This window comes from Capricornis sumatraensis, chromosome 20 (assembly GCF_032405125.1).
Source record: "Capricornis sumatraensis isolate serow.1 chromosome 20, serow.2, whole genome shotgun sequence".
NCBI classification, from domain to species: domain Eukaryota; kingdom Metazoa; phylum Chordata; class Mammalia; order Artiodactyla; family Bovidae; genus Capricornis; species Capricornis sumatraensis.
Genome location: NC_091088.1, coordinates 56,327,857 through 56,397,637, shown reverse-complemented (window position 1 = coordinate 56,397,637; position 69,781 = coordinate 56,327,857). Strand labels below are relative to the sequence as shown.

Here is a 69,781-nt window from a genome sequence, read left to right as displayed (position 1 = left end):
CAGCTTGCAGGATCTTAGTTCCCTGACCAAGGCTTGAACTTGGGTCCTATTCCTGGGCCCCAGCAGTGAAAGCACAGAGTCCTACCAACTGGGCCACCAGGGAATTCCCAGAAGTCAACATTCTGAATTTGGTTCCAGATTTCTGAATCTTAATATATTCTTTGGGTGAAACCATGCTCGTGCCTCGTCATATCCAACTCTTTGAGACCCATATGGACTGTAGCCCGCCAGGCTCCTCTGTCCATGGGGGTTCTCCAGGCAAGAATACTGCAGCGGGAAGCCACTCCCTTCTCCAGGGGATCTTCCCACCCAGGGATCGACCCTGAGGCTCGTGTGCTGCACTGCAGGCAGATTCTTTAGGGCTGAGCCATCTTTGGGTAAACTCGCAGACATATTCCCGTTTGAGAAAAAGCTATCTAGAAAGATAGGCATCAAAAAACTTTTTTTTCATGTAACTAGATGATCATGGTGATCATCTCTTTGAGTATCTGCATTTTCTACTTTTTTACAGCGAACATGCATCACATGAGTTGACATTTGCTTAGAACTGGAAAAGGTGGGGCTAACGAATCCTGCATTGGCGGGACTGTGGCGATGTTCTTGGGAAACACACAATGGGCGGTGTTTCTCTGAGCCCCTTCCCTCTGGCTGGCTTATGTCCCAGCATAAGTGCCCCCTGTGTCCAAGCCCAGCCACGCCCAGAGCCCCTCAGAACGTGAATGAATCTGAAATCTGCCAAGTGCAGAAATACTTGCTCCTGCGTTTGGTAGGACCAAGCCAAATTCCGTGCCCTGTCCCTGCTTCAGGAATCTGACTGAGGGCTCACAGGCGGCGGGGGGGACGGTTGGAGGGGAAGCCAAGGTCCAGAGGGAGGGAACAGATTTTCGAATCATCACACAGCTGTTTGTGACAGAGCTAGGACCCAAGCTGGCTCCTGGGTTGCACTATCCTGCCTCTGAGATGAGAAAAATCTGCAAAATTAAATGTGCATGCAGGCCAAGGACTAGTGCAAGGGCATGCAATTCTACAGAGCAGAAGAGCATGGTGGTCCAAAATCTGTGTGACCTTGCGCAAGCCACTTCACCTCTCTGAGCCTCAGTTTGAGAGGGAAAGGGAAAGTCGCTCAGTCATGTCCGACTCTTTGTGACCCCGTGGACTATACAGTCCATGGAATTCTCCAGGCCAGAATACTAGAGTGGATAGCCTTTCCCTTCTCCAGGGGATCTTCCCAACCCAGGGATCGATCCCAGGTCTCCCACATTACAGGCGGATTCTTTACCAGCTGGGCCACAAGCGAAGCCCAAGACTACTGGAATGGGTAGCCTATCCCTTCTCCAGTGGATCTTTCCAACCCAGGAATTGAACTGGGGTCTCCTGCACTGCAGGTGGATTCATTACCAACTGAGCTATCAGGGAAGCCTCAGTTTATTCAAACACAAAATAAGAATAATAATAACCCCTGCCTCACAGAGCCAGTGAGAGAAGTCAACAAGACCATGCTAATAATGAACTTAGGAGAGAGCTGACAGAGAAAGGGGCAAGTGAATGGTGGAAATGATATTACGATTATCACAGGTGATGTGTATGAGAAGAATGTGCAGGGTGAGGGCAGGAATGCAGTGGGAAGTGGGAAGGAGGAAGGTCTGTCCTGGTACTCTGACTTGGGGTGAACAAATGAAGTGAAGACACCTGGCTCAGTATGTTCCTCTGGCAACTTCCCTGGTGGTCCAGTGGCTAACACTCTGTGCTTCCACTGCAGGGGGCATGAGTTCGATCCCCTGTCAGGGCACTGAGATTCCCACATACCAACTGGCGTGGCCAAAAAAAGATATTCCTTTGTTCATTCTTTCATTCAGTAAACATTTCCTGAGGCCAGTTCTAGGTTAGACCCTGTGCCAAGCCTTGCAATCCGGATGTGAACAATGGAATTTCCCACCGAGATAGTGAAGAGGAATTGGGGGTGGCCCGGCTGCTCTCTCATCTGTGAGAGCTGCTTGCCTCAGAGGCCTCCAAACTGTCCCTTGAGGCTTTGGCTGAAAGGGGCTGAGCAGGAGTGTGAGGCCGGTGTGTACTTCAGGGATGTGTGTTCACACACAGAGGGATAGTAAGCTCTGTGCACATGGGCTGTGTCCATCTTTGTGTTTCACAGTCGCATGCACCAAGCCTGACACTCTGGGGACAAGCTGGGCTCGATTTTTTTTTCCTCTGTTTTTTTTTTTTAATGAAAAAAGAAATGTTCAAAGCGCCGAGCACAATGCCTAACACCTGGCAGGGTCCTCAATAAATAGTAGCTATTATTAGCATCATCATCACACACCAGATCACTCTTGATCCCCACAAAAACCTTATTTTGCCGACGAGGAAAGTTGAGATTTAAAAGGAGTGATGTGATTTGCCCACGGCCGCGGCTGGGAGTCAAAGCGGGGTGTGTGCGACCCCACAGTCTGGGGTCTGCCTTTTCCTGTGGCGTGGGGTGTGGGGGAAGGGAAACAGTAGCGGGGAAAGCAGAGGTGAGGATGGCGGGGCGGGGCGGGGCGGGGTGGCAAGGATGCACTGGCTAGGGTGAGGGGAGCACTGTCAGGAAGATGGAGTGGAGTGGATGGGCCCGGATGATGAGCCTGGAGTCCGGCTGCATCGATGCTCAGGCAGGAGGTGGCCTGGCTTGCCGACGCCCCTACACTGGTAGGTGTGCCCCCCTCTCCCCCAGAAAGTGAGATCACTCCACCCTTGCTCAGCACCTCCAACACCCAGCTCCACCATTATGCTGGGCAATAGGATGACAAGGGCCCAGCTCCTATTCACCTGACAAACATCCTCTGAGCACTCAGTGTGCTGAGCATCATTCCAGGCGGCGGGGTGGGTGGGGGGATACAGCCACGAACAAGACAAAGCCCTTGCCCTCACAGTGTTGACCTTTCAGTGGAGAAAGGGACACGATAGATGAGAATATATACTTCGGAGCTAAGAAAGACAATAAAGCAGGTGAAAGGGTGGGTTACAAGATGATGTCACTTTAGAATGTGAAGTCAGGAAAGACCAGTTGGGGAAGGTGGGTTTTGAGTAGTAGTAGCCTGAATAACCTGCCTCTTGAGAAACCTATATGCAGGTCAGGAAGCAACAGTTAGAACTGGACATGGAACAACAGACTGGTTTCAAATAGGAAAAGGAGTATGTCAAGGCTGTATACTGTCACCCTGCTTATTTAACGTATATGCAGAGTACATCATGAGAAACACTGGACTGGAAGAAACACAAGCTGGAATCAAGATTGCCGGCAGAAATATCAACAACCTCAAATATGCAGATGACACCACCCTTATGGAAGAAAGTGAAGAGGAACCAAACAGCCTCTTGATGAAAGTGAAAGTGGAGAGTGAAAAAGTTGGCTTAAAGCTCAACATTCCGAAAACGAAGATCATGGCATCCGGTCCCATCACTTCATGGGAAATAGATGCGGAAAGAGTGGAAACAGTGTCAGACTTCATTTTTGGGGGCTCCAAAATCACTGCAGATGGTGACTGGAGCCATGAAGTTAAAAGACGCTTACTCCTTGGAAGAAAAGTTATGACCAACCTAGAAAGCATATTGAAAAGCAGAGACATTACTTTGCCAACAAAGGTCCGTCTAATCAAGGCTATGGTTTTTCCAGTTGTCATGTATGGATGTGAGAGTTGGACTGTGACAAAAGCTGAGAGCTGAAGAATTGATGCTTTGAACTGTGGTGTTGGAGGAGACTCTTGAGAGTCCCTTGGACTGCAAGGAGATCCAACCAGTCCACTCTGAAGGAGATCAGCCCTGGGATTTCTTTGGAGGGAATGATGCTGAAGCTGAAACTCCAGTACTTTGGCCACCTCATGCGAAGAGTTGACTCATTGGAAGAGACTCTGATGCTGGGAGGGATTGGGGGCAGGAGGAGAAGGGGACGACAGAGGATGAGATGGCTGGATGGCATCACTGACTCGATGGACGTGAGTCTGTGTGAACTCTGGGAGTTGGTGATGGACAGGGAGGCCTGGCGTGCTGCGATTCATGGGGTTGCAAAGAGTTGGACACGACTGAGCGACTGAACTGAACTGACTGAGGCTGAATGAAGTGTTGGAGGCAAGAGCTTTCCTGGCAAAAGAAACAGCAGGTGCAAAGGCCCTGAGGTAGGAAAAAGGTCGATGTGTTTGAGGAAGGCCAGAGTGGCCTGAGCCTCTGGAGGCAGGAGGAAAGGAGTGGAAACTGAACAAGCAGGTGGGTTCCTGTTCCTGCAGGGCTTCCGGGCTAAAGAGGATGCTCTAAGTGTGATGGGGGAATGACAGGCTTTCCCTCACTGTGGGAGATTCTATGCAGTGGTCAAAACACTGTGTGACCCTCGGTAAGTCACTTGGCCTCTCTGAAAGTTGGTCTCACCTTCAAAACCCAAGCTCCATCATCACTTCCCTGCAAACCACATGTGACCCATTCATTCTCTAAGGACAAGCTCTAGATGCCCTCAGTGAACCCCTAGTCCCAGATAAGGCCTTCAAGGTAGGGTTGACCTCCCCTACCTGGGGACTCCTCTGGGTCATGGGAGCTGCTGCTGCTGCTGCTGCTAAGTCACTTCAGTTGTGTCCGACTCTGTGCGACCCCACAGACGGCAGCCTACCAGGCTCCTCCGTCCCTGGGATTCTCCAGGCAAGAACACTGGAGTGAGTGGGTCATGGCAGGGACTGGCTCATCCACGCCCCTTGGCACCCAGCTCAGGCCCAGCAATAGGAGGCCTAAGAAAACAGCAGAGTGTCAATGGTTACTAAGAGGAACTGCAATCCCTGACCTCTACCCCTCAGCACATCTCCCTATGGGAGCAAGTTGTAGCTTGTTCAACTCTTCCAGTGGGAGACAGAAGGGGCTGGAGCAAGGGAAGGCAGACGCGTCCTGGCCAGGCCTTGTCTGGGATTCCCAGCATGGACCAGCAGGGCAGGAGTTCACTCCCTCCAGGGCCTCCCCGTCCTCCTCCTGTCCCTCTTCCGCAGCAGACTCCGAGATCCCTGACTTAGCACCCAGCTCACATCCTGTCAAGTCCCTCCTCAAACCCCTTCTGTCTGTGCGGTGCGCCTGGAATAAATCCGAGCCTCCTAGCCCTTCCCAGTGGTGTCAAGCCTTGTTTCTCACCCCTACACACCCACAGGTCCAGTGATGCCCACACTTGCTCACACCTCCATGCCTGTGCACAGAGAATGCCTCTGTTTGTTTCTTTATTTTTACTTATTTTTTTGGCCGCACCACGCAGTACGTGGGATCTTAGTTCCCCAACCAGGGATCAAACCTGTACCCCCTGCAGTGGAAAGTGTTAGTCGCTCAGTAGTGTCTGACTCTTTGCAACCCCATGGACCGTAGCCCATGAGGCTCCTCAGTCCATGGAATTTTCCAGGCAAGAATACTGGAGCAGATAGCTGACCCCGACCCAGGGATTGAATCCGGGTCTTCTGCACTGCAGGCAGATTCTTTATCATCTGAGCCACCAGGGACGCAGTCTTAACCCCTGGGCCGCCACGGGGGGTCCCTTGGAAGTGCCATGCCTGAACAGCTCTCCGCCTCCCCTTTTCCTCCAGACCCTGCCCCCCATTCTCCATGTCACCACCTCAGTGAAGCCCCTGGACCCTCCCAGGCAACACGGCTCTGGTACCCGCTGCCCATCTCTGTCAGCCTGGACACCTGGACCCCAGCCAGGGAGACCCCATTTCCCACCACAGGAGTTTTCTAGAGGGTCACTAAGGCACAGAGGAGTGGGGTGGGGCCTCTGGGTCCTGCATGATCCATGCCCGTGCTGCCTCAGATAGTTTGGGGAGGGTTGTGAGCGCGCATTTAGAATTGATATGTTGTGTCTGATGCTCAGCTTAAATGTCACTTTGGCAGAGGTGGAAGAGCTGACCCACCAGTCTAAACCGGGTTCTCCCATGATCCCTTCCCCAGCCCTGTGTTGCTCTCCTTCCACGACGTTATCTCTGTTTATAAGTAACTGCACACGGAGGTCCAATCAGTGGTCCTCCTGGTGGCCCCAAGAGCTCTCCAAGAGCACAGCCCAGGTCTGTCTTATAAGTCAGTTTTCCAACTTCTAAGACAGACCTGGCTCACGTTGGGCCCAGTCCCCATGTGACAAACAAACTCATCCTGTGAACATTTTCAGACCTGAGCATCTACCTACGTCCATTTTGCTAGAACGGGACAAGTCTACAGGGGGGCTGTGTGTGTGCAGTAACTCAGGCCACGTCCCTTCTGGTCACTGCACGTGGCTTCCCCTGGGACGTCTGAATGTGGCCTGTGTGCTCCCTTGGGCGTGTGGCCTGGGGTGCGGCCATAGTTACTGTGTTTGTACCTTTGCTGCTGGAAAAAACTCTCCACAAGAGGAGCACCCTGGCGTTTCAGTATTTGTCTTGGTGTCTTGGTCCCCATGTGCCTGCGTGGCTGTCTGGACTATCACACCTGTGTGTGAGTGCATGCCCATCCTTGTTTCTGTACCTGGTATATCCATTTCAACGTGTCCAGAGACGTGGACAGAAATGTCTGCGTGAATCTGGAGGCATTAGGAGCTGTGCATTTCCTAAGAGAATCTCTGACCGAGGGTATCCGTACCGGCGTCTTGGGACCCACAGGTGCATGAGTCTTATCGTGGACTTGAGAATCTGTGTGTGTGTCTAGTTTAGAACCACTCCATGTGTCTTCAAGTAGATGTGTTTCAAAATCTCAGTCTCCAACTATACTCTGTACCTTTGAGTGTGTGTGTGTGTGTGTGTGTGAGTGTGAGGACTGACACGGACACGTGCACACCTGTGCATCTCCCTTCCCCCGGCTGCGGCTGCCTTCCTGGCCTGGACGAGGACCTATTCTCTTCTCTGCCTTGTCTCTCACACCCACCCGCGCTCGTATGTGCCGTGTGGGGAGGGAGGGGGCCGGGGTGTCCGCGAGCTCCTGTGTCACAGGGTTAATTTCTCTGCAGCCAGGCAGGCTGGGCCCTGAGGGGAGTGGTGGGGGCGGGGCTGGTCCCCACAGCCCCTCTGATAAATATGTATTTGGGGCTGCTGTGCTCAAAGGTCATGGTGGGGAGGAGGAGGGGTGGTCTGCACCGTGCGCGGAGCCGCTGGGTCCCAGCCAGGCCCCGGCGGGGTCGTGTGACCCGCTCCGGAGGGATGAGACACAGATTCAGGGGGCTGTCCCCCTCGTCCAGCCTGGCCCACCCCACCCACAGCCATGTGCAGAGGGACCTGCTGTCGTGGACGCACAGATATTAGGACTCTGGAGCAGGCAGGCACACAAGCCCACACCCGCTGACGCCCAGACAGGCTCTGACGAACGCACAAAGACGGCCTTACGGGCCACTGGATGCTGGACAGCCGGAGTCCAGGGACACCCCTTCTCCCTCACCCCAACCTTCACACAACACCAAAAAAAAACCCACAAAACACAAGCACACAAGAGTGCGTGGCATCTCACAAAAAGAAACGTTCTTACACACTCCATACACATATGCACATGTGAGCACAAAGGTACACGGGGCACAATAAGAAGGGCCCCATCCACTTTGTGGGTGGCCATGTTTATATATACACACACACGCCAGTACACACACCAAGATGCACACGAGAGGCCCCAGGACACAAAGTTCTATGAAGGCAGGTGCACACTGAAGTATACACACACACACATGCACACGCGCACATTCACACATACAAAGACCCCAAGACATGCACACCAGGCAGGATGCTGGCCAAACCGGGCTGGGAAATGCACCCTGCCACAATCCAGCCAGCTCCAGCCCTCTCCCCACTGAGGCGAGAAGGACCAACCCCCCCCAGTCTCTGGTCCCTGGCCCCCCAGCCAGCCCCAGCCAGATGCGCCACCATTTGTCCAGCCCTGAGTCACATCAATTGTCGAGCCTCCCTCCTCGCTGACCAGCCCTCTCGGCCATCAGCGGCCTCGGCCATTACTCGGCTCCCGCCTCTGGCCTGTGTTTGTCGAGTCTCCTTACCTGGAAGAATCGTCCAGACCCACGGAGCCCTTTCAGGGTCTGCCTGGCCCTTTCCCCAAGGGATTCTGAGGCCCCCTGTCGTGTGCCCCCAGCCTAGGCCTCGGGGTGACCCCCTCCCCTCGGCACAACGCTCAGGCGGTCATTCTTCAATGACCGCTGGCCACAGTGGTTCTGGTGGGTCTCAAGCCTGTGTGTTTGAGCATGTGTGTGTGTGAGTCCGCTCGGAGGCATGTGTGTATGGCTGGTGGGGTGGCTACAGCTGTGCTTTAAGTCAAAAGGACTGTATGTGCATGAGAGTGTGTGTGTGTGTGCACGCGCCCGCGTGTGAATAAGGGGTTAGAGTGTCAGCAGCTGTGCTTAAAGTCAAGGAGTATCTGAGTGTGATAGTGCCTGTGGGGAATTAGGATGTTGGGACGTGCTCCACATGTGTGTGTGTGCATGTACGCATGTGTGTGTGCTTGAAGGCAGGGGGCATGAGGTGTACAGGTCTGGTCTTGGGGCGGGGGGCTGTGAGGGGCTGTTTCTGTCTCGGCCATGGGGGTCGGCGCGGTACAGGCATCTGCCTTTCAGGCGGTTGTGAGCAAGTGGAGTGTGTCTCTCCCAGACTCCATTGCCTGTGTTTGTGAAAGTGACAGATGCTGCCGCCCTGGCCTCACTGCGGCGGATTAAGTCTGTGAATGCCACATGAGTCCGCACCCCAGTGGGGGAGGGTCCCCAGCCTGCGCTGACACTCACGTTTGCGGGCCACGGCCCTCCACAGTATAGGGTCCTGGGGATGAGGACTAAAGCACCACATTCCAGCTTCTTTGAAGGAGAGTGTATCCGAACAGACGCCAGGGTGAAGGGCTCTGTGTGTGTGCACGCGCACACAAGGGCACTCACACTCACACACTATTCCATGTTGTCCAAGGCACACTGTCGCGAGATGCACATGGGTGTGCCAGACCACAGCTCCCCAGGGCCGCAGAGAGACCAAGTCCAAACTTCTCAGAACCTCCACGGACAGGCCCAGGGCAGCAAGTGCATCTCTGCTCTGAGGGCCGTGCCCCCAGCCTAGGCCGCTTCTTCCCCACTTCCCTCGCCCATCTTCCCGCCCTCCCACCCTGCCCCCTTCCTCAGTGCCTGAGGACCCTCCAAGACCCACTTCCTGTTTAAACCCGCACCTCCCTCCTCCAGATTCCCCAGGACCCAGAAGCTCCCTTTGTGCCCCCGGCACCCCGGTTTCACTTCAGAGCCCGTGACAGTCGTTTTCAGGTAAGGAGTGGCCACGCTACCAGCGCCTGACTTCCTCAGGACACTAACTGTGCTTCACTTGGGGGGTGGCACGCCACTCAGTAAATGCCTACTGAATTCAGGGACCTGGGACGTGGGGCCACCACCTCCAGCCTCCAGAGCTGGGGAAACTGCCTGTCCCAAAGAGCTACAGAAGGTGGGGCTGTGCTGAGTGAGGGAATGGGGTCCTGCCTCAAAAGCCCACCTCCGGCTTGCCGGTGGGCTGTGCAGCACAGGGCTCACCAGCAGAGGTTACGGAGGGGATGGAAGCTCATCAGTAATCCTGCCTTTGAAGAGGCCCAGCGCCAAACTGTCAGCCACAGAGTGGGCTCTCGACCTCTCTCATTTGCTGGCTCTCTCTTCAGGACACAATGCGAAGCCCAGGTCCTCCAAGCCTGTGCTGAGCCCTATAAGGCATCCATCCACCTGACAGGCCCTGGGAGATGGGCCTGTGGACAGACATCTCAGGGGGCAGGGAGGAAGGGGGGAAGGGGCTAAGCCAGAGAAAACAAATGGCGCTGGGACAGCTATGGGGAGAGGGACAGACAAACCTCTAGAGACAGGCCAGGCTCGGTACCAGGAGCCCAAAGACCTCAGTCCTAGCACTGCTTGGTTACTCACAGGCTTAGAGAGCTGTATGGACCTCAAACCCTCATCTGTGAAAGGGGCACCATCAGGGCTGCCCTAAGAGCTAGGCGGATGGAAGGGGAGTCATCACTGCCGATATTATTTTTATTATAATTAGATCAGGAGGTGCTGGGCTCATGGGAATAACAATGAGTGCTATATATTTAGAAGAACAGACCAGTCTGAGGAGACCCCCACACCTACTCTCTCCTCCCAACAATTCTCCACACCCAGGATTCTCAACCATTTCGATCCTGAAAAAAATACTGGAAATTAACCAGAACATGCTAGATGGGGAAACTGCTTCCCGATCTGCATAGAAGTCCAAGTAGCCTCTGCCATGCCCATCTGCCTCCCCCACTCGGGGCCCCTGGTGTGGCTGTCTCATTGGTGGGGGAAGGGCCTCTGGCTTGTGGCCCCTGCATGCAAGGAGCAAGAGTGTGTGAACCAGAATGCAGGTGTCCTGGGGTGACCACTGATGGATCCGCTGGAAAAAAATCTGGCTGGCATGCTGTTAAGGGTGTACAAGCTAACCTCCATCACACACTCAGCATGAGTGTGGGCGCACGCGCACACACACACATTCACACACACACACTGTGGCTTCGTTCTTTTCATATCATGATCCCTGAAGCAGACACCCTCCATTTTCCCTGCAAAGACTGACAGAAGTAAGGGCGACTAAGACCCCCAAGGATGGCACTGAACCAGCCAGAGGGTGGGCCAGCAGTCTACAGGACTGGGGATCTGGCCCTTCCCGATGGACATGGGTGGGCCTCTGTCCACCATCACCCAGGACTCAGGAAGTAGACTCGGAATCACATTACCAGCAACTGGAGACGCTGCCCCCGGCCTTGATCCGCTTCCCTCCTGGCCAGCCTGCCACCCCCTGACACGGGACGACGCTTTGTTACCACGGAGGAGCCAGGGAAGGTTTCTGTGGGCTGGCAGACTTCAGGGAGGGGGGAATCTTTTCTTGTTTTGTTTTCTTGAACCCAGCTTCAAGGCTGCTGTGCAAGCATGCTGCTAAGCTCACCCCTACGCCCGCAACCTCTGCGCACATTTCTCATCACTGCACCGACTTGGCTTCACAAACCCAGCCTCCCTCCGACCCAAGCCACAGAGACCCAGAGACACCTAAGGAGAATAACCACAACAGTAATAACAGTTCTTTCTGCGTCGACATGATACTTTCACATATGTGACTTTATTTCACGTGTATTCTCGGGGCACACACCACAGTCAGACTTAGTACCTGCATGCAGAGTCTCTATGCCAACCACGCTGCCCGTCCAGATGGATGCACCCATTGCCGATGCTGGACTTGGCACACAGACCTGCACACGCACCGACGGCCGCCTCGCACAGAGCCAGAGAGTGCCTCCCGAGTACACACGCAGCCAGGGCTCCATGAACATCGAGACAAGGGAAGGACCTCACAGGATAAATACTCGCGCCGACTCCTTCCTACACACGCCTCATCCACAATGGGAAGCCCCCATATCCGGCCCCCCGCTGGACACACATGTCACGATTCTACCCCTTTGGTTCCTCACTCTGCCAAGGCTCCCAAGCCCTACACACAGTCAGTCTGTCCAGCATGCCTCTTGCAATGCACGCAGGCCATGTACACACGCACACAGCCGCCATGGTCTGACTGTACACACCAGCCCCCCACCACCCACTGACGCCATGCTCTCCCTTCCTGCCCTGAGGGAGGGGGCAAATTCGCCTGGCAGAATGGTAAGAGACTAAAACCTACTGAGTTAAGCATCTCATTGGGTTTTTTTTGAAATCCAAGACCTACTCCCCAACTCCACAGGCCCCAGGATGGAGGGAGAAAGCGGGGAGTGGTTGGCAGGCCAGAGGCTTTCTCTTCAGATCTTTTACCTGGGGTGCAAGAGCTCTGAGGACCCTCTCAGATGGACCCCCGCCCCAACTGCCTCCCCTTTCCACTTCCCACTAGCGATTCGTGTCATTCTCTCCTTCGTCCACACCCTTCTCTCTCAGTGGGGCTGAGTCCAGAGCCCTGAGCCCTCGCTTACAGTCCTCCCCTCCCCCTCCTATGGCCCCAGTGGGCACCCACTGGGACTTCTCCAGGAGGGAAAACAGGAGGGTGGCCCTATAGCCCCCCTCCCCAGGGCAGACCCAGGCCCCCAGCGGGGAAAAAGGAGGGCAGGAACAAACAGGGATGTGGAATAGGGGTTAGGCTCTGCAGGGAACTTGGGAGAGTCCTGTCTCTGCACAGAGACCCTCTCCCTGGCCTGCTGTTCAGGGCAAATGATACAAAAGTGAAGAATAAATGAAACTGAGGGAGGGGGCAGAAGGGACAGGGCAACAGGGGAAATGAGTGGCAGGGAGGGGGAATGAGAGGAAAGGAGAAAGGGGGAAATGGAAAAGACAGAAAAAGAAAGGGAGGGGTGGAGAAAAGGAAGACGGAAAAAAAAAGAAAGAAAGAAAACCTGAGGGGGTGGGGGGTAGTTTTTATGGAGAGAAGGAAGAGACAGAGAAACTGGAAAACAGGAGAAAGAGAAACGAGCTGAGGAGATGGAGAGAAAGAAGCCCGAGGAAGGACACAAGAGGAAGAAAAGAGCAGGGAGCAGAGGAGCAAGAGGAGACAGCCAGGGGGTTCCCCAAGTTACAGACTTTGCCCAGAGAGCTGAGGGGCGCACCTGGCTCCCCGGCATCGCTCCCGGGCCCTGGAGCTCCGCCGCTCACCTCTCAGAATCCCATCCCAGCTGCTCCCCGTCTCGCTCCCACCCTTGCAGCAATCCGAGGCACCCCGTTTCTTTCTCTTGCCCTCATTCCCACCCCCAGCCCTTCCTGCTTCCCCGTGCCCTCTTACCTCGCCCCCCCCAAGCGCCCTGCTTGCTTCCGAGCTTCCGACAGCATCACCAACCGACATCCTCACCACCATCACACTACAGCGGCCCCCACACCCCTAGCAAAGGGAAAAAAAACAACAGGCGGCACCGCCACCAGCCATGACCCCCTCTCGCTTCATTTTCTCCACAGTCGCCCCTTCCCCAGATGCAGGGTCCAAAATGCGGATCCCGCCCAGCCCGGGGAGCCTCTCCAAAGCGCCGAAGCCTGCGGGCGCCCATGCCGCCTTGTCTCCTCTCTGCGCTCTCTCCTTTTTGTATATGACGGCCCCAGCCGCGGTGTGTCTTATTTTTGTCTTTTTATTGGTGTTATTTTTTCTCCCCTTTTGCTTTAGTTTTTGGCCTGGGGGCGGCAGCGGTGAAAGCGCCCACCGCCTGGTCCCCTCCACCGGCTCCGGGCAGGTCGCTCTTTCTCTAGTCTGCGCTCCTCTGCCTCCCTCCTTTCTCTTCTCTGTCTCCGCTCGGCTCCTCCGTCCTTTCAGCTCCGTCCTCAGCCGACTGCTCTCTCCTCTCTCTACCGCCGCCTCTTCCATGCTTTTCCTTTCCCCTTCCTTCTTGCCCCTTCTCCCCTTTTTTCTCTCCCTCTTCACCTCCTGTTCGTCCCCATTTCTTCCCATCCCTCCCCACCCCCCCCACCACGCACATCTCTCCTTTGGTTCCCTCGCTGCCACAGACAGTAAGCCGACCCCCACCACACACACACATCTCGCCCCCAAATAATAAAGATACCCAGCCAGGGGGCAAAGCCCCGACGCCGGGCGCCGGGAGGGAGGCGAGAGGGCCGGGGCCGCAGCGGCGGCGGGCAGCCGGAGCGCGGTGCGGAGCGAGCGGCGCCCGCCCGGCTCCCGCCCGGAGAGCTCTCTGCAATAGGCCGAGCCGGCTGCATTAAGCTTCTTGCAATCAATAAAGCGCGGGTCAGATTATGCAAAGCGCAGATATTAATATGCAAAGTTTTAAAGATTTTTAAATGGAAGGGCGAGCGTGGCGCGGGCGGGCAGGCAGGGGCTGCGAGGGGAGAGGGAGGAAGGGAGGGCGGGCGGGCGGCGCGCAGGCGAGCTGGGGAGAGGAGGAGGCTGCCCGCCGCCCGCCCGCCCGGCTGCGCCGCGCCGCCTTGCCTTACCGCTGCTCCCATCGGTAGGCGCCGCTGTCTTCGCCATGCGCGTCAGCTGCACGGCTCCGAGGGGATGGCCGAGGAGGAGCCGCCGCCGCCAACGCTACCCCCGCTCCCGCTCCCGCTCCCGCGCCCGCTCGCTGCCTGCTGCTGGCGCTGCTCTGGCCGCTGCTCCTCGCCTGAGCTGCCGGCGCGAGCCCAGGCGCGCGCCATCCCCGGCTCCCACCTTGTCCCCATGGCAACCCCGGGCCCAAGGATGCTCAGAGAGAGAGCGCGAGCGAGAGAGCGAGGGGGGAGAGAGGGAGAGGGAGAGGGCGGGGAGCGCAGGGAACACGGAGGCAGGGAGAGGCCCGAGACTCAGAGACACAGAGACACACAGAGACAGAGACACGCAGAGACAGGCTGAAACAGAGATGCAGTAACAGAGAGAGGAGGGTAGGGTGGAGAGTCGAGGGGGACACAGAGACAAGAAGCCCACAGAGACCTATAGAGACACACAGAGATACACAGAGACACAGAGAAAGAGACAGAGGGGAAATGGGGGGGCAGGGAAGGAGAGGTGGATGCAAGAGCAGGAAGACACCCTGAGGCTCAGAGATTCACAGAGACACCCTGAGACACAGAGACAACCAGAGACCGAGAAAGGGGGGGGAAGGGAGAGGGAATAAGGCAGGGAGCACAGAGGACTCAAGCAGGGAAAGACTCATAGAGACAAAGAGATGCCCAGAGACAGTCATAGAGTCAGAGAGACGCAGAGACACACAGAAACATATACACAGAGACAGAGACGGGTGGGAAGCAGAGCGGGACGCAAAGGCAGGGAGAGGCCCTAAGAGCCAGAGCCTCAGAGAGATACCAGAGACACAGAACGAAGGAAGGAAAGGGACAGGATGGAAGTACAGGGGATATGGAGGCAGGGAGAGACGAACAGAGGCAGAGAGGTGCCAGAGACACAGAGGAGCACGGAGACACAGGCATGGGGGGGTGTGGAGAGAGGAGTGGGGAGAGCAGATGGGAACAGGAGAGCAGAGAGGCACTAAGGACAGAGACACTCAGAGACAAAGAGATAAGGAGAAGAGATCCAGGCAGAGACAAAGCGCGGCGAAGAGCCAGAAAAACAGCCACAAAGAAGCAGACAGACAGACAGCAGTTATGAACAGTCATACAGAGACAGAGACACAGATAAGAGAGACACCCAAGAATCAGAGAGAGAAGAGAGAGCCACACTCAGAGAAAGAGGAGGGGCAAGACAGAGCTGGAGAGATGCAGAGATAGGAAGACACACAGAGAGAGACAGGCGTGGAGAGATGGACCCAGAGATAAGAGAGACATCCAGAGTCAGAGATATGAAGAAAGAGCCAGAGAGAGGCAATACCAGAAAGACACTGGCAGAGACGGAAAGACACAGAGACGGGGACAGAGACAGAGAGAGGCAACACCAGAAAGACGCCGGCAGAGATGGAAAGACACAGAGACGGGTCAGAGACAGAGAGGCAATACCAGAAAGACGCCAGCAGAGACGGAAAGACACAGAGACGGGTCAGAGACAGAGAAAGGCAGGCAGAGAGACGGGGCAGGGGATTCGTGAGGTGCAGGCAGAAACACAGGTAAACAGAAACGAGGATTCTAAGAGGGGGCCTAAGAGACAGAAAGACAGAAACGTGCAAAAGGAGACACAGGGATCGAGATAGAAAGAGGAGCAAGGAGGAACACAGGCAGTCAGAGACGGAGAGCAAAGACAGATCGAGAGTCAGAGTGGTGATGCAGAGAAGCCAGAAGTGCAGGCAGAGACACACAGAGACTGCAAGAGATGGGAAAGGAGACATCTAAAGAGACAGAGAGAGATGGTGGGTGGGAGCAGACAGATACTGGAACAAGCTCCCTGGTGGACAGAGACACCAAGAGATCAATGGAGAGTCCGAAATAGAGAATGGGAACTGGAAAAGGTGGGGAGTGGGGACAAAGAGACAGAACCGAGAGAAAGTGGGAAGATGCAGGCTGGTGTGAGAACAGAGGCCAGGAGTGTGACAAGAGGGTCTAGGGGAGCAGCAAGGGGAGAGAGCGGGTGGGGGGAGAGCTGCAGGGAGGGGAGGGGAGCAAGGAGGGCAGGGCCTGGTCACGGAACACCTCCGCTGTGCGGGACACAGTAACGCTGGGGAGGTTGAGGAGGAGGGCACCCTGGGCCCTGCGCCGGCCTGCGCACGGTCTGAGGAGGACGCGCGTCTGCCGGCCCCGGCCGGTGGGGGCGCTGCGGCGCAGAGAAGAGGACGGGGCTGCGAGTGGCACCCAGGCCGCGAGGCGTTTCGGGGAGGAGGGCGCGGGCGCGCGCCGCGCGGTCTGGGCTCAGCTGCCGCCCGACGCTTTGTTACCCGTCCGGCTGCCCCGCGCAGACCGAATGGGCACTCAGGACCCTCGCGTCGGGTGCGTGAGAGAAACATGAGACTCACCAACTGCCCACGTGCACCAAGAGGGCTCTCGGGACCTACACTGCAAGTGCGTAACAGAAATAAATACAGGAAACACCTACCCCGCGGGCGTACAAAGTAAGTACACGGGACTGCGCAGCGCGCTTAACAGACACGGAACTACCTATTGCCCCCCAACCCCCTGCCACGTGTGCAGCCGTCTCCTGGGACCCACCCTGTGTATACAACACAAATAAATGCAAGAAATGCAAGTAGGCACAGGGACTCTCGAAGCCAAGAGACTTAATACCCACTACACAGCACATGCCCCCAGGCCCCACACTACCTGCTCAGGACACAAAAACAGAAACTCCGGGCCGCACCTGCACACAGACTAGGCACAGAAGACCTACAAGGCATGAGCATCAAGGACGAGGAACCACCTACCAAGCAGCTGGTTAGAGCCCACACAGCGTATGCACAGCACAGACGAGCGCAGGAGTGCCGGATGGCCCCGGCCGGTAAAGCAGGTGCAGGACTCAGTGGGCTCCCTGGTGCGAACATGGCAGACGCCCACAAGCAGGGCTTGGAGAGCCGCAGCATAAGTATATCGCAAGGTCCTATGAGAAACCCCCACTCTATTTGCACACCAAGGTACATGGGTCCCACTGGTAAGAAGGAAACACCCAAAAAGGGTGCGTGTAATGGCTACATGGGCTTCCCAGGTGGCTCAGTGTTAAAGAATCCACCTGCCGATCAATGCAGGAGATGCCGGTTCCATCCCTGGGTTGGGAAGATCCCCTGGAGGAGGAAACGGCAACCTTCTCCAGTATTCTTCCCTGGGAAATCCCATGGACAGAGGAGGAACCTGGAGGGCTACAGTCCATGGGGTTGCAAAAGAGTCAGACACAACTGAGCAACTCAACAACAACAACAGTGACAACACAGGAACTACCCACCCTGGAAGGCGCAAGAAGGAACACAGACTCCGCAATGAACATACCCAACTGACCCAGGTGTGTGCACAACAGACAGAGTGTGACTGCTAGAAGGGAGGTTACGGGCCAGGGCTGGGGCCAAGGACGAGGATGGGCTGTGCTCTGCCTTGCCCCAGATTCCTAAAAGGATGCACATGGTGGGGGCTCATCCCTCCCACGAATGACCAAGTCTGCAATAATTATGTGTGTGATGGATATGGACATCCTTGGTGGCTCAGACGGTCAAGAATCTGCCTGCAGTGTGGGAGATCTGGGTTCTATCCCTGGGTTGAGAAGATCCCCTGGACAAGCGACTGATGAATATACACTAAAGACACAAGGACCAGTGTTAAGGATCCAAAAACATTGATTTGTTACGTGGGAGACCCTTTCAGATGCTCACTGGACAGGGTGCTGAATGGTGAGTTGAGTCATAACCCCTAATTATCCAGAATATCCACCCTAAGCAGAAGCTGCCATGCCTCAGCCAGGAGGAGAGCCTTGAGTGCAGGTGGTCCTAAATGATCTCGAGGACTCCACCCGTCCTGAGTCATAACCCTGGGTGGGTTGAGGCAGCCACGAGGCACACACAAAGATGTGTGCAGGACATGGCACATGACGCTGGGAAAATGTGTGTGCATGCTCGCTCTGCTTTGAAAGAGCCCCACTTCCAGAAGTTCCGGATTCCCCTGAGGAGCTTGTGCATGTGGGTCTGAGTGAGGGCCGTGTCTGGGCACAGGTGTGCATGCACGTGGCCCCTCCTGTGTGAGTCAGCTTGGATGCTTAGTTCTCACCCCTCCTTGGCCTGCTCATTCATATTACAAAAACACGTGTGAAAATAACAGTCCCTGGTGTATACTAAATGCACCACGTTGTAAGCTGTTGGTACTTGTCATGGTGTCTGCATATCTGAATGCACCTCTGGACAGAGGCACATGCTCACTAATGCAACATGTCTATTCACGCATATGCGGCCACCTGTGTGTGTGTGCACGTGTGTGCGTATCTTTGTGTCTGGGTCACAAGTCTTGGATCTCCCTTATACCCCTGAAGATAAAGGGGTAAGATATGGAAAATGGGAGCACAGGGGAAGGGAAGAAAGCTGGGAGAAGGAGGAGGGAAGTGGTACAAGAAGAAACAGTGGGGGGCTTCCCTAGTGGTCTAGTGGTTAGGACTCAACACTTCCACTGCAGGGGCATGGGTTCAATTCCTGGTTGGGGAACTAAGATCCCCTATGGTGCACAACATAGCCAAAAATAAAAGGGAGGGAAAAGAGAAGTGGAAGTGGAATGGGACCTAGGGAAGGAAGGAAGGAGGCCCTGAGGACAGAAGGAGACGGGAGACAGTGGACGAGGAAGGGGGAACACAAGGACAGCAGGTAATGATGGATGAGGACGGAGGAGAGGCCAGAGGAGAAAGGAGGTGAGTGGGACGAACGGGAGACCAGAGAAAAGTGAGCAGGCTGAGGGCATCAAGAAGAGGGACACAGACTGGGGAGAGAAGAAAGGAAATGGGAGGTGGAGGGAAGGAGGAGAGGGAAGGAAACCAGAGAGAGGTTTTTCTGGCCTGTACAAAATTTAGAGATTCCCCCAAGGTCTTCCCATGGGAAGATGTCTGAGTGGGGCACAAAGGGGATGGCAGGAAGCAGAAGACAGTGTGGAGGCAGCTGTAGCCCGCAGGTCCCGGAGATGATGGGAGGAGGGGCTGGCGGACTCAAGGAGCCCCAGGCTCAGTGATACAGAGGCATCCAAACCAGCAGGCAGGTATGAGGAACCAGGAACCAGGGGGAAGAAGCTTAGAAAGGGGCAAGGAGAGAGAGCCCACTGGCTTGAAATGGCCAAGGCAAGTGGAGGGGCAGCTGGAGGGCAGCGTGAAGGCACAGACATGGCGCTCGTAGAGACCTGGGTCTGGGGCAGAAACAGACAATAAAATACGTGGCTACTGAGACACACAGTAGCACAGATGAACCCGAAAAGCACCGTGAACAAGGCTTGTGACAGGAAGACTACGGGCGGTAGGGTTCCAGTTACACGAAATTCTAGACAGAGCGAAACTAGTGACAGGAAAGCAGCTCCGTGGTGGAAAGGGGCTTGGACTGGGAGGAGAGACTGCCGCAAAAGGACAGGAGGGAACTCTGGGGGTCCTGAGAAGGTTTGGCATCCTGACTGTGGTGGTAGTTGCATGGCTCTGCCCTCTGTGTGAAGACCCAGCACACTGTAAACTTAAAACTGGCAAATGTTATTGTCATCCACCCCCATATTCTTGGGGCTTCCCTGGTGGCTCAGATGGTAAAGAATCTGCCTGACATGCAGGAGGCCAGGGTTTGATCCCTGGGTAGGGAAGATTCCCTGGAAAAGGGAATCGCAGCCACTCCAGTATTCTTGCCTGGAGAATTCCATGGGTAGAGGAACCTGATAGGCTCTAGTCCAGTCGATGGGGCTGCAAAGAGTTGGACACAACTGAGCGACTAATACTTTATTGTATTTATACTGCAATAAGGCTTCCCAGGCAGTCCAGTGGTTAAAATTCTGTGCTTCCATTGCAGGGGACATGGGTTCAACCCCCGGTCAGAGAAGTTCCACGTGCCATGCAGTGTGGCCAAAAAAAAAACTGTACTGCAATAAAGCTGACCAAAAATACATAAATAAACAAAAACTTATGCACCAGAATATTAAGGCTGAAGATAGTGAAGACTGTGCTCTGGAGGAACCAAGAAGTCGAAGAAGGGGCGGTGAAGGGGGGCTTCCAGGAAGAGGTGACGCCTGAGATAAGACCTTAAGGATGGGGATGGGGATAAGACATTTCCATGGAAGCAGGACTTTCACATGAAAGCAGGTGAGAACTGAGAAAAGTTCAGTGTGTCTCAAACACAGAATGCAAAGTAGGACTATCAAGTAATGAGGGTAGAGAAAATCAGAGTCCAAAATGCAAATCCCGTGACCCCTGGTGTGCCAGGTTGAATGAACCCCTCTTGCACCCCCCAGAGACCCACTACATGCAAGACAGAACTGGGAATTAGTAATCTGCCCGCGGCCACCTCACAAAAAAACGGTTCCTTCCCCTGCCCTTCTGGAACTTCTTCCCTGCTCCCTGCATGTGGGAACATCCTTCCCCACCAGGTAACAGCCCTCGCAGTGGGCCTGCAACACTCCCCGCCGGCTGTGCCCACAGCTCACATCTCTGCAAGCTTGCAGGTCCCAGTGGATCCCTCTGACCTGGATTCTGTGTGGCCACTGCCCCCTGGTGGCTAGAGTCATATTTACTGAGGATGAAGGGACAGTGCCCAGGCCAGGCCCTAGTCTGCCACTCCAGAGCCCAGGCAGGCCAGGCCAAGCCCGTCAGTGTCCCCCCTCACAAATGGCCTCCTCCTTGCTAAATCCAACAGGCGCTTTTCAATCCTAGGGGACTTTCCTTCTCTGCAGCACACAACTATCTTTTAAAAATCCTTCTCTTCACATCTAGGGTAAAGCATCTGCCTGCAATGCAGGAGACCCGGGTTCGATCCCTGGGTGGGAAAGATCCCCTGGAGAAGGAAATGGCAACCCACTCCAGTATTCTTGCCTGGAAAATCCCATGGACAGAGAAGCCTGGTGGGCTACAGTCCATGGGGCCACAAAGAGTCGGACACGACTGAGCGACTTCACTTCACTTCACTTCACTTCACATCTAAGAAAGTTTACTCCTTTGGTTTTCCTGCTGTCTGGGCTCTTCTCCCAGAAACTGTCTTCTCTCTGCTGGTAACCCCAAATTTGTCCCCAGCTTGTTGCTCTCTCTTAAGCTTCAGACCAGATATCCAGCCACCTCCTGGGGGTCCCAAAGGCACCTCAAAATCAACAAGTCCAAGCTGAAATGCCTCTTCCCCATCATGCCCCCCCACACACATGCGTGCACACACACACCTGGATTCCCTCTCCCCGTATTAGCACCTCCATTTGATCTGGCAACCAACAAGAAAAATGTCTCCCAAGCCTGACAGCCTCTTCCTCATGCTCACATCCAAATAGGGCTCAAAATCCAATTCGGTTCATTTACCTCCTTAATATTAAGATAAACTGAGGGGGCAGGGGAGGGATAGACTGGGAGTTTGGGACTGACATGTACACACTGCTACATTTAAAACAGATACCCGACAGGGTATCTGTACAGCACAGGGAACACGGCTCCATATTCTCCAATAACCTAAATGGGGAAAGAATTTGAAAATTTGAATATGTATAGCTGAATCACTTCCCTGTATACCTGAAACTAACACAACATTGTTAATCAACTAGACTCCAATATAAAATAAATAAATACAATGTAAAAACCAACTGAAAAAAAAAACTTTTAAGAAAAGATGGGTGTTGAGAGAGGCTCAAGAGGGAGGGGACATACGTATACTTATGGCTGATTTACCTTGTTGTACAGAAGAAACCGACACAACATTGTAAAGCAATTATTCTCCAATTAAAAATAAATTTAAAAAGAAAAAGAAAGATGAACCATACGAAAATTACCTATCATCCATCAGCTTTTCCTTACAAATGAGCAGTTTCATAGACGTCAACCTGCTGTTTCTCAAGTCCATCTCCTCTGCTCCCCCTGCCCCTCCCGTCCTGCTTCAGGCCTCCACACCTCCTGCCCAGGCCGGTGCACCGCTTCCTAACTGGTCTCCCAGTGTCCAGTCTGACCCCTGGGGTGATCCTTCTACAACATGACTCTGATGAGACCACTTCCTGAGTCAGACTCTTCCAGGGGTCCCTGTTGCAAACAGAACAAAAGCCAGACCCCCTTAGCCAGCTTTCCACGACCTTTGCAATATCTGGCTCCGGTCCCCTCCAGTTCCTACCACATATGCTATCAACCACACCAGACCACCACCACTTCCTTGAATCTGCCTCCTCTTACCTCTTGGCCTTGGTACATGCAGTTCCCTATAATTAGAATACCCTTCCCAGAAACTCCCTGGTAGTCCAGTAGTTAAGAATCTGCCTTGCAGTGCAAGGGACATGGGTTCGATCCCCAGTGGAACTAAGTTCCCACATGCTTCGGAGCAACTAAGCCCAAGCGCCGCAAGTACTGAGCCCATGCACCACAACTACTGAGCCTGCGCTCTAGAGCCTGTGCTCCTCAAGAAAAGCCCCTGCAGTGAGAAGCCCAAGCACCACAACTAGAGAGCAGCAGAGAGCAGCCCCCGCTCACCGCAACCAGAGAAAAACTGTAGGCAGCAATGAAGACCCAGCATGGCCGAAAACAACTAATTAGTGAACTAATTTTAAAAAAATCTGTTAAAAATGACCTGGTGCAGTCAAATAAATAAATATTTTTTTTAAAAAAAGGATGTCCTTCCCACTCTTCTCCCCACTGGCTAACCTATTAGACCTGAAGAGCCAGCTCCCATATCCGATGCTACAGTACATTTCCAGTTCATACACGCTTCCATTCAATACACAGAGGGACCTATATGTGTGACTTCCGTGAAAGCTGCTAGGGATGCAAAGCGGGAGAGAATATAATTCCTGCCCTCAAGAACTCAAATTCTTAGGAATTCCCTGGTGGTCCAGTGGCTAAGACTCTGTGTTCCCAAAGCAGGGGACCCAGGTTTGATCCCTGGTCAGGGAACCAGATCCCATGGAATGCAAGTAAGAGTTCACACATTGCAACTAAGACCCAGCTCAGACAAATAAAGAAAACAAATATATATACTTAAAGAGCTCAAATTCTCTTCAGTTTTCAAGGGGAACTCGTTCTCCTGAATTGGAGGTGGCATGAAACTGAGAGAGCCAGTATGAACAACAACAACAAAAAGACGCATGAAGCAGAGGAGGCTGTGTGCAGGCAGTCAGGGCTATCACTAAAGCACAAGCTGTGAAGGAAAGATGCTTTTGGAAGGGCTGGAGGGGGCCCGGGCATTAAGCATCTTTTGATCTCAGAGGCCATGGAGTTTGTTTCAAGGGCAGCTTTGCGTTTTTGAGAGGGGGCAAGCTTAAGGAGGAAGAAGCCTGAAAAATCAGGAAGTTGTTGCAATAGCCCAGGCCAGAGGTGCTAAAAGCTGGTATTACGACAATGGTACCAAGGACACAGAAGAGGGCATGGGCTGGAAAAACCCCGAGGTGAACCAAATCAGCCAGGCTTCATGTTTGATATGAGGGCAAGGGGGAGATGGTGTCAGGGCCTCACTCTTCAGCTGGATGCCTGAGTGTGTGGAGGTCCCATTTGCTGACTGGGGAGAAAATGAAAGGTGGCACAGAACTTATCCAATGAGGTTCTTTATGGAACTTCTTATGTCCGAGGTGCTCATGGGATATGAGTCTGCGTTGGCTTTGCAGCCAACATCAAGATATATTTATGTGCAGTATCACAGAGACAGGTCGGCACTGAAGATTTGGGCATCGGCAGCAGACAGGTGATAGCTGAACTCACGAGGATGGATGATGCCTCTCAGGAAGAACATGTAGACTGAGAGCTATGGACCAAGGAAGGAGCCCAGGGGACGAGCCATATTTCAAAGGTGGGCAGAGTAAGAGGAACCCCTACCTGGACTAGAAAAGCTGTCGGGAAGGAAGGAGAATCACTACATCATGGAAGCTACAGTGAAAAGTGAAAGTTGTGTCCGTCTCTTTGTATCCCCACCCCTGGACTGTAGCCTGCCTGACTTCTCTGTGGATGGAATTCTCTAGGCAAGAATACTGAGTGGGTAGCCATTGCATTCTCCAGAGATCTTCCCGACCCAGGGATCGAACCTGCATCTCCTGCATTACAGGTGGATTCTCTACCACCTGAGGCACCAGGGAAACTACGGTAGGCAGCCCCTAAGAGGCCCCCAGTGACCCCCATCTGGTGTTTGTGCAATTCTGTGATCCCTTCCCTGTGAGTGTGAGCTGGACCTGACAACTCCCTTCTTTTCATTTAATATTTATTTTCATTTGTCTGCTTGGCTGTTCTGGGTCTTAGTTGTGGCACGCAGGATCTTCGATCTTTGTTGCGGCATGCAGGATCTTTAGCTGCAGCACATGAGCTCTTACTTGTGTTATGTGGGACCTAGTTCCCTGACCAGGAATTAGACCTGGACCCCTTGCATTTGGAGTGCAGAGTCTTAACCACTGGACCACCAGGGAAGCCCCGTGATTCACTTCTAATAAATAGAATATGGCAGAAGTGATGGGGTGTCACTTCCAAGATTAGGCTATTAAAAAAGATCACACTGGGAATTCCTTGGTGAGGAACTTCCTGTTCTCACTGCTGACGGCCCGGGGTTCAATCCCTGGTTGGGGAACTAAAAGCCTGCAAGCCAAAAAAAAAAAGAGGACCACAGCTTCCTTGTGGGCTTCCTAGGTGGAGCTAATGATAAAGAACCCACCTGCCAATGCAGAAGACAAAAGAAATGCAGGTTTGATCTCTGGGTCAGGAAGATCCCCTGGAGAAGAGCATGGCAACCCACTTCAGTACTCTTGCCTGGAGAATCCCGCAGACAGAAGAGCCTGGCAAGCTACAGTCCAAGGGGTTGCAAAGAGTCGGACATGACTGAAGCAACTTAGCATGCACAGCTTCCTGGCATGTGTGCATGTCTTTATTTTTCCCCTTCTCTCCTAGGTCACGCTATCCATCCACATTCACACAACCCAAGCCTTCAGAAGAGACGACAACCCCTCAGCTAGGTTGTTCATGGATTTCTGACCTGCTCAAACTATGAGATGATAAATGTTAGGGTTCTTTTGGAGGGTGGGGCTGTGCTGGGCCTTCCCTGCAGTGCCCTGGGGCTTCTCCAGTTGTGGTGCACAGGCTCATCTTGTTACAGAGCACCGGCTCTAGAGCATGTGAGCTCAGTAGCTACCACTTAACATGTGGATCCCCAACCAGGGATCAAACCCACATCCCCTGCATTGAAGGCAGATTCTTAACCACTGGACCACCAGGGAAGTCCTCAAATGTTTGTTATTTTGAGAAGCTAAGTTTCGGGTTGATTTCTTATGCTGAAGCCAAGGGAGGAAAATTTTTCAAAAGAGAAGCATTGGTCAATGGAATTAAAAACTGCAGATAAAAACTGAAAAATGTCCTTGGGTTTGGCAAGAGGTCATTAACACGCTTGGTGCAAATGGTTTCCGTGAGTGGAGACTCAAATGGGAGGTGAAAGCTGGGGCTGGCAAGCAGTGGACATCCGTCAGTTCTGCCCGCCCAGCGTCCATTTCCCCATCGGCTACAACAGCTCCCTGATTTTTCTCTGAGCAACCACCCATGGCCTACGGGATAGGATTTCATGAGGCTGTGTCCGTCAGGGTGCCCAGCCCTCCACAGGCCAAAGAGAGGGCCACATGACTCAAACTGTACCAATCAGAAGCTCTCCCCGGAATTTGAATTGTGAGCTGACGTGACAGGATGCCTGAAGCTGGCTGGAGCTGAATCATACAGCCATTCTTTCCTGCTTTCTTGATTCCTGCCCCTGCCCTGGCTCCAGTCTTTTCCAAAGCCTGTTTTCTCCATCTTTCCTCCACTGTGTGTGTCACCTTCATTTCCTTCTAATAAATTCCTTGTTTGCTTAAATTAGCAAGTCAGTCTCTATTGTTTGTAGTCAAAGAACCCTAACTCACATTTGTTCTTTTAAGAAATTTAGCGGGGGACTTCCCTGGTGGACCAGTGGTTAAGGTGCCCATTGCAGGGGGCCCAGGTTCAATCCCTGGTCAGGGAACTAGATCCCACCTGCCGCAACTAAGAGTTCACATGCTGAAACTAAAATTCCCTCATACTGCAACTAAGACATGGTGCAGCCAAATAAATATTTTTAAAAAGAAGAAGAATTTTGGGTGGGATGAAGAGAAACACAAAGGACAGGCACTAGAGGGAGCACAAAGTAAAGGGAGGGAAAGGTTTTTAGTTCTTTTTTTTTTATGGTAAAAATTTGCACATATTTATAGCTAAGAAGGAGGAGAGGGAAGGAAGGACTGTTGGAAGCTGAGAAGGGAAGAACGATGGAGTGATATTCTGGGAGTCATGATGACAGGTGATGCATGGGTGGAGAGGCTGCGCTTCCACAGAGCATGGAGCAGTGAAGTAAATCTGGGTGTGAATTCCTGTAGGTGTATATAGGAAGCTGAAGGCAATGCACGACTGATCGGCCTTACTTTTCTGTGTTGAGACTGAAAGGGGAGCGCTGGGGGATGCTCATGGGAGAGTGGTGACTGAGAGAGAGGGCTGACCAAGAAGTCGGAGTGGCACCTGTTTGTATCATTTGTTTTTTTTTTTTTTTTTGGCTGCACAGAGTCTTTGTTGCTGCACCCGGGCTTTCTCTAGTTATGGAGAGTGGGCGCTACTCTCTAGTTGCGGTGCATGGGCTCCAGAGCGCAGGCTCAGTGGTTGTGGCACACGGGCTTACTGTTGCACAGCATGTGGAATCTTCTCAGACAAGGGACTGAACCTGTGTTCCCTGCATCAGAAGGCAGGTTCTTAACCACTGGACTTGCCACCATTCTCCTCTGAGCCAATCTTGAAGCAAGGGTAGGGGTGTGCTGATAGATGAGGCAGAGGCTAGGGTGCACGGGAATCAAGAGCGTGCTGGCCATTTCCCCTTTGCCCCTCCAGGCCCACCTCCACCCTTCTCAGCCCATATGGACAGCATTATCCAGGCTCCCTCGCCCCCTGACTTCTGAGTCCTTCAGGGACAGCACCAGCAGGACATTAGAGAGTGGGGCGGGGTAGAGAAGCTTTGTTCTGGATATTTCATCTCCTGCTCCCAGCTCTGGATCAGTGCCATACCCTCTATACTGCTCAGGTATGCTCCACGGTCTCACCATGCTCCAGTAACACCCTTTCCTTCCCTCAGCCCTGCAGACCACAGAAGGGCCCCAACATCCTACTGCCTTCACCTCCCTTGCTGGTTCTCTCAACCTGACCCACACTCTCTGCAAAAGTCCCTTCGTTAAATTATCTTCAAAATCCCAGCTGTAGGAGCCCTCTGTTTCCCGCTAGGACCCTGGCAGCTATGAGAGCTAGCCAGAGAGATCAGATGGTCCAATGTAAGGTCCTGGCTGAGCACAGAAGGGAGAGGAGCCAGGAGGTATCTGGCCAACTGGCAGGAAACAGAGGGATCAAGGCAGTGGAGCTCTCTCTCTGAGTTAGTGCTACAGGTGTGATGGCAGTGGAGGCCTGCCAGACCTGGAAGGCAGGTGCTGGGATCAGAGCCCAGAGTACTGGATTTTGAACATGGAAGACAGAACAGGGTTGTGGTTAAGACTCAGGGATTTTTAATTTGGGACCCAGAGAGTTCTGTGTTACTAATACAATCTTGGCTCAGCCCTTTACTAAATGTGTCACCCAGGGAAGTGACTTCACCTTTCTAAGTGTGTATCCTCATCTTTAAAATACCAACACTACAGGTTTTTGTGAGGAGTAAACATGTAAACCATTTGGCACAGGGCCTGGCATGTGGTATAAGTGCATGGTAAACGCTCACTATGTGCCCTGCACTTCCGGGTAATGACTAAGGGCAAGGTGTGGTCATGGGCATGGCTGCCATGGGAAGGTCACTGAGGATGAGGTAGGAGAGACCAAGAGACCAGATAATTAGAAGGATGGGTCATCACACAGAGGTTAAGGATCCCAGCAGAACGGCAGGAGCTGGGGTGGAAAGGAGGTCTGTGATGATGTGCTAGAGTCTTGAGGAAGGAGAAGGAATGAAGGAGTCCACAGATGCCAATGAGGAAGTGGAACAGAGGGTGGAAGAACCCGAGGACATAAGGCTCAAGGAAGCCTGGGTTCTGTGAAGTCAGATTAGAGTTGGCGTCTGCCTCATCTGAGTTCCCATGGCCCCTTGAATGTCCCTTTCAGATGCCCTCAGGACTTCCCTGGTGGCCCAGTGGTTAAGAATTCCTTTTGCAATGCAGGGGACATGGGCTCGATCCCTGGTCAGGGAACTAAGACCCCACATGTCATGAGGCAACTAAGCCTGCACAATGCAACTACTGAGTCCCTGTGCTCCATAACCCGGGCTTGGAGACCATGGACGTCTGCCCCCCACAATCACAGTCCCCTCCACGAAAGATCCTGCATGACCCAACTAAGACTTGATGCAGCCAAATAAATAAATAAATATTTTAAAATCATTAAAAAGAAAAGGAAATGCCCCACAAATGTCACATCCCCCACAAAGCCAGAGCATGTCAAGAAAGGGACAGGATCTGACCCGTCCTGTAGTAGCTACAACAGAAGTTGTTGTTCATTTGCTCAGCCATGTCCAACTCTGCGACCCCACGAACAGCAGCATGCTAGGCTTTCCTGTTCTTCACTATCTCCCAGAGCTTGCTCACATTCATGCATACCCTCTGCCACCTCCTTCTCCTTTTGCCTTCAATCTTTCCTAGTATCAAGGTCTTTTACAGTGAATCGGCTCTTCATATAAGGTAGCGAAAGTATTGGTGCTCCAGCTTCAACGTTCAGTCCTTCCAATGAATATTCATGGTTGATTTCCTTTAGGATTGACTAGTTTGATCTCCTTGTAGTCCAAGGAACTATCAAGAGTCTTCTCCAACACCACAGTTCGAAAGCACTGATTCTTCTGCACTCAGCCTCTTTATGATCCAACTCTCACAGCCATACATGACTACTGGAAAAACCATAGTTTTGAATATATGCACCTTTGTCGGCAAAGTGATTTTTAATATGCTGTCTAGGTTTGTCATAGCTTTCCTTCCAAGGGTAAGCATCTTTTAATTTCATGGCTGCAGTCACCATCCACAGTGATTTTGGAGCCCAAGAAAATAAAATCTGTCCGTCTCCACTTTTCCCCTTTCTATTTGCCATGAAGTTATGGGACTCGATGCCATGATCTTAGTTTTTTGAAGGCTTTGTTTTAAGCCAGTTTTTTCACTGTCCTCTTTCACCTTCATCAAGAGACTCTTAGTTCTTCTTCACTTTCTGCCATTAGAGTCATATCATCTGCATATCTGAGGTTGTTGATATTTCTCCTGGCAGTCTTGATTCCAGCTTGTGATTCATCTAGCCTGGCATTTCACATGATGTACTCTGCATAGAAGTTAAATAAGCAGGGTAATGATATACAGCCTTGTCTAACTCCTTTCCCAGTTTTGAACCAGTTTTTCCATGTAAGGTTCTAACCGTTGCTTCTTGACCTGCATACAAGTTTCCCAAGAGACAGGTAATGTGGTTTGGTATTCCCATCTCTTAAAGAATTTTTCAGAGTTTGTTATGATCCACACAAAGGCTTTAGCAGAGTCAATGAAGATAGATGTTTTTCTAGAATTCCCTTGCTTTCTCTTTGATCCAACGAATGCTGACAATTTGATATCTGTTTCCTCTGCCTTTTCTAAACCCAGCTCATACATCTGGAAGTTCTCAGTTCACGCACAGCTGAAGCCTAGCTTGAAGGATTTTGAGCATAACCTTACTAGCACGTGAAATGAGCACAATTGTACGGCAGTTTGAACATTCTTTGGCATTGCCCTACAACAGAAGTACAAGTTGGTAAATGACTGTTGAATGACTTGGGGGATAAGGGAAGGAAAAAAGTCATGGGTGACATTTAATAAAGGGACAGAGCCACGATAGTAACACAGGACTCTCTGGATCCCAAATTAAAAGCCCCTGGTTTTACAGAAACAGACTCAAAGACATATGGGGAGGACTGGGAGTTTGAGATTAGCAGACAAAAACTATTATGTATAGAATAGATAAGCAACAAGGTCCTACTGTATAGCACAGGGAACTCTATTCAATATCCTATGTTACACTATAATGGAAAAGAATATAAAAAAAGAATGTATATGTATGTATAACTGAATCATTTGCTATACAGCAGAAATTAACACAAACTGTAAATCAACTACACTTCAATTAAAAATAATTCAAAAATCCCTGGTTTGAACCACAGTATTATCTTCCATGTTCAAAATCCAGTACCCTGGGCTCTGATTCCAGCACCTGCCTTCCAGGTCTGGCAGGCCTCTGCTGTCATCACACCTGTAGCATCAATTCATAGAGAAAGCTCCACTCCCTTGATCCCTCTGTTTTCTGCCAGCTGGCCAGACCCCTTCCTGGTTCCTCTCTCTGACCAGCCCAGCCAGAGCCTCATACTGAACCATCTTATTTATCTTTGATTTTGTTCCATTTATCTCTCTGCATACTTTTTTGCTTTTAATAACTTAATGCTTAAAAAAAAAGCAACCTCTTACTCAATTTAAGTAAATGACTACTGAGACCTTCATACACGCTCTTCCACCTGTCTATAATAGCCCGTTCTATGCACCCAAATATCTACTACTCCTCATTCAAGAATAAGCAGAAATTAGTTATCAGGGAGGAGAAAGATAACCACAATGATAGACTGCCACATGTCTATCAGATTAGCAAAATTAAAAGTGTCTAATAGGTGGGAGGGAGGTTCAAGAGCGAAGGGACATATGTGTATCTATGACTGATTCATGCTGATAGACTGTATATACAATACAATGCTGCTGCTGCAGCAGCTAAGTCACTTCAGTTGTGTTCAACTCTGTGCGACCCCATAGATGGCAGCCCACCAGGCTCCTCCGTCTCTGGGATTCTCCAGGCAAGAACACTGGAGTGGGTTGCCATTTCCTTCTCCAATGCATGAAAGTGAAAAGTGAAAGTGAAGTCACTCAGTCGTGTCCGACTCTTCTCGACCCCATGGACTGTAGCCTACCAGGTTCCCCCATCCATAGGATTTTCCAGACAAGAGTACTGGAGTGGGGTGCCATTTCCTTCTCCAGATACAATATTGTAAAGTAATTATTCTCCAATTAATAAATTAAAAATTTTTGTAAGTATCTGATAGTACCAGGTATTGGCAAGGATGTGAAGCAAAGAGAATTCTAACTGTGCTGGTGGGATAGTAAATTGCTATAAACACATTAGACAGAAGTTTTTTTAGTGTAGCAGGCCGAAAAACATCCCTCAAGGGAATTCCCTTGTGGTTCAGTGGTTAGGAATCTGCCCTTTTTTTTTGGCTCTGCTTGGTCTTCGTTGCTGTGCATGGGCTTTCTCTAGCTGCAGCGAGTGGGGGCTACTCTCTAGTTTCGGTGTGGTGGCTTCTCTTGTTGTGGAGCATGGGCTCTAGGCTTCCAGGCTTCAGCAGTCGCAGTTCTTGGGCAAAGAGTGTGGTATAAGCAGTTATGGCACGCAGGCTTAGTTGCCCTGAGACATGTAGAATTTTCCCAGACCAAAGATTGAACCCATGTTCCCTGTGTTGGCAGGTGGGTTCTTAACCACTGGGCCACCAGGCAAGTCCCAAGAGTCTGCCCTTTCACTGCAGGGGAAACAGGTTCGAACCCTGGTCAAGGAACTAAGATCCTGCATGTCTCTCAGCAGGGCCACAAAATAAAAATAAATTTAAAAAAGAAAAAAAATGTCCATGGCTTAATCTCTGGAGTCTGTGAATGTTACTTCATGTGGCGAAAAGGACTTCGTTGATGTGTTACAGATTTTGAGATAAGACTATTCTGGTATTCTGGATTATTCTCATGAGCCCTAAATGCAATCACGTGTATCCTTATAAAAGAGAGGCAAAGGGAGATTTAACACTGACAGAACAGGAGGCAGTGTAACTACAGAGGCAGAAATTGCAATAACGCAGCCACAAACCAAGGGATGCTGGAAACCACCAGAAGCTGGAGGAAGCATGGAACAAATTCTCACCTAGAGACTCCAGAGGGAATATGGACCTGCCAACTCCTTGACTGTTAGACCTCTTGCCTCCGAAACTGTGAGAAAACACAGTTATGTTGAGTTAGTCCACTAGGCTTGTGATAATTTGTTACAGCAGTCATAAGAAACTAATTAGGCAGTGTCAACCAAAACCCTTGTCCATACTCAGGAATTCTCCAATTCTTCTAAGTATATCCCAACAGAAATGTAAGCATTTGTTCAACCCCCCCCCCAAAAAAAAGTGTAGATGTTCACAGCAGCATTATTTATTACAGCTCCAAACTGCTAAAAACCCAATGTTCATCCACAGTACAATGCATGAACTACCTGTGGGATAATCATCCAGTGAATACTACTGCAGCTATTTAGTTGCTAAGTTGCGTCCAACTCTTTTTGACCCCATGGACTATAGCCCGCCAGGCTCCTCTGTCCACAGGATTTCCCAGTCAAGAATACTGGAGTGGGTTGCCATGCCCCTCCAGGGGATCTTTCTGACCCAGGAATCAAACCCTCATCTCCTGAATTGGTAGGCAGATTCTTTAACACTGAGCCACCTGGGAAGCTCACAATGAATACTACACAGCAATAAAGATGGGTCAACTACAAATAAACAAAACATGGAAGAATCTCACAAACACAACATTGAACAAAAGAAACCAAAGGCAACAGGACACATATTGTTCAATTCTATTTATATCAAGTTAAAAAAGAGAAAATTAACTATTTCATCAAGTGACACAAAGCTAAAAACTTAAAGAAAAGCAGGGAATTATTACTGTAAGAGCCAGGATAGTATTCCTAGCTAGGGAAACAGGAGGGATGTGATCAGGAGGGAGCACCCAACAGAAAGGGGGTGGGGACTACTGGGGTGCTAATGGATGTCTTCTCATGGGGCAGGTGTTTTACAACAGCTTATTAACTGTACATTTATGTTTTATGCACTTTTCTGAATGTTATATTTCACAGTTAAAAAGTATCTTGGTGCTGGTGGCAGTAATTTTAAAAAAATATTTATTTGACTGCACTTGATTTTAGTTGTAGCATGTGATCTTTAGGTTGTGGTATGTGGGATCTAGTTCCCTATCGAGGGATGGAATTTGGGCCCCCTGCATTGGGAACCTGAAATCTTAACTACTGGACCACTAGGGAAGTCCTGGTAACTTTTAATCAAATGAACAGGGAGCTTCCTAATCCATGAAGCCTTCCTGGGGGTCATCTGAGTCATTGGCCACTCTGGGCTGTGACCCACGGTGTCCTGTCTGGCTCCCCACCAGAAGAGGAGCGGTCCAGAGCCAGCACCCTGAAGCTACAGTCCTCTCAGGGTCCCCAGCAGGGGTCAGCCAGCCCCAGGGCCGGGCCCCCTTAGGCCTCGGGGAACATGTGAGGCCCAGCTCCAGGCACACCAAGCCTGACTCCCTAACCACCTCACACCGCCGGGGTAACCGTCGGGGGCCCTTGGGTGTCGGCCGGCACTGTGGTAGCTGACTGCTGACAGAAACAGGGCGGAGCTGACTGCATAACCACTTACCTTTGACTCTGTCTCGTCACATCCCATTCAGGAACGTTCCCTAAGGCCTCCTCGAGGAATGCGCTTTGCCTGAAATGGCCCTTCTCTGTCAGTCTATTGAACTCCTACTCGTCCTTCAAGAGCCAGGTCCCGGTTCATCTCCTCTGTGAAATCATGGCCCGCCTTCCTCTGAGCTCCCACAGGCCCCTATTTCCCTTGGCTGCAGCTCGTCTACGTCCCGCTCCAAAGAATCCTAGAGTTCCGAAGCTCTCTGAACTCCCCGGGTTGTTCTCAGAACCTAAGTATGGCCCACTTCTCAGCCTCAGGACTCTGGGAAACACTAGACGCGGGTTCCAGCAAGCCCAGGCCAGCGCTCGGGGACGTTCTGGAAGTGCGAGACACTGCCTCAAGGTTCCCGCCACCATGGACTCCCGCCACCATGTACTCCCAGCACGCACTGCGCTTGCGCAGGCTCCAGAGGCCTCAGGCTCGCGTGGCCTCGAGGTCAGGATCACTTACTTCCGGCGTGCACGTGCCACAAAATACGCCCTTCCCGCCCAACGCCCCCCCTGAAAAAAGTGGAGCAGGCGGGACCTAAATAATGGGGCGGGGCCTGTAGCGATGGCCTAAGGAATAAGGTGGGGCTGAGCGTTAACTAGGAACTGAAGTGGGAGTAGGCGTGGAGGTTGGGGCAGGGCCAGGGCCTGAATCTTGTCCAGTAAAGGGGCGGGGCCCCCAATTCCTAAATTGAGGGTGGGAGGGGAGACTCCTCGGGGCCTGAGGGAGAGGTGAAATGCAGGGGAGGCAAGAACAGGGGCTCCAAATCTTGAAAGGTCGTGAAAACAAAGCCTATTCCCACCCCAGCCAAGAGCCCTCTAGCTGAGGGTAGGAGAAAGCTCAGGCAAACCCCAACTTGCCTTCCCAACCTGCCTGCAACAGCGAGGAGAGCTGTTTTCTATCTCAGTACTTCTCTACTCCTCAGGCAAGTCACTTTCACTCTCTGAACCCATTTCCTGTCACAAATGGTAAAATCCCTACTTTACACAGAGTGGCAAAGTATTAAATAGATCTTATTTAGGTGCCCAGAGAAGATAAATGGAGACAGTCTGGGATGGACCAGGTCTTGACTCCTGGGCAGGATTCAGCTCCTGGACTTGCCACTGTATCCCTGCCTATCAACACAGGTCAGGGGTCCAGGACAGGTTCCCAGGTGCAGGTTTTCATTTCAGTTCAGTCTCTTCAGTCGTGTCCAACTCTTTCCTACCCATGGACTGCAGCATGCCAGGCTTCCCTGTCCTTCACCAACTCCCAGAGCTTGCTCAAACTCATGTCCATCCAGTTGGTGATGCTGTCCAACCACCTCATCCTCTGCCATCCCCTTCTCCTCCTGCCTTCAACCTTTCCCAGCATCAGGGTCTTTTCTAATGAGTCAGTTCTTCGCATCAGGTGGCCAAAGTATTGGAGCTTCAGTTTCAGCATCAGTCCTTCCAATGAATATTCAGGACTGATTTCCTTTAGGATTTGATCTCCCTGCAGTACAAGGGACTCTCAGGTATGCGTAGCGCATCCTTTCCCCCCAGGAAAAGCCAGCAGTTGGGAACCCCTGCCCACCCCATCCCCAGCCCTGGGCCCCTTCTCCCCTACGAAGGAAAACCCTGGATATTGTGTAAGAAACTTGAGTTCCTACAGTCTTAAACAAGGGGTGGGTAAAGAGTAAGAAGCTACAACCTCAGCTGTAGCCATAGGATACCAGGAAGAAATACTTGCCCTCAGGAGGAGGAACAGAGATCCAGGTTTTAAGATAACTGCCTAGAAGGTGTGAGGAGTGGAGAGCCACTTGGAGATGCTTTCTAGGCAGAGAGCACCGGCTGCTGAGCCCTTTGGTTTCCAAACCCTTGGAACTCTGTTGGCCTTGGGAGATAAGAAGCTGGCCCTCCTGAGGGTTAAAAATGCCAGCACTCCCCAGAACATACCAGAGCAAAGCATGTGTAAGCCTGAGAGAGCCTTTGTGATTCCAAGGCAGTATCTCCTCCTTCGATAGATGAGGAAACTGAACCCAAGAGGAGGGCAAGCCTGGGGCAGCAGCCAGCACATGATGGTCCAGCATCCTGCCCACCCTCCAGCACGACACCAGGCCAGGAACTCTGGGACTGATGCCGGCCCTGGTTCTCACCAGCTCCTTCCTCCAGCCCATGAAGAAAGAGTACAGCCCTGCTGCCCACCTTGTGCCCCATCCAGGGCAGTTTTATTGGTGCCATTGGTACAAGGCCTTGGCCAATAGCCCCAAGCCTTTGCCTCCCCCTTTTCTGAGAAGGAAGCTGGATCCTTGGCCTGGCCTCCTAGGAAACAACACATTTGGTCTGATGTGGCTGCAACACACACGTGACACCCTGGGCACAGATCTGTGTGCAAGTCTGTGTCCAGCTTCAAGGAGCAGGAGAGAGTGGAGGCCAGGTTCGTGGGTGGAGCCCCAGCTGGCTGTAGAGATGTGTGGGCAAGGTGAGCAGGCCCCTGGTGCACCCCAGCTCCAGTGCCCACTGGTGTGGCTGAAGCTCAGGGCTGAGGGACCGTATAATCAGAGATCCTGAGAGAGAAGCCTGAAGGCCAAAGAAGTAAGTGGAGCAGGCCAGGGCAGGCACCCAGGGGTGGTTTCAGAGAAGGTAATGTGAGTGCACACACACAGCCCAGGGGTGGGAGACAATGTGCAAGGGGCCTTTGGTGAGAGGGGCTATGCCTCCCTTCCTTTCAGATCTGCATGCCTGAGCCCCTGGCCTGCTGAAGCTGAAGGAACACACCTAAGGGTAGGGTAGAGGGTGGGGGGAGACCAGGAAGGAAACTCAGCTGGAAGTGGTTTAGGCCTCAGAGCCCACATCCTGTGGGAGGGTCTAGCGAGGGGCCTGGTGTCTGTCAGAGTCCACGGCGCTGCTGGAGTGACAGTCCTCTAGGGGCAGAGATGGTCGACATCCTCCCAGGGAGAAGGTAGCCCAGAGGCGAGGAGGTGGGGTCAGTCCTGCCGCATTCAGGATCAGGAGGCCTCGGGCGAGCGCTGTCCCCCCTCCTCCTCCATCAGCAGCAGGCGGCGCCGGCCAGCTTCGTAGTCGGCCTCGTCCACGCTGACCAGCAGGCGGACGGCCTCCCGGCCCACCGCCTCGCGTAGCGCCTCAGTCAGGAACACGCCCCGCAGGGCCTGAAGCAGGGCACCACTCAGGTAGTCGCCCCAGAAGGCGTCCAGGTAGGAGAGCTCGGAGAACTTGATGTCGCACACCACGGAGCCCAGGTCCCGGGAGCGCAGCACCGCGGTGGCCTGCCCAAACACGTCCAACTGCCGAGCCAGCGCCTGGGGCCGCCGCGAGGCCACGCCCTGCTCCAAGGCTGGCCCGTGCTCACAGTACTCTGCTCGCACCCTGAGCCGGATGTCTGCGGAGAACGAGGGACTGGTCAGGGAGGGGCCGCCACCCGCCCTCCCCTCCCCAACGCGCCTCAGCGTGAGTTGCACAGCCCCGGCCCTACATCCTTCCTCCTCCTGGTAACCACACCCAAGTGTGGGTGACACCCTCGCTCGCTTGGGCTTGCTCTTGCGGTCTGACCTGCTCCCTCCTGACCTGCTGGCCCTGTGCTTCCCCGCACGTGCCCCACTCCAGCCTCGCCACCTCCGTGCTCCTCCCCCCAACACCCGGCAGGTTCTGCCTGGCTCTGGCCCTCCCGTCTTCCAGCTAGGGATGGTCTCTCCCCACTGTCCGTTCTCTCCTCAGTGTCTGCAGGACTTATTCTCTCATCTCCTTCAGGTTCAAGTGCCGCCTTCCCAATGATCCTATTCCGACCATCCAACCTACCACCGCCCCCGGGCCTCTGCACTTCCCAGACCCCATTCCATTTCTGCTCCATTTCCTCCCACGGCACTTAGCATCTTCTAATCCACCCCGAGCTTTCATTCACTGTCAAGCTAATCACCTATCTGCCCCCACTGTGAGCTCCCTGAAGGGATTTTTGTTTCTTGTTCACTTGTATAGGTAGCCTCGTGGCACATGGTAGGTACTCAATACACATTTGTGAAAGAACCAACGCATGAGTAAATGGATTGGCTTTTAAGTAACCAGCCGTCCCCCTCTTCTGCCCCCAAACAGTGAGATTCATGTGGGGCCAACCATATCCTCAGCCCCCCACCCACCAAGGCAGGCACCAGGCCCAGGAGACTCAAGGCCAAATTGGGCTGGCTCTACAGAAGCAGGCGCTCTCGTTCCACAAAGGCTGCCCAGAAGGTGGGCTCTGAGCCCAGGCCTGCTGGGGGCCATTCTGCCAGGGGCGGGGAGAAGGAAACCTATACAAGGCCAGGGACAGACAGGAAAAGACTCCTGAGTTCATCATGTGTACATGGAGCACCTGGATTTTCAGCTCTGATCAATTTCCTTTCTGCTTAAGCCAGTCTGAGGTGTGTCTGTCACTTATAACCCTGCCCACATCCACCCAAATGACGTGGCAGCTCTGGGCAGGGGGTGGGACGTGGGACTTCCAAGGCCATCCCTGTAAATGTGACCTCAGGCATATCCCTTCCCCTCAGTTCAGTGGAATCACTGAACTCCCACCTGTGAATCTGACTGCTGACTACTGATACCCACTCACAACACAGGCTGCCCTGAGGATCAAGTGTAAGCTGGAAATGACAAGCAGCAGAGTCATATGAACTCATTTAATCCTCAAACGACCCTGTGAGGCAGGCCCTAGTATCCCCCCAATTTACAGATAAGGAAATGAAGGCAGATGAAGAAAAGGGGACAACAGAGGATGAGAAGGTTGGATGCCATCACTTACTTCATGGACATGAGTTTGAGCAAACTGCAGGAAATGGTGAAGAACAGGGAAGCCTGGCCTGCTGCAGTTCATGGGGTCGCAAAGAGTCAGACATGACTTAGCGACTGAACAACAAATGAAAGCACAGAGAAGTGACCTGCCCAAGGTCCCACGGACAGGGGATGGTAGCGTGACAGTGCGAGGATCAGAGGGCAGTGACCCTCCCATGCCCCAGACAGCAGCTTCAGGTCAGTGGAGCTGATCCCACCCCAAGACCCTTCAGGCACTAGCTATGTGACCTGAAACAAGTCACCACCTCTCTTGAGCCCAGGGTCTTGCCTAACCCAGGGGACAGTCCCTCCTGGAGAGGGTTATTCAGATGACCGTCCGCCAGCGGGTGCTACAGAAGGGCAGGCACCAGCAGCTCGGATGCAGGGGCACGTTCACCATTTTTGACTGACGAGGCCGATGAAGCTCTGGGAGGGGAGTGTCAGGTCCCTGACTCCTTTCACCTTTCAGAGACTGTGTCAGCCGCAGAGCAGAAAGCAGCAGGCAGGTCCCCGCTTCCCCAGGCAACTTCTCAGCACCACCCACTTCCTCCTCCCACCCCAAACCCCAAACACTTCCTCTTTCTGCCTCAAGGGGAAGCTGACCCTCTCTGCTCAAGGCCTAGGAAAACCTGCTCAGCCTCGACCCCCAGGACTTCCCACGACACGCAGGCCTGGCTCCCTCCATCCTAGGATCAGACAAGACCTCTGGGCCCACATCCTTGACACCTCTGAGTGTCTGACCAGGCCCTCAACAGGCATGAGCTGGGAAGCAGGGGACCGGGGGGGAGCAGCACCTGTCCAAGGCCACACGGGGGTGCTCAGCAGCAGAGGCACAGAGCCAGGTGGTGGAGAATGACAGACCTTGAGGCGAGTCCCGGCTCTGCCACTCTCTAGCTGTGGGGCCTTGGGCATGTGACCTCACCTCTCTGAGCCTCAGTTTCCCCATCTGAAAAACATAAACAAACAAGAGGTCCCTGCTGCACGACAGGGTCATGAGGATCAAATTAGGCAACGCATGAAGCATTCGACCCAGAGCCTAGGCACAGAAGGCACCCCAAAAACAGGAACTGTGATTTCGACACTCCCCTCTTCCCCCATGGCCCCTGCCTAGGCCCTGCGCCCGCTCACCTGGGCCCGAGCCAGTGTCCTTCCTCGTCTCCTCCTGCAATCCCAGCTCCATCCTCCATACGCTGCCCTCCAGTCACAAGGGCAGTGCTCCCAGCATAAGCCTTACTCACAGAATGAGCTGGCCATCTCTACTGCCCAGAATGCCCATCACCCACCAAGGCCTGGCTCACTTGCAGCCTGGGGCCTGCAGCCGCCCCCTAGCTGGCATCTCCCCTAATCACAGCCGGCTACTAGACCTGTGGGAGAGCCTGTCTATTCACACAGAGCCCACCGGGCACGGTCAGCGTGGAAGGAGGACTGGACCGGGGGGACCCGCACATCTCTTTCATTCTTCTGTTTGACAGGTATTTACTAAATGCCAGGAGCGCTGGGGAGACACAAGTGGGACTGGAAGACCTGTGAGCCGCAACCAAGGAGCACTCTGTGCGGGTCACACCCTGTGTGCTCTCCTGTGGTCAGTCATGTCTGACTCTTCACGACCCCATGGACTGTAGCCCGCCAGCCTCCTCAGTCCATGAAATTTTCCAGACAAGAATACTGCAGCAGATTGCCATTTCTACTCCAAGGGATCTTCCCAACCCAGGGACTGAACCCGCATCTCTTGCATCTCCTGCACTGCCTGGTAGATTCTTTACCACTGCGCCACCTGGGAAGGCCACAGCACACACGTGACACTCAGTACTTACTGCACCAAATACTCCTTTACACCTGGTGACTCTTTTGATGATGTCTGCAACCTTATGAGGCTGTGCTGCTGTCCCCTTTTTGTAGATGAGGAAACTAAGGCAGAGAGTCACCTGCCCTGGGCCACACAGGCAGGAAATGGCAGAGCTGGAATTCCAACCTAGATGCTTGCCTCTAGAGCCCAAGCTCTCAACTATCCCTAAACTGTGTGCTGCCTCTCACACAACCATACACAGAAATCTATAATTAAAAGACATTCCAAGGGTCAGGAGAGAAAATTATAGAGTGTGAGTTGTAATTTAGATCAAAATGATCAGAGACAACCTCTCCAGGAAATGATATTGGAAGTGCAACGTGAAGGAGGACAAGGAGGTCGAGGCAAGCAAGCAGTGAAAAGAGAACAGCGGCTTTCCCACAAGAGAGATCAGTGTTTGTGAAAGCCCAGAGGCAGAGCATGAACTTGGGGCATCCACAGGCTGGGGGGCAGCATGAGCGGATCACACTGGAAAAGGGTACAAGGGGACACCAGGAGCGCCCGGGCTGATTGCACCCTGGCAGGCCGGGGAGGCGGGAAGTCTGGGGTCTTCCAAGCTGACCGCACGTCTCTGCACCTCAGTGGCCTCCTCCATAAAACCACCTCACCCCAGCACCTGTTCTCATGGGGCCACTGTGAGGATGACAAGGCGGATGCAGGTAAAGGGCAGACTGAGGTCAGTGCCTGGCAGGTAATGAGTCCCCTGCAAGCAGCAGGAAGTGGCCTCAGGACAGCAAGCAGCAAGGGGGTCAGGAACAGAGCCAGGGAGCACTGGGGGAAGGCCAGAGGTAGCTGAATACTTTCCTCGGGCCAGGAACACCGAGCTTTTGCCTGCAGTCCCTCTCCACAGGTAGGAAATGCTGCCTGCCGCCAGGGTGGAGGGCAGGGCCAGGTTTTCTTGGAGAGGAGAGCTGCTTCTGCCTCCTGCACTCAAGTGGGCACCAGCACCCCCTTGGCTTCCCTACCCCACACTTCATCAGTCTCTCTTTGGGGGCAAAATGGGCCCCAGAGGGGAATGGGAGGGGCTTTCCAGTGGGGAATCAGGGAAGGTTCGAGGGACACAGGCCACAGGAGAGCAGGTAAGCCACCATGCATGCCGGACCATGTGTTGCATATGGCTGGAGGCCAGGGACGACTCTCACTCATGTCTCCCCTCCGGGAGTTAGTAATAGGAAAGTCTGGGGACCAACAGGATGGGTACCCAGCAGAGAGCAGCCGCCAGCCAGCGCTAAGGGACAGACTCTGCCCTCAATGCCAGCACCTCCTCTGGACAACAGCCCGGCCTGCCTCGGCTCCAGGTTCTTCCCCAAGGCACAGGCAGAAGTCCTTCAACTTTCCTGAACTAATGGACAGGGAGGGACAGCGGGGACACACGGCCACCGAGGCAGTAACAACCTCCGCCTGCTTCCGGAAAGAAGAGCACACCAGCACTTAGGAAGTGAGCTTGGGAAAAAAAGAGACTTCCTTGGCGGTCCAGTGGTTAGGACTCCATGCATTCCCTGCTGAGGGCGGGGGGTTTGATCCCTGGTCAGGTAACTAAGATCCTGCAAGCCGCACAGCACAGCCAAAATTTTTTTTAAAAAAACATCAAACCCAAATCTGATCAGGCCTTTCCAGACCCAACTATCAATTTTTAGGAAAAACAGACAACAGAGGAACATAGTCAGTCAATCCTATCGCAGAATGTAATTGGCAAAATCTTGTCTCTGGGAAACACAACCACACAACTACCTTCAACAAATACAATGCAAGGCGGGTGGGGGAGAAACAAGATGGGGCTGGGGGCGGGGGCGCAGGGAGGGTGAATCCGATAGATTAGGAGAGACTCAAGAGCACCAATATTTAGAATAATTAGACATTTAGGCACCGAGAAGACATTTGAAAGTAAGAAGTTACTGGGTTTTTCTTTGTGAGTTTTTTTTTGGCGAGGGGAAGGCAGGGGGCAGATGCTGAGCTGCGCAGGTTGCAGGATCTTAGTTTCCTGATCAGGGATTGAACCTGGGCCACTGCAGCGAAAGCGCCAAGTCTGAGTCCTAACCACTGCACCACCAGGGAACTCAATTCTTATCTTCTCGAGATACACAGTGAAAAATCTACCCATGAAACAACAGGACACCTGGAACTGACTTCACAACAACGTGGCTAATGAAACCATGGCCCGACAGTGGCAGAGGTTGGGTGCTGGGGGGCCGAGGGTGGAGGTTCTTAATGCAAGTCTGTCTGCTTCTGTTTCTTATCCAGAAACAGATAGGGGGAGGAGCAAACAGATTGGGGGCGGGGGGAAACGGAAGCAAAGCTCAGCCTGTCATTCAAGCCCTCCAACGCAAAGGCCTGGCCTGAGGCTCAAGGGCTCTGCAGGACAGGCCCCTGGCCTTCTGACCGCCCCCGCACACCCCTTGCTCCAGGCTCGCCAGCTTCCGCTCCACCACTGAGATGTCCCCGCTCGGGTCTCCGCTCCTGCTATCCCCTCAGCCTGAAACACCCTTCCTCAGCCATCCACACCCGCCTGCCTCTCTCCCTGTCTTCTGAGAGGCATTCCCAGACCACTCTACCCTGAAAATCCATCTAGAACTGCATTTCCCATCATTCTATATGCCCTGTCCCTGCTGGTTTCTCTCCGCAGCTGACATCGTCAGTCTCTCTCCTCCTTCTCTTAGCTTTTTCCTCCCACCAGAATACAAGCCATGTGAGGGCAGGGCCTCCTGTCTATGGGATGTGAGCACACAGTCAGCGCTCTATAAACGCGTGTGACAACCAAATGAACAAACCCGGGCTTTCGCCCAGCCTGCCTGCTCCATACCTCGGGGGCCGTCTTGAGGACTCAAGGTCCAGGAGCAGCACACTCAGCACAGCACAGTGGACGAGGGATGAGGAAACTCAGAGGTCCCGTGACTGAGTCCAGGATCCCCCAGGGCCCATTCCTCACACTCTGGGGCCCTCAGGAGTTCATTTTGGTTCAATCCCTCAACGGAGCGCAGTTGACTGGGGGGGTCCAACCCCACGGGTGGCACAGGTGAGGACGGGGCCCCTTCCTCAGGTCTGGAGGGGCCTCCTTCCAACCCTGAGACTAAGCCATCTCCATTTTCAGGGGAGAAAACCCGGGCCCTACAGGGGAGAGCCTCACGCCGGCCCCACCCTGCCTGGTGAGTCAGCAGTCAGACCTGCTCACTCATCTCCCACATCAGGAGCCGGTCACACCCAGGTTAACCACCACCCCACCCTCAGTCAAGACGCTGAAGCCTCCACCAGCAGGACCCCTCCCTGGCCTCAGATTGGCGTGCTCCAGGGAGGCAGAGGCTCTCGGGCCCCCCAGCCAGGGGGTGGCCCTAATTACCACTTGACTAGGGAAGAGTCACAACCAAGCAGCCACCCCCTCACGTGGGGGCCGTCTGGGGTCACGGCTGGTTCTGCTGGTCTGCTCCTCCTGACGGCACCCAGGACAGGTATCTGCAGCCTTGGCCATGGGGTGGCTTTGGTGCCCCAGGGCCTGGGGGGCCAAAATGGGCACCGGGAGGAGGCAGAGTATGCGCTCCCGAGGGGTGGAGGCTCTGCAGGTGAGGAGGAAGGCCCCCCGCCCCCACCGGAGGCTGAGGTCTCCTGGGGAATGCAGAGCTGCCGCCACTCCCCCTCAATCTTCCCGCCTGTGATCCCACCCCAACCCAGTCCAGCCTGAGCCTCTCACTAGCTGATACCCTCTGTGACTGAGCCTTGTCCCACTCAGAGGAAGGGATACCAGAGCAGCGTATGGGAGTGTGAGAGAGTGAGTCCTCTCCTCGCGACTAGTGAGAACTTCTCACAGGAAGGTCTTCATGAGTCTGCACAGCAGAGTCCCCTACCCCACCCAACCCAACAAGTCTGCAGGTCCAGTCAGCCCTATGGTTTATTTCCGTAGGTTCACCTCCTTCTCACCTCTCCAACGCCACTCCCCTGGGCCAGACCTCAGCCCAATCCATGTTAGTCTTGAAGCCCCTCCACTCAGGTCCCTGCTTCCACTTTGTTGCCTCTATTTCCCATGCACCTGAGAAAGCATGGGCTACCTGTGCAGCACTGTTCTAAACACTGCAAATTCTAATTCATTTACTGACTGATTTTCTAGATGGAACCAGAGTTCACCTCACTGCCATGCTAAAAGAAAAAATCCCTTGGAAAGACTTGACCTCTAGTAAAAAATCTAACTCCCATCTGCCCTGAGGCCTGCCAGGCCCAACCTCTCAGGCTCTGCCTGGCTCTTCCAATAAAAAATGAAAATGAAGGTAAGGGATTATCAGGAAAGGCCTCCTGGAAAAGGCTGCACACAACATAATCTTTGGACTATGGGTGGGAGGTAGACCACCAAGATGGCTACAGAAAGGGCAGGAATTCTGCTGTGCTGAACAGGTGCCCAAGCCGCTGCCTGCCCCCTGGGTGTCAGACAGGGGGCTGCTTCACCCGCCTCCAGTTCTACGCTGTACATGTGCTCCCTGAGGCACACACAGACACCTACCACAGGTCACTTTGCCCTCTGAGGTGGGCCGGGCTGGCTCCTGCTGCTGCTGGGGGGTGGTGGTACCCGCCCTCCGCCGCCGTCTGGCACCACCACTGGGACGGCCCCGACTCCGCCGCTGCCGCTTAGTTGGGGGAGAACCTGAGGAGAGAAAGATGAGGTAGGCTAAGGACCAGATGACAGATGGAACACCAAGATGGGAGCCCAAGGAAGCACTCAAGTCTGGACTCTGGCCTGGGAGACCCTAGGTGAGCCCCTCTGCTTCCTGGGCCAGAAGACAGAGAGTACGGACAAGTGAGCATCAGGTAGGACAGGTGAGCACACGCCACCTGGCAGTTCCGCCCTCAGATGTGACCCTAGAGAAACCCTGACTACTCACACCAGCAAACAGGCAGGACAACAGTTATGGGAGCCTGGAGCTTTGTTTATGGTTTCTAACCATGTAAACCTGAAAACAAGGTAAATGTCTGACAAAAAGTGCACACAGGAGTTTCCAAATAGATTGCTGAGTGAAAGAAAGCAAGTAGCTACAGTTTGCTACGTTCTATATAAAAAAGGAGAGGAAACAAGAATGTATACATTTTTTGCTATTTCTGTAAGATGAAACACCATAAGGCTATAAGGGAAATGAAATTGATTATCTACTGGGAGGGAAGTGAAGTGAAGTGAAGTCCTCAATCCGGTCGGACTCTTTGCGGCCCCATGGACTGTAGCCTATCAGGCTCCTCTGTCCATGGGATTTTCCAGGCAAGAATACTGGAATGGGTTGCCATTTCCTTCTCCAGGGGATCTTCCTGACCCAGGGATTGAACCCCGGTCTCCTGCATTGCAGGCAGATGCTTTACCCTCTAAACCACTAGGGAAGTCCGGGAGGGAAAGAGACAACAAAAGAAATGATACTTCTACGAACATCTTTTCTGCATACTTTAGATTTGACTTTGCAATCATGTAACTGTTTTATGACATACTCAAAAAATTAAGGCAGCAAAATAGAGCATAAAATTAAACAGAAACAAATGAATCTAAACATACATAGAATAAGTAACACACAGCAGGAGAAAAGGATTTTAAGTAACTAAGAAGAATATTGTGACCATAAACTCTTAGTAGGATATACTCTGAAAACAATTAAAAATCACACACAAAAATCTTATGTTTCATTCAATAGACATGGTTAGCACTTTCTAAATTTGAAAATGTTTTATTATTGTTGTAAAATAAAGCAAATTTAAGTCCATGTCTTAATGTTACCAAGAACCAAGATTTTCAGCGTAAGATAAAAATGTCCTTGTAAGGACTTCCCTGGCAGTCCAGTGGTTAGGACTCTGATTTCACTCCCAATGATGCAGGTTCAATTCCTAGTCAGGGAACTAAAGTCCCCACAAGCCAGCTCAGTGCAGTCAGGAAAACAAACAAAAAAAAAGGTTCTTGTAATGTTAATTTTGAAATGAAAATACTCACATGAAGTTTTATTTAAAGGCATAGTTTCTAGTCTGGTTCACTGTAACAGCCTAGATACAATGCACCTACTCAGCCCCTAAATCTTGGTCTCTAAATACCACTGCCTCTAAGAGAAACCAGGCTTCTGGAAACAGCTGATTCCAGGGCTGGGGAAGGAAAATACAGGGAACCCAGGACATCCTGCAGTCCTACCTACAAACCAAGAAGCATTCAAAGAACGAGGCAGACACATCAAAAAGACACAGGAGCTAGCCACTTTGAACATCAGGAAGAATAACTGATTCTAACACATTAAACACACAAGAATACCTGAGTCCACGCTGACACTCCCCACTTAAAAAAGAGAGGGAGGGATGGATAGAAGCAAAGAGAAAAGTAAAACTCCTTTTGAGAAAATGCCAGGTAACAGACACAGGAGAGAATCTGAAAATCACTGTGAGAACACCAGTGTAACAACTCGTTCAGGCAAAGATTTCCAATGGCTCCTAAACCCACTGGGGATGCTGCTGGGGAACAGGATAAGTGAAAATGTCATCCCACAGATTATCTACTAACCACGAAGGGAAAAATGCCTCTGTACTAAGGGCAAATACACCAGATAACCAGGTAGACAAACTTGCTCGCTCACAAAAGGAAAACCAGGCCTCCTCATGTGCTCCAATGTGAAGCTGATGGCATCAACCAAGGAACATCCTGGCCAAATCCACATAACCTGAATCTAACCGACTCTCTAAACACCATTCCCAAAATACAGAGGACAGAGGGATAAGTTAAAAGATACTGTCAGGAAATCATCAGACACATCCGGAAACAATCAGGACACTAAAAAATAAGTGGCCTGGTTAATGTCTTGAGAAAATAAAGAAAAAGGTACCTGGTGGCAGGGGGTGGGGGGGGTTCTATAGTAGAGATTAAGGTGACTAACAACGGAGTGCCCAACAACACATCTATGAGTGGATCCTGAAAGTCCAGACAGGATTGAGAAGATGTGAAACAGGGTCATTAGGATACCAGAGGATTAGTGCTCATGCCCTTTCTCAGGTATGATAATGGTCTTGAAGTGGTATCAGACAATCTCCTGATTCTCACGAGATGCCTGCTAATTTAAGGGTAAAGTGTCCTGATGCCTATAATTTACTTTCAAAGAGTTCAATAAAAAAACCCAGAGTTATACACCCACACACAAAACAAAACTGGCAAAACATTAAAATTACTGAATCAAGGTGAAAGATACGAACAAGTTTACTGTACTAATCTTTCAACTTCTCTGTATATTTGAAATTACATTTGAATGATTAAAAACTTGGGAGAGGGGAGGAGAATAGATAAATTCACTGCCATGGCACTATAACAAGACCAGTTAGAAACCCAATGTGAATAAATCTCAGAAACACATCCAATAAAGACAGCTATGTGACGGGTAACACCTACAATGTGATGCCATTTAAATGACATAAAACCACAGGAAACAACTGCACAGGTTACTTCTGGACCCAGGCTTTTGCAGCAATAAACACACAACCCCACACACAAACACAAAACAAAAATGAGACAGAATTGGGACTTCCCTGGTGGTCCAGTGGCTAGCAATCCGCCTGACAATGCAGGGGACACTGCTTTGATCCCGGATCTGGGATGATTCCACATGCCTTGAGGCAACTAAGCCCATGCACCACAACTGAGACTGTGCTCTAGAGCCCACGAGCTGCAACTACTGAGACCATCTGCCGCAACTACTGAAGCCCATGCGCCCTAGAGTCCATGCTCTGCAACAAGAGAAGCCACTGCAATGAGAAGCCTGCACACCCCAAGTAGAGCAGTCCGCACTTGCCACAACTAGAGAAGGCCCGAGCACAGCAATGAAGACCAAGCACAGCCAAAAATAAAATAAATATATACATTTAAAAGAGAAACAGACAAAATCACCCGTCAGGCTCCTTTCTTGATGGGTCAGGATGAGGTAGGTTCATGAGGCTTCAGAAGGGACACTCACCTGTCTCCCACTGACCCTGCTCAGCATTCGAAGAACTGCTTGACTGGCGACGGCGACGGCAGCTGCCCTCCATCCTCCTTGAAGAGTTGGACAAACCATAGCTATACCGCTCTGGAGACACTGGGGATGGGGCAGGGGATGGAATAAAGTATTTGAAACCTCCAGCTTCTCCCAGGCCCAGCCTCCAATTCTCACCCTTCCCCCCAAAAGATGAAAGCCTGCCCCACAGGGTACCTGAGTTCCCCAGAGGTCAAAGCCCAGACAGCCACTCCTCCTCAAACACCTCCAACCCAGTAACTGCTCCAGCCTCCCAGGATAGACACTCATCACCTCCTGGGGCCACCCAATCCACGTCTACAGCAGCACCAACTGTCAGAGCTATTCTGTAAGCTGAGTTATGGTCAAGATTCAGGCAATGCTGCCTATGCGCTCCCCACCCCCAACTACCCCTGGGTCTCCCTGAGGCCCTAAGGAGTAGGCAGGCCCCTGCAAGCTCCCCAAATCTTCTCTTCCAGAGCCTGACCTCCAGACACATTTTTCCCAAAATGCTGTCAGTTCTGCCTTAAGGTTACCCTTCTCCTGGTTATCCAAACCCCATGGGCTTACCCTGGACAGGGAAGCTCACAAACGCTCTCCCCAAACTAGCCACAGCACCTCCAGTAACCCAGCCAAGGGCTCAACAGCTCACAGCCTCAGCACACAAGGGGCTCCTCACCTGCTCAGGACTGTTCTACGAATCCTTCCCTTACAGTGGTTAAGGGCATTAACTCTGGAGACAAACTAGCAGGATTTGAATTCTAGCTGTGTTATCTGCAAGCTCCTGTGTGACACGGCTTCTCAACCACTCTCTGCCCTTACTTCCATCTCTGCTCCTGCCACACTGGCCTTGGACAGTGCCAAACTCAGTCCTACCTCCGGATTAAACAGTCTGTCTTTCCCTAGAATGTTTCCCTCTTGAGATCTAGACACTCGGGCAGTACAGCAGCCTCAGTTCAAATGTCACCTTCTCAGAAAGGACTTAACTGGTTATAAAAACTTCAGGGGGCAGCCTTTCACTCTGAAACACTCCACACTTCATACTCTCTCGGCTTCACTATTCTGTTTCAGTCTTTCCATAGCCACATCTAAAAGCGAATCATTCAAATAAAGTCATCTTCATATACTATAACAACAGTGATAACAAGTCATTCATCTGTCTCATAGTCTGATATCGTTTAATCGCTGCTCACCTCCAACTCTCGTGCAACCCCATGGATTGTGGCCCTCCAGGCTTCTCTCTCCATGGGATTCCCCAGGCAAGAATACTGGAGTGGGTTGCCATTTCCTTCTTCAGGGGATATTCCTGACCCAGGGATCGAACCAGTGTCTCCTGCATTGGCAGGCGGATTCTTTACCACTGAACCACTAGGGAAGCCCTCTATAGTCTGATACACCCACTAAATGAAAACCTCAGGGAACCAACACTTTGTCAGTCTCATCAAGCTGTACCTCCTGTTCCCTATTTCCCAGGGACACACAGGATTCTACTGTTGTATGTGGGCAAGCTGCGTAACTTCTCTGAACCTACTGTGCTTTCCCTGTACAGTGGGGACAGTGACAGGACTTCCACTTAGGATTACTGGGGTTGGGGGGGGGGCGGTCATAAGGTGATAGTGCACATGAAGAAGGACTTACTGCTATGCCCGGCATGAAGTAAGCCCTCCGTCAACAGTGGCCACAAACATCACTACTGACGTGGCCAAATTTCACAAGCTCACCCCTCCCAAAGCCATGCCTCCTCCCTCTTGTGTTTCTCATTGATACCCTGGGAGGAGGAAAGAGTGCGATGAGACACATACTGTCTGATATGGCTCTCTTCATATCAGGCACCGAGGAGGCCCAGCGAAAGCAAGGCCCTCTCCCCAGTGGAAGTCGGTCGCCCTCCCATTCCACCATACCTGGCCGATGCCGCTTGCGCGCCAGGTGCGGCAGCAAGTCGTGGCGGGACAGTAGGCGCAGGAGTTGCCCCAGCAGCCTCAGGTTGCTCTCGTCGCACTGCCCGCGGCGCTCCAGCTCCAGCAGCAGCTCCAGGCCACTGCGGGTGCGGGCCAGGCCGCCGGGGGCACCCGGGACCTCGTCCAACAGGAAGGCTAGCAGCTCCAGCTCGCACTCGGTCAGCTGCCCGCCCACCACCTCGAACATACGGTGAAGCGATAGCATCCCGTAGTAGTCCAGACACTCATCCTCCTCCCAGCTCGGGGCCGGGGTCGACCCGGTCAGCGCCATACCCGGGGGAGCGGGGCAGAACAAGCTCAGAACCAGGGCCTAGAACCCACACAGCGAGCAGGAGGCAGCGGTCAGCGACGCGGGGACCCAGACCTCAACCCCCGCCAGTGCGTGTCCCCAGCCGCGTCCTGCCGGGCAGGGCCACCCTCAGTCCCAGCCCTTGGAGCCTCCCCCCTCTGCCACAAGAGAATGGTATCGCCCGAGGTCCCCTAGTAACAGGTCCAGACGCCAGACCCCGCTCATCCTCCTACCACTCAGACTGGCCAGACCCGAGGGCCCCTGCCTAGGTGGTATGTTCCGAACAAGCCTCCCAACCGAGCAAGTGACTCGGTCCGAACAAGCCTGGGGGCCCAACTCGGGGCACCCCGCCAATCGCCCTTTGTGAGCAATACTGTCTGGACATGTTCCTTGGCTGCGTCCAGAGGTACTGTCCGATCGGCCATACAGGTCAACATAAGTGGTACCGCCCGAAAGTGACCCTCTGTCCCCTACAATGAGACCGACCAAAGCCGCCCTTCGCCCCACACAGGTGGCGCTGTCCGAATCCGACCCCCTTGCCCTGGAAGGGCGGTACCTCCCTCTCCCCAGCACCCAGGTGGTCCCGTCTACCCGCCACTGGTCGCTTGTAGGCCCTCTCTATAGACTTACCGAATCCCGGCGTCCCACGACTCCCAGGCGACGGCCGCAGCCACTTGTTTAGGATCTTTCTGGCACCTTCTCTATTATTACGCCTGCGTCACCTCGCCCCTCCTCCTTCGCCCAACTCGCGCAGGTGCGACCGCCACGCCCCTTAGGCGCAAGCGCAGAGTGAGCTTCCAGGCCCCTCCCCTGGGCCCGCCCCCAACCGTAGTCTTTGGCAGGCCTGTGCTGCGCCTGCGCAGAGCGAAAGTGGCGCCGCATCTGGGCTGGAGCTGGTGGTACCCTTTTGCAGGGTCGACTCGAGCTACAGTGCCCTTGTTGCCCCACATCACGACCTGCTGAAACTACTCATGTCATGGACTACAACCCCCTTCTAATCACAACCTAGAAGCCCACGTTACCACTGCTTTCACCTGTCGGTGGCAAAGGACCATAATCACGACCGTCCTGGCTCTGGGTAGTGCCAAGACCCCTTATGATCAGGACTTGGACTTCCCTCCATTAGACTGCCCCTTAATTCTACTGGCAACCTATACCCCATCTGTGCCATCTCGTGGTCCTGACTGGAATCCCACCTCATCGAAGAGACATTCCCCATCTATAAATTCCTCCCTCAATCAAGGCTAGGACTCTCCGTCTCATTTTAGGAGCCAGTACCTCCTTCTTGATTGCAATAGGCCCCTACATCTTGATTGTGCACTTCCGGATGGTGTCCGTCATGACTCGCCCGTTACAGTCAGAATCCCGTCCAGGAACTCTAACGCCCTGCCCCCAAAATCCTTTAAAATCTCTGACCTCCAAGGTCACAGGGAACTCTCAATACCCCTCTCTAATCTGCACCTACCAATTTCACTCTGGCAAAAGCAGGTCTCTATCAAGAGAGTTGGTGTCAAGGCTGCATGTCTAAGCACTACCACCACCACCCCAACCCTGTGGCAGAGCCCTGGACGTTGTGGCCATCCTGCCCGCTCCCCACTTGGGTGACTCAAGGTGAGGGCCCTCAAGTGTCTTGGGACAGATTCTGGGACCGGTTCCCATCCCCTTGGGACTCCTGGGTCCTGCCTCACACTGGCTATAGCAGTAACCTCGGAAGAGTTCCTTCCCCTCTCTCTTATGGCTCTTTGCCACCCTATGGACTGTAACCCGCCAAGCTTCTCCGTCAGTGGGATTTTCCAGGCAAGAACACTGGAGTGGGTTGCCATTTTCTTTCTTTTTTTCTTTTTTTTTTGGGGGGGGGGGAGGGGGTTGCCATGTTCTTCTCCAGGGGATCTTCCCACCCCAGGGATCTAACTCAGGTCTCCCACATTGCAGGCAGACTCTTTACCCTCTGAGTCACCAGGGAATCCCCTCTTTTATGGCAATTGTCACCTCTTGAAACCCATTCCTGGGCCAAACACACAGTAGGCGTCCAATAAGTGAATATCATTAAATTGACCGAAGAGTGGAAGGGAAGGGAAAGCAATTTTACAAACAGGGAAGGGCTATGTCCAGGTTAGATGGGTTATAGTGAGCATCCGCGTTGTATCAGGCCCTGTGTTGAGTGCTTCTACCTGATTGATTTCATCCAACCCCCTCAACAGCCTTTGAGGTAAATGTGATTCAAGCCCATTTTATTCAGGAGTAAAAGTGAGGCCCACAGAGGGGAAATACTCCAAGTGTGTCTGACTCCAAAGTTGTGCTCTCAGATGCTCAGTCTCTTCAGCTATAAAATTACACTTCTGTTAAGGTCTCTTGCCACCCAGTCCATTCCATGGTCCCTCGCTTTCCAGTGATGCCCACTTCTTTCCATTCAACTTTCAGACTTGGCGGTAGAGCTACCCAGGAGAACTGCGCAGGCGCTTCTCCGAGCCCGGAGCCCCGCCCACAGGGCGCAGTTGCGTGCGTGGAGAAACTCGCCGAGCCCCGCCCGAGCGACCACGCGCAGGCGCAAGGGCGCGTGCCCTCCGCTTTCGGCTCTGATTGGCTGTCAGGGGTAAGGGAGCCGCCCAATGGGAGGTGTGAATAGTGAGGGGTCCCACACGCCTGGAACTGAGGGTCTGTGTCAAGAGCGGCGGGGGCTGCAGGAGGTGAGAGAGACGGGTGAGGGCGCCCCGGGGCTGGCCGGGGAAGAGAACGCTGGGCATACGGAGAGGGCGGAGGGAGAACGAAGGGGACACCGAGGGTCGAGGAGCTTTGGGGCCTGCGCTAGGGCGGGAGCGGCGCGGAGTGGAAAGAGCGCTCCTTCCTCGGTGCCCTGTAGCATTGACTGAGCGCCTGTGGCGTGCAGGCCCCCCACTGCAGGGCTCTCTCAGGCTGCGGCGTTGATAAGTTTGGTCAGAGAAAAGGGTTGTGTCTTAGAAAAGTTGAACTTCCAGGCCCCTGGTGGGCTCTCTCCTGAAGGACTTTTGTTGATCTCCTAAATAAACCCATCTTTCTCCTCAGTAGTTCACAATCCAGGATTGGGAAATGGGAAATATTGACTAGGAAAGTCCACACTTCAGGTCTTTTAGGCCATGTTCTACACATTTACTGGGTGCCTCCTGTGTAAAAGCCTTGCACCAGGCGCTGGGCCTCGCTAAAGGGGAATTCTCTTTTGGCAGCAGAGCTGTAAACAATGAAAAGTTGAACTCTCAGGCCCCTGGTTTCCTGGAAGATCCGTTGTTGAATGTCTTTTGTGTGCCAGGGCCCCGGGCAACTCAAAAATTAGGGAAGGAGTCAAAAAGTTATCTCTTGGGCTTTTAATGAATCATTTATGCAAGGAGGATTTTTTTATTGGACACCAGCTGATAGCAAGGCCCAGTGCTGGGCCTTGTTATTGTGGAAATTCACAGTTTATTAGGAGGGCTGGTCTGGTGGAAAAAGTGGAATGTGCGTAGAGACCCTTAAACTCTCAGGGCCTCACTTCCTGAAAGGAGCATTATTCATTCAGCAAATATACTCAGTGCCTATTGTGATGAGACCTCTGGGAGCTTAACATTTTTAACTCTGTCCCAAGTTTATGATATCTGTGATGATGGAGGTGGCACAGGAGACCATAAAAACCCCCAAGGAGGAACTTCCCTGGCCATACAGGTTATAACTCCGTGCTTCTAGTGCAGGGGGTACAGGTTCGACCCCTTGTTGGGGGCAGATCCCACATGCTGAAAGGTGCAGAAACTTTTGTGTGCAGAGCTGTAAGCTGAACTCTGGCACTAACAGTTGAGTTGAAGAAGAAATGGAGATGGTGGGGATTATATTTGGAAAATTACTACTGAGGCGTGCATGGGGGCAGTCTGAAGGACTCTGAACCCCCATTTTGTGAAGGGGCCTGGGTTGGGTTGAGCCCACACCAATAGACGGAGATAGGGGGCACATAGAGGGAAGTTCAAAAGTTAAAATCCCTGTACTTGATCAGTGGTTTTGTTGATGACAGCAGCCCCTACAATGAATCACATCTGCCTTGCCAGCCTTCTCAGTCTGATGAGTTTATCTCAAGTTCATGATATTTGCTATGATGTAGGTGGCACAGAATACTATAAGAACCCCAAGGAGGGACTTCCCTGGTGGTCCATTGGTTATAAGTGCAAGGGGCACAGGTTCAACCCCTGGTCAGGGCAGATCCCACATGCTGAGAGATGCAGCCAAAAAAAAAAAAAAAACCCAAGGAGGAGGGAGTGGCCACCACCCTGTGGATATAGATATGTTATTTAAAAAGACTTCACAAAAGGAAATGCTGGGTAGGAGTTTGTTAGACAAGAAGAGAAAACTTTCTTGCCAGAAAGAATAGCAGCATCAAAGACTTAGGATAGAAAAACATTTCTGGAGAATTACAAGTAATGATTCTATCTAACCTTGATCAAGTACCAGGGACTTTGTGGTCATTACTACTTTTAGCCCATTTCACAGGTGAGAAGACAGTCTCAGAGAGACAAAGTAAGTGGTGGAGCTCAGATTCAAGCCAAGGGCAGTGTGGTTCCAGAGCGTGTGCTCTTAAACTTTGCTGCATCTCTGTGTGTACACATAGATGGAGGAAAGATGCTGCACAGAGAGGAAATGCACGGGCAAAAGCCAGGAGGCCCCCAAAGATACATTATGTTCTTGGAAAGGGTGTGACCAGCCCTCTGGGTAAAGAGGGTGGCATCAGAGGCCAGACTGAGGAGAGCTGTCTCCCTCTTGCAGATACCTGGGCGCCATGGGGTGCAGTTCAGCTACCGAGTCATGGGCTCACTGAAGACTGAGGTATAAACACTGGATCCAGACTTGCTGATTGGTAGAGACTGGTGAGTGATGATGTGGGCAAGGGAACTCCTGAGACATCCCCCCTCCCCTTGAGTTCCTGGTGTCTCATTAGGCCCCCCTCCTTTCTCCAGGCACCACCTTCCACACAATGGCAGAGGTGGTGGCTGAAGTGGCTGAGGTAGCTGAGATGCCAACACCAATGTCACCAAGGGTAATGGAGATGTCAGCACCGATATTAGGAGAGAAGATGGAGATGTCAACGGAGCTGACTGAGATGACACCTGGGGAGGCCGTTGCCTCCTCCCTCTTCTTCCAGTTCATGTGCTCTGAATGTGGCAACCTCTACAACACACTAGAAGAAGTCCTCTCACACCAGGAGCAGCATGTGCCCACTGTCACAGAGGAGGAAACACTGACCACCCAGGACACTGGCCTGGAGCCGGAGCTGGTGCCAGGCACTGAGGAAGGGCCTTTCCAGTGCGGCGAGTGCAGCCAGCTCATCCTCTCCCCCAGGGAGCTCCTTGCTCACCAAGACGCCCACCTGCGGGAGTCTGCAAGCCAGATCCAGTACCAGTGTGGAGACTGCCAGGAGCTGTTTCCCTCACCTGAGCTGTGGGTGGCTCACCGCAAGGCCCAGCACCTTTCTACTGCAGCAGCTAAACCTCCGGTGCCGCCGCCTCTGCCTCCCGTCACAGCACCACCTCCACCCCCAGCTCCACCCGAAGTCAAGATGGAGCCCTACGAGTGCCCTGAGTGTTCTACCCTCTGTACCACCCCCGAGGAGTTCTTGGAGCATCAAGGCACCCACTTTGACTCCCTAGAGAAAGAAGAGCACAATGGGCTAGAGGAGGAGGAAGATGATGAAGATGACAACGAAGAGACAGAGGAAGAGGAAGAGGCAGCAGCCGAGGTTGGTGACGATACAAAGGGAGGTGACAGGTCTGCAGCTGGCCAGGCCCAGGGCAGTGGGGATGGTCCCCCACACTGTACCTCAGCAGGGACGCGCCGGCGACACCGGCGGGCATCCCACGGCCCGTCCTCAGCAGCTCACCCCTTCTACTGCAGCCAGTGCCAGCGCAGCTTCAGCTCTGCAAACCGGCTTCTGGCTCATGGGCGGGCGCATGTGGGTGGCACCCACGAGTGTACGACCTGCTCCAAGGTCTTCAAGAAAGCAGCTTCCCTAGAGCAGCACCTGCGGCTGCACCGTGGCGAAGCCCGCTACCTCTGCGTGGACTGCGGCCGTGGCTTCGGCACGGAGCTCACTTTGGTGGCCCATCGGCGGGCCCATACTGCCAACCCACTGCATCGCTGCCGCTGTGGCAAAACATTCAGCAACATGACCAAGTTTCTCTACCACCGACGCACTCACGCAGGCAAGAGTGGGGCACCCCCTTCAGCAGCACCACCCACGGTAGCATCTGTGGCGGCCTCTCTGGCTCCAGCCGAGCCCACACCTCCCCCCCCAGCCCCTCCCACCCCGCCTGCCCAGCTGCCCTGCCCTCAGTGCCCCAAGTCCTTTGCCTCGGCCTCCCGGCTCTCCCGGCACCGGCGCGCTGTCCACGGACCCCCTGAGCGGCGGCACCGTTGTGGCGTCTGTGGCAAGGGCTTCAAGAAGCTGGTCCACGTGCGCAACCATCTCCGGACGCACACGGGCGAGAGGCCCTTCCAGTGCCACGCCTGTGGCAAGACTTTCGCTTCTCTGGCCAACCTCAGCCGCCACCAGCTGACCCATACAGGCGTGCGTCCCTACCAGTGCCTGGACTGTGGCAAGCGCTTCACGCAGAGCTCTAACCTGCAGCAGCACCGGAGACTGCACCTGCGGCCAGTGGCGTTTGCCCGCGCACCTCGCCTTCCCATCACTGGACTCTACAACAAGAGCCCCTACTATTGCGGGACCTGTGGCCGCTGGTTCCGCGCTATGACGGGCCTGCGACTGCATCAGCGGGTCCACGCCCAGGCACGGACCCTGACGCTGCAGCCTCCCCGGTCGCCCCCTCCTGCCCCGCCCCCACCCTCCGAGCCTCAGCAGACGATCATGTGCACCGAGCTGGGGGAGACCATTGCCATCATCGAGACGTCCCAGCCGCTGGCCCTTGCAGACACACTGCAGCTGTGCCAGGCGGCCCTGGGGGCCTCTGAAGCGAGCGGGCTGTTGCAATTGGACACAGCCTTCATGTGACACAGTTAAAGAGCAACAATAAAAAAAATTTGGTTGCAAAACAAGTGCAGGCACCTCTGAGGAGAAGGGGACCACCCCCTGACAAGCCACTTTGGTGCCCACGGGGTGCCAGCATCCACCCTGGCCTCTTCCCTACTGGCTCCTCAGAACAGCCCCACCAGGTGTCACCTTTCTCTGCCTGAGGGGACACTGAAGCTCTGAGACACCATACAACGTGTCCCAAGTCACCCCACTGCGTTGCAAAGTGGGGTTCTCCAAGACTCTTTGCTCCGCATCACCCTGGTGCCTAGCAACGTCAGGTAACCTTTCCTGAGCCCCGACCATGTGCCAGGTCTCTCCTGGGCACTGTCACATACCTCTTCAGGTCCTCTGCTTGTTCTCCACCGCCTGCCCCTACCCGTGCCTTCCCTGGATTCTGGGCTCCCTGCATTTGGCTCTGCCTGGTGGAAGAAGGCACCTGACTTCTCTGGGCTTCTTTCATCTCACTTCAGCTGAAAGATGGGTATTCAGCTGCAGATGGGTGATACTGGAGACCCAGGCATGAGTCAAGACAGGGGCTACGCCCCAAGAGCCACGCTGAGGGGTTGGAGGAACACACCCAAGTACAGATGGCCTTGTTCGCTGAGTGTCTTGTTGATTTATTGAGCCTGGGTATCCTAAGGCCACCCTGTGTGTGCTGGGGCCCAAAGATGAGTCAGGTGTCTGGTGCCTGAGGCGGGGCAGGCACACGTCAGCCCCAGGGTCCTCGGGGCAGCAGTGGGGAGGTGTAGGGGCAGTAGGAGCCCGGAGCAGGAAACAAACTCTGTGGTAGGTCAGGGGTCAGAGGCTTCTAGAGAAAGTAGTCCTTGAAAAGGCAAACATCTTGTAGAAGAGGGAGGCAATACTACAGGCAGACACCACCCAAAGGCGTTGCGTTCTCGGTGCACTCAGAGGTTGTCCAGTTACTGACAACAGTGACAGCAGACATTCGGCTGCAGCCGTGGCAGGCGCTGCAGTTAGCACTGTGTGTGTATGTGATCCCAGCAGGCCTGTGAGGCCATCTCAGTATTATCCCAAGAAAACAGGGACAGATTCATCCAAGGTCTCAGCTGGGCAGAGGCGTCCCCCGGGATTTGAGTCCAGGTGGTGCTTTTATCCCGCATCTGTAACCAGTGGTGCTGAGTGTGACCTGAAACCAGCACAGGAGGCAGCAGCTCAGAGGAGTCAGTGTAACTACAGGGAAAGGAACTGGGCTTAAGGGGCCGCGAAAGAGAAAAAGGTCTCAGGAGCAGGAAGGAATCCCCGTTTTCTGAGGTTATGTTGGGCTGACAGTCCTTTGCTCTCCAGATGAAAGCAGATCACTTGTGGCAGGCCCATGGGGCAGGCTCCTCTCGGGCCTCTAAACCAAGGTGCTCGGACATGTACGGCAGGACAGGCTGTGGCTGAGGTGTCCGGAAGGGAGGCCGCCCAAAGGAGGGGTGATGAGGTAGGGGACTGGGGGAAGTCTAGACCTGGGAAGGTCTTGAAAGCCAGCCTCAGAAGTGAGGGAAGTGCAGGGGATGGGATGGGGTAAAGGTTCTCTGTGAGGTTAGGGGGGCTCTTTGGCATCCATCAGGGTGGGGCAAGGAGGAAGCTGAAGATGGGCTGGGAAGGAGAGGATGGGGCCAGACCTGGACAGAGGCCAGGGAGGTGGGTGTAGGGACACCCTTGGGAACCTCATGGCCCACTGGTGTGAGCAGCAGGCAGGGTTCCCCAGGAACCCAAGGTCAGCCCCTCATCCAGAGCCTTCCTTCCCTCATCCAGTCCACCTGCTCTCGGTGTTCATCCTACGAACAAGGTGACAGCTGATGGTGCTGAGCAGGGAGGGGCAGGGTTTGCTCTGGGCCGTCAGTATACAGATGCCCTGGGGCTCACCTCATGAGATAGCAGAGCCCAGATACCATAGGAACAGCCCCTGAACACCCTCAGGGGTATGTTCAGAACTCTCCCATTTCACAAATGGAGTCCACTAGTGGATAGTTCAGTTGCTCCTCTCCAGGCCCCCTTTTACTTCTAGGGCCTCTTGCCTTCGCTACCATTGGCACCATGTGGAGGAGATGCCATTTTGCTCTGCCACAGCCCCACCATCTGGCTCCAGCACGTTTACAAAGCAAGGAGAAAAATCCGGCCCTCTGCAACAACCTTCCCAAAGTTGTCACTTTCCACCATCCCTAGAGGTGGGCACAGTAGGGTCCTGTTTAAGACAGCAATGAAGGCTTGGGGCTCTCTGCTAGGGTTTGGAAACGGCTCCTCTGCCCCATCCATGCCCACCAAGAGTCTGTATCAAGGTTGTTTTGGCCCAAGTGACCCCCCTCATCATCCTGTGTCCCCCTTAAGCGGCAGGTGGCTCAGGCTATGATATAGGGAGCCCTTTATTCAAACTTTGATTCTGCCACTTATGTTCTGTGGCCCTGACTTATCTGATGGCCAGCTCTTTCACCAATCACCTGGGAATGACGGTACTTCCCTAAGTGGAAGCAGATGATGTGTGCTGCAGTGGGTAACCCAGAGGCAGCTCACCACATGCACGGAGCTGAGGCACAGGAGGCCTGGGCCCGCCTGGGTTCACTCCACCCTGCTCCCCTGCCTGAGACGCAGCCCACTCGGTCCCAGCCCACCCTGCCGCAAGCCCTCCCTCACCTCTGTGAAAACAGGTGTCTAGACAGGAAGCAGGTTTTCATGCCAATAATTTATTGAACGGAGGTCTGTACACAGGCAAACCTTACTGTGAAAACTAAGACATCAGGAGCTCCCCCACTGCCCCTGCCCTCCAGGGTCGGGAGAGGAGGGAGGAGGCCTTAGGGGCAGAGGACAGGAGCAGGGACACAGCTGTAGGAGGGGAAGGGGCCAGGTTGGACGGTGCGAATCGACATTTTCTTTAAGAAAAAAATTATAACAATCTATTTACACCCGGGGGCGAGGGGGGGAAGAGGAGGAGAGGGGCTGGTCTGGTTCTATTTACAAGGGACACAGTAGGGGAGGGGGTTGGAGGAGGTGGAGACCTGGGGGGAGGGTGGGAGGCTGAGGGGGTGGAAGGTCCTCATGCCCCCCATCCCTTGTCTTTCCTTCTCTTCCCTCCCCACAACCAGTTAAAATCCTCTTAAAAAGCCCACCGCAGGGGTGAGGCTGGTGAGGGAGGGACTGGAGGGGGGGGGGGGGACTTGTTTACCTCTGCCCTCTGGTCTAGGGGCCCAGTCAGGGCAGGAGCTTGGTGGGCTATGGCCCCCCTTCCCAGCCCCACGCAGGGCTCCCAGATGGAAGGGTAGTCGGTGGCGCCCTCAGGAAGAGTTAGTGAGGGTGGCTGTGGTATCGGTCGACTGCCAGTCCGAGCTGGTCTGAACCTCACTTAAAGCTGAGCGGGGGAAGGAGCAGATGGTTAACCTGGGCCTGTTGGACCCCCACCCCCACCCCGCCACCCCAAGGCAGGAAGCTGGTGTGAGATGCTACATTAGAAACCGAAAGCTGTCACTTTAGGTTGAGGGTTTCAAACTCAGACGCTAAAGGGCCAGGTTGGTCACTAAGTGACTCACAAGGGAGCACAGCCCCTCCTAGCACAGGGGGCAGCCGGACCTCAGCTCCAGCTGGCAGGACCGCCCTGAGCAGAGGCAGGCCCACTGCTGCCAGTCTGATTTCTTCCCCGAGAGAAACAGGAAATCTGGATCTGCACATAAAATAGCTCTCACTTTTCAATGGGAGGAACAAATCTAACTGTTTGTGCAGGCCAAATGTATGTCTTTGGTTTTCCAGTCTGCATCTGAACACAAAATACAGGCGATAATGCCTTACAAAGGTGGCCATTCACATGGGAAACATCCTGTCAACAATTTCTGCAGTAAACTGGGGGGGCTGTGAGAACAACCGCCGCCCCCCCCCCCCCATACACTGAGAAATGCAGCTTTACTGCACAGGAGATGGCCTCCAACTTACCTTGTGAGGATGGGGTGAGGGAGGCAGTGCCCGCCGGGGACCTCAAGTGAGGAGGGATGAGGATGGCATTGAGAGATGGTTGGATGGTGAGTTCTAGAGACAGGAATGGACATGTCTAGTCAAGGGACAGGGCACCTGGCGACCCAGTCCTGGTTAGAAAGGGGCACCAGATAGGGATAGATGTAGCTACCGAACCCTTTAAATAAAACTGGAAGGAGCCTAACACGGGAGATTGCAGAGTGCAGATGAGGTGGGTTGGGGTGTCCCTGCCTCAGGGGTGTATTTCCTGAGCCCCAGGCCTGCCTTGCAGCCCACCCTCAGCTCTCCGGTCTTCCACACCAAGCTCTTCGCTGTCTCCAGCTGCCCCTCCAGCACCCCAGACCCCAGGCTGGGCTCTCACCACCAGGACTGAAATTGAAGAGGGGGGGGAGCGGGCGGTTGTTGGGGAGCTGGGTTCCAGGACATCGCAGTTCATCGAAGAAGCTGTGCGCGCAGGCTTCCAGCGGCGAGAGCCTCGAGGAGGGGGTGTACTCCAGCAGGCTGGAGCAGAGCGCGATGGCCTCGGGCGGCGTCCGCGATTTGAACACCTGGAGGTGCAGAGGAGATGGCTGAGGCCCTGGGCACTGGAGTGTTCCTGCTCGCCCCCACAACCCCGCTTTCCAGATGAGGAAACTGACACGCAGCCTCTTGAGGGGAGGTGAGCTTGTATCAGATGAGCAACCCGCTCGGGTCCCATGACTGTTTGGGCCCTGCTGTGCTGTGAGCCTGTCTCCCCATCTGAAATCAGGCCTCTGGGATTTACTGGGGGTTCTCAGCTTTAAACTTTGCCATGTGATCAAAGTTAACTGACCCACTACTGAGCCATGACTGTAGCCAGGTCCCCAGACCAGTTGGCCTCCATTAGGGACCTCAGCCACGCTGCCTGAACCCCGAACCCTGCCCCACCTTTGTCCAGGGGTGAGCTTTAATCTGGGGGAACTTGAACTCCGTGTAGTTGGGGTTCATCTCGCGAATCTGTTCCCGGCTTGGTGTTCCCAGCACCTGTAGGGAAAGGAAGGGGTCTGAGCCAAGGTCCTTGGCCCTGAGCCCAGTCCCTGCCCGCCCTGGCCCTGCCCTCACCTTGATGATCTCCACCAGCTGGTCCACCCCACTGTCCCCAGGGAAGATGGGCTGGCCCAAGAGGAGCTCAGCCAGTACACAGCCAGCCGACCACACATCTGAAGAGGAACAGGGAAGGGTCAGAGCTACCATGCCCATCCCCGGGCAACCATTTCTGTCCTTCATGATGAAGAAATGCCAAGAGCCCCATTTTCTTGGCTCAGTGAGAAAGGGCCTTGCACAAGGTCACACAGTATAGGAACACAGAAGCCTGACTCTGAACCTCCAAGTCTGCCTGACTACGCCGTGCTCTCCAATCTAGAGGATTCCATCGCCTCTCACCACTCTGATCCCAGTAAGCCTTTTCTCTGCAGCCTCAGAGGACACATCAACAGGCCCAGAACAGACACCTGTGTTCTCCGGGCCTCAGGAAGGGAAAGCATTAAATGAGCTGCCTTACTTACTTCTGGCCTCTCTCTTGCACTTGGAAATAGCCGTGGCCTGGTTAGTCACCCCTTCCAGTCCTGTACCTTGACCCCCACAGCACAAGTTCACACCTAGGGACCATGAAGTTTCCTTGCAAAGCTGATGAACTTTCTCTTCCAAACACTTTCACACCCTCTCCTCATGCCTGGAAGTTGGCACTCTCACCCCCAGCAACAGGGAAGGACATCGAGGCCCTGTGAACAGGTCACACCTTCATGGTGGCAAAGCCTTTCACCTCCCGATTCCCCCAAGGTCACTGTCAGCTCCTCCTGCTGACTGAGGAGAAAGGACTTCCTGGGAGGTTCCAGGGCTCTATGGACTCTGGAGTCAGGTCCGCTTTCAAAGCCCAGCCCTGCCCAGTCCCACCTGACTGTGGGCAGGTGACCTCACCACTCTAAGCTTTAGACTGTAAAATACACCTATGACAGCGTCACCTTCCTGAATTTGTGAGGACCAGCTAAAGGAACAGTGTTACGCTTTATCACCGAGCCTGGCAGACACACAGAAGGACCTCAAAAACTGCCATGACTGCTACCCGCCCCCCGCCCCCCGCCAAGTCTGACCGATGGATGAGGTGTAATCGGTGGCTCCGAAGATCAGCTCTGGGGCCCGGTAGTAGCGAGAACAGATGTAGGAGACATTGGGCTCCCCGCGGACCAACTGTTTTGCACTGTGGGAAGATATGGGCAGGAGTCAACACAGGCCAAGGGTCAGGATCCCTCCTCGCCCCTTCAGCCACCCAGCCCACCCCAGGTGAGGCCCACCTGCCAAAATCGCAGAGCTTGAGGACAGCAGTGTCGGGATCCACCAGCAGGTTCTGGGGCTTGATGTCACGGTGACACACGCCCTGGGAGTGGATGTAGGCCAAGCTCCGGAAGAGCTGGTACATGTACACCTGGGGTGGGCAGGGGACAGCAGAACTCCAGCCCAGCTCTCCCCGCAGAGCACACCCCTGCTCCACCATCTCGGCCTGCAGAGCCCTTCCGGACCCACTCTCCCTGTCTTGAAAACACTTCCGCTGCCCCTTGGTTCTCAAGCTTTGGTGAGCACCAGAATCACGTGGAGGCCGTGTTAAAACAAGGACTGCAGGGCCCACTCCCAGAGGTTCTGATTCGGTAGATCAGGATGAGGCTCTGCAACCAGCCCCCTAGTGCTGGTGCTGGTCCACACTTTGGAAACCGCTGCTTCAAACACACTTCGGCAGAAGCCTGATGGGCAAGACAGGCACATCAGGAAGGCCTTGCTTTAAAGCAGGCTGGGAGCCTCACCAAGAAAACCACTGGCTGTAGGAAGGGCTCAGCCTCCTTCACTCGGCAGTCAAAACCACCCTCAGGCCAGCCCCTCTCCACCTGGATTTTTCTGCTATTCTCTTTCCTACTGACTAGGACGTTAAGTGCCAAGAGCAGGGATCTCAGTGTTTCCATTGCTCCTGCAGCCCCAGGGCTTCGTCCATTGCCCAGCATGTGTAACTGCTCAGGCCTGCCTTCTGGGCACCGCCTCCTCTGTTCCCAGTGCCTGTGGCCAGAGATGCCAACTTCTTGCCCTGTGCCCCAGTCTCCTCCCAGAAGCCTTCCTCAATCCTTCTCACTCCCAAAGCAGGCAGGGCTAGGGGCCTCCTCTTTGCAGAATCCCTGTGCTGCTTCCGGGTCGGCCATTGTTGGTAGTTTTATAGTTCTCTGTGATGATGCCTGTCTACCCTGCTAAACTGAGAGCTCTTCTGGAGTAGTCTGCGTCGCAGTCAGTGGGACCCCTAGAGCTGCTCAGTGCTGGGTCCAGGATACAGTCCACAGACCAGATCACCACCACCCGCCCCCCCCAGAAGGTGCAGTCCCACAGCACCCCCTAGGCCTGGGATGCTTAAAGTCAATGGGAGGAAAGACGGCCCATGCAACCTCCGCAAACGCGAGCCCACCCTCCTCCCGCCGTGCAGCTGGCTGCTCGGGTCCCGTCCTCCACAGCATCCCGAAGCCCGCCCACTCACCCAGTCACTCACTCAAATCCGTCCTTAGGGACAGTAACACACAGGGCACAGCACCAGGGGAATGAGCCTCCGCAGGCCATGAAGACGCCTGAGTCCCTGGTGCCATGGACACTAAGTTTCCTCCAACCCTGCCTCCTTCCCATCCCCCTCTGCCAGGGCTCCACGGGCCAGGCCTCTGACCTCATTGTGCCTCTGCATTCTAAGTCCCCACCTCGATTCTGAGCTGACCACACCAACACTGCTTGGTGCCAGTAGGCTCCTGGGGTGGACCCGAGCCGGTAACGTGCAGCCTCCCCAGCCCTGGTCAGCCTGCCTCCCTGACTGCATCAGGCCTCGGCCTGGGCTGCCCTGCCTTTGGGGAGCTCCATCTCTGGGGATGTAGGGACAAGGGCAAGGCACGTGAGGCCTCTAGAGACCAACGTAAACTTGGAAATGATGGGAGAGTCTGTCTGGAGCGCCTGACTTGGTGGGTGGGACCCCCGCAGCCCGTCAGCCTGCCTACCTTGACATAGATGATAGGGATGTTCAACTTGGCCTTGGTAAAATGGCGGGCCACCCGGTACACTGTCTCGGGCACGTATTCCAGCACCAGGTTTAGGTAAAGCTCGTCTTTCTGCAGAGAGCAAAGGAGAGGTGTGAGGCATCATGAGAAATGAGCAAGGAAGAGGGGGAGGAAGGTGTGTGGGGAATAACAGGGGAAGGGACGAGCAGCCATGAGAAAGGCAGGCAGATGGGTTGAGCCCAAGCGGAGGAGGAATCCCCACACCCAGGTCTCACCTTCTCCCCACTGGAGTAGAAAAAGTATCTCAGCCTCACGATATTGCAGTGGTCCAGCTTACGCATAATCTGCAGCTCTCGGTTCTTGGGGGGCAAGGGAAGAGAGCCTCAGTAGACAAGCCACTCTCCCTGCCTCCCCTCCCGAGCACCCCTCACCACAGCTCCTACTCCCGTTCCTGCCGGCAGGGCCAAGCAGCCACTCCGTGCGTTAGCTCCAAGGCCCCATATGGAGCAGCCCCTAATTCCTCACCCCTAGCTCCCCTCACACACAACTAAAGTCAGATCACTTACATGTGCTTCCTGCAGCCCACTTCTTAAAAATGTTTTGATTTTTTGCTCAGATTTACAAAGCAAATGACTTCACATGTAAATCTAAGTTTTTCAGCTTCTCTTGAAAATCACATGATGTGGCCACATGAGGCAAACTTCCCTGCCTGGCACGAGCAACACTAGACAGGGAGGGGTCATCCAGATGCCCCTAGTCCCCACGCCGCTCCATGCTTTCACGGAAGGCATCTGGGCGCTCGGATCCCGACTCCTGGCCTCCAGGCTTCTCATCCTCACCTTCCCAGTAGAGATCCAGCCTCAGCCTCTTCCCACAAGACCTGTCTTAGCACTCTTGCCTCTCCTGTTCCCCCCTGGGGCCTCAGAGGCCCCTATCCTCAGATTCCTCTCACTTTCGGGACTTACCTATAATTAAATTCTGACCAGTGCCCTGGAGGAAGACCTGCCCCTGAGAGTCCTCACTGCCCGAGACCTAAACTCTGACCTGGTTTCTTCAGCCCAGGCTCAGTTTCTCCTACGTCCCGACTATACAGGATCCAAAGGGCCTCTACCAGCTCACAGGGCACTATATATGAATGAGGAAAAGGACCCCTTCCTCAGGGGTGACCGGGCCCCACACCCAGGCATCTGCAGCACAGGCGGGGTTTCTCCCAGCAAGTGCCAGACCCTGGGGGCAGAGCCTGACCTTTGCAGACAGAATCAGCCCCATCAGCTTCCTTTCTCTTCTGGGTAGCAGAGTAACTCAGTAGTTAAGGTGAAGTGCTTGGGAATCAGATTCTAGACTTGACCTTGTGTAATTCTCTTATCTGAGTCTCAGTTTCCAGCTTCTGCTTGCTTAGAATGGGAGTAACAACAGCACCTACCCTCAGAGAATCTTTGCGCTAAGTTAAACTCACCTACAAAGCACTTACGAAGAACAAGAGCCCAATAAAAGTCAGCTCTGGGTTCTCTTGGAATCCACATCCCCACACAGCTCACACTCTTCTCCTCTGGCCCATGCTCAGACCCCCTGTACAAACCCAAGTCCAGCACTCTTGCTGGAGTTCCCCCACCAGTCATGTGCAGTCAAACCTCCTGATCCCCGTTCCCCGCAAGCTACCTTGAACCTCTTGTCCTGGAGAACCTTCTTGATGGCCACCAATTCCCTGGTGTCTGCCAGCCGTGCCTGGTACACGACCCCAAATGAGCCACTGCCAATCACTTTGATGTCTGTGTAAGCCACCTCCTGGGAGCGCTCCGGGCCTTGGCCTAGAGTGGCTACCACTGTGGTCACCTTCCCACTGTCACCTGGGGAGCAAAGGGAACAATCTACTGACCTTTCCCCTCGGGCCACCACCCCATCCTGGGGCTGTGAGAGGGCAGGGAGTCTCTAGAGGAAGCTTATGGGCGGGGGACGGTCTTTGTCCCTCCCCCATCTTCAAAGGTGGCTCCTAGATGTCTCCTTTCCCCCTCTTCCCTTCAGGGAACCCCAAATCCTGACTCCTCCACAGGGGAGAATACTGACACATAAAACCTCTTGCTGTGCCAGGGTTGGTAACCTCTAATTTCCACTTCTGGTGAGCAGCAAATTACTGGTCCCTCCTGATGTGAGGAGGCACCACCACTCCCAGATGTTGAATCCATCCATGATGAGAGCTAACTGCCTTCTGCTCCCTCCTCTCTAGGGAGAGCCTGACCTAACCTCTTCCACTTGAGAGCAGGAACCCTGAGGTACTTCTATGTCAGTAAAGCCCTAACCTTTCCCACAACTTGGGGGACAGTGATCTCTTAAGTCCTCCCTAAGTGCAGCTGGTAACTTCACCACTGGTTTCTGGTGACAGAAAAGAATGACTCTTCCCGTAGGGAGTGCCAGCGCCTTAACTCTCACTTTTGGGAGACAATTAGCTCTTACCCAAATACTCTGGGGCTAGAAAAAAGCACTGGCCTGACCTCACCTGTGAGGTTCGGAGCCCCAGACCCCATCGTGTATGTAACTGGTCCCTAATGGACGAACACTTAATAGTGAGAATGGTGAACCTGGTCTCTATCATCAAGGGTTTATCCTAGCCTCAGTCCTTTAAAGGAAATTCCCAAAACATTCTGCGATGGCAGCAAAAGTTGGTGGCATTCTTGGAGGACAGGGATCCCTCTTCTTGGGGTAACTGGTGAAAGGTTCCCCAAAGAAAAGAAGTCAGTGATGAATCAGATCCATTCAGAGGGGCCAGTGAGGGAGAGGATCCTATATAGCTATTTATCCAGAGTCAATGACATCATACATCAGAATAATGAAATGGGTATAACTTCACATCCTTATTCTAGGGGAGGGACTGGTAACCGCCCCTGCCCCCATTGCGTTTTCTGTGAAAGAAAACCCTTCAAGAAAGACATCTTTTCTTGAATATTAGTGACTATGAACTTGGTCTGAAAGGTATGCTGACTTCCAATCTGTCCTCAAGAAGCAGCAATCATTAATTTCCACCATTGGGTGTACAATTCTACATATTATGGGCAGATAGTGTTTTAAAAGGGAATCTGGATATCAGATTTGGAAAGCCCTGGCCCTGTTCTTTGAGGCCACAGCAAGTCCAAATCCCTGCTTCTAAGTGATACTCCAAATCCCCATGCTCTAAAGGGGACCAAATTCAGATCCCTTCTCTGGGTGGTGGTGATCTTATTCGTGTTCTCTTGAGAAACAATAACCCTTGAGCCCCATTTGCAAGCGACAATGACCCCTGATCTGTTCTCGAATGGATGGCAACATCAGATTCCTGTTTTTAAGGTTCACGGACCCAAGACTTCGGGACTGGAAGAACAGGAACCTGTGACCCTGTCTTTTGGAGGATTACTAATTCTAATTCTACACTCCAAGTGATGGTAACCCCCCCGAATCCCTCTCTCCGGGAGGCGGTAGATCTCAGATCCCAGTTTGGGAAGGCACAGTGACCTCGAGCTCCTCCCTGAGCATAAAGAAGAACCTGATCGACGTCTGAATGGCTTCAGGGATCCGATCTCCACCCGCCACGGGCACCGCTAGTACTCACGGCCCAGCTTCACTCCGGGCGGCGGGAAGCTGGTGCCCGCGCCGGGGCCGCCGCTGCCTCCTCCGCCGCTGCCGCTGGGGCCACCCCCGGAGCTCGAGGCCCCCACGCCCCCGCCCATGGCTCCGACTGACGTCTTCCCGCCGCCGCTGCCGCCTGGGCCAGAGGCCGAACCCCCCGGGCCGCCGCCGCCGCCGCCGCCTCCGCCGCCTGGCTCCGCGAACGAGCTGGTCCGCGCCCGGCCCGAGCCCCCAGGGCCGCCGCCCGAAGGCGCGCCACCGCTCATGGCGCCGAGCGCAGGCCCAGGCCGCGGGGCTCGGGCTGCCCGGGCTGCCCCCGCCGCTGCCGCCGCCGCCGCCTCCCCCGGGCTACGGCCTCTTCCAGGCCGCGCCGCTCGGGCTCCGGCTCCGGCCCAGCGCCCGCCGCGGGGCACGCTGGGAGATGCAGTCCGCCGGCCCTACGCGACGCCGTCGCCGCTCTAGGCCCTCACAGAGAGCCGCGTGGCACGCTGGGAAATGGAGTCCGCAAAGACCTCAGAGAGGGCTGCGGCGATGATGAGTCGCGCTGCACCTCGGAAAAGAGACTCCCGGGCAATAAGTTGGACAATTGCCCACAACGGACTCTGAAGCACTTTCTGAAGCAGAGTCAGAGTCGCACACTCACTCCATTGCGGCAACCGCGCGTCCCTAGGTGTGCCTCAGAAATGTAGTCTCAGGCAACTCCGTCAGTGAGCTGTATAGGCCCGATGCACTCCGGGAAACGGAGTCCAATCGCTCACTTAATTTATTGGTTGTATGTCGACTGGCGCCAAGTGCACTCTGGGAAATTGAGTCGGAGCCGGTGGACCCGCCGCTATCGGGCTGTGAGG

At 53.7% G+C, this 69,781-nt stretch overlaps 3 protein-coding genes across 4 annotated transcripts; 1 reads left to right on the top strand and 2 right to left on the bottom strand.

The window, feature by feature from the left end:
* Positions 1-35,769: 35,769 nt before the first annotated feature.
* On the bottom strand, positions 35,770-51,058 carry DEDD2 (death effector domain containing 2). Its single transcript, XM_068993248.1, has 5 exons — positions 50,958-51,058; positions 49,982-50,348; positions 48,045-48,164; positions 44,591-44,731; positions 35,770-36,840 (listed from the first exon to the last, which is right to left on the bottom strand). Exons 2-5 carry the CDS (start codon positions 50,307-50,309, stop codon positions 36,449-36,451), a joined length of 981 nt encoding a protein of 326 aa, XP_068849349.1. The 5' UTR covers positions 50,310-50,348; positions 50,958-51,058; the 3' UTR covers positions 35,770-36,448.
* Positions 51,059-55,293: 4,235 nt separating this feature from the next.
* ZNF526 (zinc finger protein 526) lies at positions 55,294-57,324 on the top strand. Its single transcript, XM_068993228.1, has one exon. The coding sequence runs from the start codon at positions 55,294-55,296 to the stop codon at positions 57,322-57,324; it is 2,031 nt and encodes a 676-aa protein (XP_068849329.1).
* Positions 57,325-60,062: 2,738 nt separating this feature from the next.
* Positions 60,063-69,199, bottom strand: GSK3A (glycogen synthase kinase 3 alpha). 2 transcript variants are annotated; one of them, XM_068993241.1, is made up of 12 exons: positions 68,917-69,199; positions 66,996-67,183; positions 65,612-65,695; positions 65,337-65,447; positions 63,618-63,748; positions 63,417-63,523; positions 62,389-62,486; positions 62,215-62,310; positions 61,670-61,856; positions 61,270-61,362; positions 60,644-60,694; positions 60,063-60,359 (listed from the first exon to the last, which is right to left on the bottom strand). In XM_068993241.1, the coding sequence occupies exons 1-12, from the start codon at positions 69,197-69,199 to the stop codon at positions 60,301-60,303; spliced, it is 1,488 nt and encodes a 495-aa protein (XP_068849342.1). In that variant the 3' UTR covers positions 60,063-60,300. The 2 variants fall into 2 exon arrangements, with proteins under 2 accessions (XP_068849342.1, XP_068849343.1); XM_068993242.1 differs by having other exon boundaries at positions 60,267-60,694.
* Between the last annotated feature and the right edge of the window lie 582 nt (positions 69,200-69,781).

What these genes read in the sequence shown, in the direction of transcription:
- DEDD2 (XM_068993248.1), bottom strand. Translation starts at nt 50,309, where the DNA reads ATGGCGCTGACCGGGTCGACCCCGGCCCCGAGCTGGGAGGAGGATGAG. An exon ending in GCGCAAGCGGCATCGGCCAG is followed by an intron (nt 48,165 to 49,981) that starts GTATGGTGGAAT and finishes CCCCATCCCCAG; the next exon opens with TGTCTCCAGAGCGGTATAGC. An exon ending in AGAGGGCAAAGTGACCTGTG is followed by an intron (nt 36,841 to 44,590) that starts GTAGGTGTCTGT and finishes CGTTCTCCGCAG; the next exon opens with ACATCCGGCTCAGGGTGCGA.
- ZNF526 (XM_068993228.1), top strand. Translation starts at nt 55,294, where the DNA reads ATGGCAGAGGTGGTGGCTGAAGTGGCTGAGGTAGCTGAGATGCCAACA.
- GSK3A (XM_068993241.1), bottom strand. Translation starts at nt 69,199, where the DNA reads ATGAGCGGTGGCGCGCCTTCGGGCGGCGGCCCTGGGGGCTCGGGCCGG. An exon ending in TCCAGGACAAGAGGTTCAAG is followed by an intron (nt 65,696 to 66,995) that starts GTAGCTTGCGGG and finishes TTGCCCCCCAAG; the next exon opens with AACCGAGAGCTGCAGATTAT. An exon ending in CGATTACACCTCATCCATCG is followed by an intron (nt 62,487 to 63,416) that starts GTCAGACTTGGC and finishes GTTCCTCTTCAG; the next exon opens with ATGTGTGGTCGGCTGGCTGT.